This window comes from Tachyglossus aculeatus, chromosome 5 (genome assembly GCF_015852505.1).
Source record: "Tachyglossus aculeatus isolate mTacAcu1 chromosome 5, mTacAcu1.pri, whole genome shotgun sequence".
NCBI lineage: Eukaryota > Metazoa > Chordata > Mammalia > Monotremata > Tachyglossidae > Tachyglossus > Tachyglossus aculeatus.
Genome location: NC_052070.1, coordinates 101,338,082 through 101,399,029, shown reverse-complemented (window position 1 = coordinate 101,399,029; position 60,948 = coordinate 101,338,082). Strand labels below are relative to the sequence as shown.

Genomic DNA, 60,948 nt, shown 5'->3' with positions numbered 1-60,948 from the left:
AGTGAATGCCTGGAGGTATGTCAGTGCGTGAGCGCCTATCACGGTGCAAGAGGGCATTTCTGCGACATAGCCATGATATTGCGGCTCATAGCCCTGCGGGGCGTGTGCCTTACAGGGTATGACGCAACGGGTTCATGGCTCAACTAAAAAGCCTTCATCTTGGAGCAGTCAAGGAGGGAGGTAGCCCCGGGCACCCTCAGGGAAGTCCGGGCCTCCAGCCCCTCGGCCGAGGGGTAAAGGCCAGGCTCGCCCGGAGAAACTCTGTCCAGGGTCCGGCCTGACCCAGCCCGGCTCTGCGCGGCTCGAGCGCAGGGAGACGGGACTTCGAGGACCCTCTTTTTCCTCTCCCTGAGCAATTAGGCCCCGGCTCAGGAGGTGGAAGACTTTTAATCCGCTACGTGGGGAAGGATCCAGGAGGAAGGAGACTTGGATTGAGAGGGCTTTGCCACCAGGCCTGGAGCAAGGAATATCTGGACCCCGAGTCCTCCGACCCGAATCCTGTCTGCTCTCCCGCCTCGCTAGCTTCACCCGTGCCCCGAGAGTGTCCCCCCGGGGAATCTCGTCCCCCTAGCTGAGCCCAGAGACGATTTCCCTGGGCTGTGGTCTTGAAGGGAAGAGCGAAGGAATGGGAAAGAGCAGAGGACAGCGAGCATTTCTCTCTGCCCTCAACACCATCCAAATTGGGGTTTAGTGGGCTTTTTTCCCCTCTAAGCAAGTACTCCATGCCTTCTGCACACTGTTTGTTAGCATTAGCGACTCCGAGAAGCCATTTTGTACGCATCCTGCTTAAATTACACTTAAAGGGGCTTCTCTCTCTCTCTCTCTCTCTCTCTCTGTTTCTCTGTGTCTCTCTCTCCTATCTCGTTTTCTCCTTCAAGATCTAACTGGGCCCTCTAATTCTCGAATTGAGCTCTGGGGGCTGCCGATTCTCTCCTCGCAACCCCGGCTCCAAGCCCTAGGGGGGGAATCTAGGGGAGCCGCCCACCGGGAAACCGGAGAGAGGGGATCAAGCCAGGGGGAGGGATTGGAGGCTGTAATCCCCTACCCCCCAAAATATGTCGCGATTATTGGAGATTACACACCTCGAGTCCGAAGACCGACACTGTTCTATCACGACAGTTCACAGTCTGTTTTTCTCTGTCCTCCTATATCTGGGGCCTCCGGGGGATGTCTCTCTATCTCTGCCGCTTTCTCTGGCTCTTACGGCTTTCTGCTTAGGCGGGGGCGGGACGATGGATGTTAAATAGTTGGTTGGGCTGTAGGTAGGGAGTCGGGGGGACTTGGCGGGAAGCGGGACGGACTCACTGTCTCTTTCTCGTCCTAGAAGAAGAAAAAAGAAAACAAGTGACCAGCGCCTAAAGGAAGTCGGAGACGATTTGGTAGTGAGATGAGGGGAATTGTAATTTAAGAAGCAGCCTGCCCTCCTCTTCACCCCGCGGCTCCCAGGGAGGGCTTTTCACCCCCGTAGGAGAGGGACGATTCTCCCCGGCCCTTTGGGAATCCATCCTCTCTCGGAGGACACTGGAGAACTGCGATCCTGCGGCCCCCCGAGGGACCCCGGCTCGGCGGCCTGGAGTGGTCAGGGGGGACAGAGAGGTCAGAGAGGGCAGAGAGGGCAGGGGAACGATGCGGGGAAAGGTCCCCCAATCCGGCGCTTGGTGGCGGGGCGGGAGGCCCAGGCGTTAGCACGAACAAAGACGGCTTCGAAGAAGGAGAGAGAGGAGAGGCTCACAGAGGCCCAGAAAGGAGATTCCATTTTTCTTGGAACAGTCCTTCCTCCCATGGCACCCAAGAAATGGTCCCCTCGGTATGGTGAATTCCGACCGAATCCCCTAAAATCTGAGCTCCGAGAAGCAGGCCTCACCTGGAGCCAATTTCGGAGGTGAAACCCAAAGAGCCTGCCCCGGGAGTGAGGCTGGGGAGGGGGGAGGGGATCAGCTACCCAGCTGGGGATCCAGAATGAACCCCCTCCCCATCAACCAGCCCCATCCAGACCAAGGCAGGCCGTGCTACAGAACAAGGTGCGGGAGCCCATATTCCAGCGAGGCATCCTTTTCGTTCGTTTTCCATCGCTAATGGTATTTATCTGAGAATTAGGTCAGCGGCTGTATAATTAGCACGAGGGCAAAATTCGCCCGGTTCGGGTTGAATTTCAATGAGTAAAAATGGCGTGAATGTGCGTGTGTGATTGTCTGTATAAGCTTGCGTGGCTCTTTACCTGTACGTATGACAGCTGGGAACATGTGAGTGTCTGTGTGTGTGTGTGTGTGTGTGTGTGTGTGTGTGTGTGTGTGTGTGTGTGTATCTGGGTGTGTATCTGTAAGTATCTGTGTGGGTGTGCCTGTGTATGTATTCGTGTTTCTTTGTGTCTGTGATGGGGCGCGGTTATCCGATTTGGGTAATTGAACAAAACCTACCTTCTCCAACCATTGTTTCACTGAACGGAAAAGAGCCCTGGAGGCTGTGGAAAGATTGGGAAAATATTTACGTGATGGGAACTCAGGCGATACAAGCGAACCCATTGACTCTTTTCTCGGAGACATCCCGGGAATGGAGGAGAAGTGAGCGCGCGCGCGCACGGCCCAGAGACCCAGGCCCCAGCTAAGAGGAGTGGTCTGGACGTCCCGTATGCTCCGAGGAGCACCGGGGCTCTACCCTGCAGACGGGCGGGCTGACGGAGGGGCAGTTCGTGCCACCGCAGGCCGGCCTATAGACGCTCCCGCCATTCACGCGTACCCTCAGCGCTCAGAGCGTAGGCTCTCACTTTCATAGACCAACCCCCCCCCCCCCCGCCACATCACCACCACCTTCATATTCACACAAACACCAACCCACTCGCACGCACACACATCCTTCCCTTGCGAAGTCGGCTATCTTTCCCCAAGACCTTCAAGAGAGGAGCGATTATTCCGAGAGGAGAAGAGGTCCGACTCTTCCTCTGCAGAGAGACCCCTCCTCCTTCTCTCCCCTCACCCCGCCACCTTCCTCCCCGGGATAAAGTGGAGAACGCCAAGTCCATTGTAAAGTCTGGGCCCTGCCGAGCGCGGGAAAGGGTCGGGGATTTGAATGGGGGGGGATCTGATTGGCCGGGAGTCGGCTGACGTCACTTCCCCGCGGGGTATTACCATCCGAAAGAAAAACTGGTTGGGCAGTGGGCGAGGGGGCGGGGGGGAGGGAGGAGACCCCGGGCTCCCCTGCGCGCCCGGCGCCTTGGGACCGCAGTACATGACCCGCATGCCAACCGGACGCTTTCCCCGCACCCGGAGGACCCCCCGCGGGGCGACCGGGGCATCCCAGCGGGCCGGGGCTCCGGGAGGCAGGAGATGCGGGGCCCGCTCCGCTGATGTGCTTGTTTTTTTGGTTTTTTTATGTGTTTTATTTTTTCCTTTCCCCTCTCCCCTCTCCCAACCCCTCCCCTTGCGCTCCTGTCTTCGACTCTGTCCCCGGAGGAAGATGAAGGCCGGCTCTCTCTCTCTCTCGCAGCCCGGCTGGACGGGGCGAATCCGGAGGCGGCGGAGAGGGCTTCCCCCGCCCCCGCGCCGGACCGAGGCCCGTTTCTCTCTTTGGTTATCTAGCTGTATGAGTGTAATTGAGCCATCATAAAGCTAGATAACCGAAAGTAGAAATGACTTTCACAACTTCTCAGAGCGAGGAGCACGCCCCCTCCCCGACCTCGACCGAGCCGCCGTCACTCCCCATCCCGCCCCGCCGTCCCCCGACATCCCTCCCCGGGCGGACCGGGGCCGGGGCCGGCGCAGGAGAGTCCCAGGAGCCAGAAATCCGGGCCTCCGACACCCTGAACCGTCAGCCCGCAGGACCAGGTACTCGCCGTCCGTCTCTCTCTCTCTCTCTCTCTCTCTCTCTCTCTGTCCCCCTCTTTCTCGCTCTCTCAGTCTCCCGGGGTCTCTGTCTCGCGCCTCTCCGGCCCGTCCTGGCTCTGAACTCGGGGACGGTTTTCGCCCTCCCTGGGGCCGAGCACCCCCCTCCCGTGGCCGGGGGAAGCTGTGAACGGCGGCGGGGAAAGGGCGAGGGGGCGGGAGACGGAGGGGGAGGGAAGGCTCTGGAGGGAAAGCAAGCTGGGGCGGGGAGGGGGAGGAGGAGTCGCTGATCTTGGGGAGGGGGAGAATACTCCTCCCCACCCCCTCCTCTCCCGTCTCATAAATCAGGATGGAACAAACCGGTTCCCATAGCTCGGGACCGGGATTTTTCGGATGCAAATCTTTTGGGAGGGAGACAGGGGGCCGGGTAGGGTGGGGGGGACACGGGGCGGGGGGTGTGGACGGCCCGCCGCTCGGCTCCCACAATGCGGCCTTTATCGAATTATTCGGCAAGTCCAACCCCGAGAGGCATTAGCATGCGGCTTCGGTTTTTGATCGGGCTCTACTCAGCCCTCCCTAAGCTTCGCCCCTCGGTGAGGTCAAGTTCTTGATAATTTGATCACTTTTCACGGGCTTTGGCAGCTGCCTTTGTGTGCGGTTGGGGGGTCTCTGTGCAGCGTGAACCGGAGCAGAAATGAAGGGGGGTAGGAAAGGGGGGGGGGGCGGGAAGTTCTGCTCAATAGAAAGAGGCTGCCCGCCCCGCCAAGACTTTCCCTGCATACAAACTATCTGTTTGAGCCGGGGCTAGGGCATCCCGCTCCTCCCCCTCCCCTGCCTCCGCCTCCGCCCCTCTCCCCTTCCCCTCACTCCCACGTTGCCTGAAATGTTAACATGCAGAAAGGGCTCCTCGCCTTGCCCCCCCCCCCCACACTTTTTTCCTGCAAACCCGAGAAGTCGCAACATAAGATGTATTACAATGTCTAGCAAATAAAAAAGCAATTGTGGGGAAATCTGCATTCCGTTCCCATAGCAACGCAAAGCACGGAGCGCTCTGCCACGCAATCTCCTGGCACATTTTAGCAACACATTGGGAGACGGGCGAGCTCTTCCTCGAGCTGGTTTGGCGAAAACCATACCCTTCCCCCTCTCTGTTCCTCCTCCCTCTTCCTCCGCCGCTCTCCTCCCCTCCCTCCCTCCCTTGCCTCATCTCTCCCGGCAACGACAGGGTGCAGGTTGTCAGGAGAAAAGAGAGAGAGAGAGAGAGAGAGAGAGAGAGAGAGAGAGAGAGAGAGAGAGAGCGCCTTCTGAGGGAAAGACAGCAAAAATCCTAAGGCGCAAATCCCAAATCTGGGCCCCGGTCGAGCTAGCAGGCTAAGGGGATGGAGGGCTTGAGCCCCTTAGAGTTCCGGGTTCACCCCGGAGCCTGATTTCTCTCCGTTCTTGAGCCACGGGATAATCCTGTTCCGCCGGCTCCGGAGCTGGAGCCAGGGCGGCATCAATGTACCCAGGGCCCAAAGCCGGCAAAGTACGCTTGCCCCGACTAGCTGGCTGGAGATATGGTCCTGGTACTAGGGCGAAGGAACAGGGGGTTGGTGAGGGCAGAGTGGGACGCTTCGGCCTGCCCCATCCCCGGGATGCTCCTCTATCACTGGAGTCCCTTCCAATTCCCCTTTCTCTGTCCCCCCCCACACACCCGGGATTGGTAGGACCCGGGCGTTGGGAGAACCCACTGGACTGTAAGCTCGTTGAGGACAGGGAACGTGTCTACCAGCTCTGTTGTATTATCCTCTCCCAAGCGCTTGGTACAGTGTTCTGCACAGGGCAGACTCAATAAGTATGATTGATTCATTCATTATTGAGGGAGCCCACCTTCCTTCCTGGGACTCTGCCCCCCCCCCCCACCTTCCCAGGGTGGCTGGCGGCAGGGGGTAGGGAGGCGCTCTCGCCGACAGCGGGGAAACTGAAGCAGAAGTCAGCCCAAGTGTCCCCAGGCAGAGCCGAAGACCCTGCTCCCTCACCCTTTCTCGACCTTCCCTTGCTTCTTTTTTTTCTTTCCTTTCTTTTTTTGGTATTTGTTAAGCACTTACTGTGTGTCAAACACTGTTTTATGCCCTGGGGAAGGTACAGGTTAATTAGATTGGATACAGTCCCTATCCCGCATGGGGCTCACAGTCTAAGTAGGAGGGAGAACAGGGATTTAATCCCCATTTTACAGTTGAGGCACAGAGCAGTGAAGTGACTTGCCCAAGGTCACACAGCAAGCAAGCAATTGGCAGAGACGGGATTAGAATTTAGGTCTTCTAACTCTCAGACTCCTACTCTTTCCACTAGGCCACACGGCTTCTCGACTGGCCAACACCTGGTTTTACCGGCCTTTCCATGCTTCATCGCTTCCGAGAGGGATTCGCTTTTGATAGCTTGATCTCTCTCGGAAGCCGCAGAAAGGAAACGGTTTGGGGAAGACCGGGACAGGTGTAGACCGTAAAAGAGGTCTGAGTACAGCTATCATGGAAAATCAGTTGAAGGGGGAAATGATGGAGGGGAGAGTCTCACCCGCCTCTCGGTGCCACGGGTCTGGGCAGCCTGAGGTAGGGGAAGGCGCGTCGCCCAGATCTTTGCGGGGCAGCCCAGAGAGCCCAGACAGTCCAGAGAGACCAGACTCCGGGTGGCGAGGAAGCTGGTGGCAGAGCGGGAAAGGTTCTGAAAATTCCCAATAGGAAATGACTTCCTTGGAGTTTGCCCCGGCGCCTCCCCTGGACATGTTGTTGGTGGGAGTCAGCGGATTCGGGCCTTCCCCTTGTCCCGCCCCGCCAAGTCCTCCCGGTCCCTCGCCCCCATCCCACAGACCCGTGGGGAGAAGGGACCTGGTCCGCAGGGCCAGCGGGAGATGCCAGAGAACTAAGACGGGGCAGGAAAGGCCTCCTAGGGCCGGGCCGGAACGCTGAAAGGCATGAAGGGTCGGAATTAGACTCTCATTTAGCGAGCGTTACTAATCCGAAGTTACAGCGCTAATTCCCTGATCCGCCCGCTCCCACACGCAGCGCCCGGATTAGAGACGCAGAAGCTCGCCCTCGCCCCCACCCCCTCCGGCCTTCCCCCTCCCGCCCCCTCCCCGAAACGGAGCTCGGCGGAGGCACCCGAGTCTGCAGGATCAAGATTAATCCCTCCTCCCCGCCCCCCGCACCCGGCGCGAACGTGCCACGAGGGCAAACCCGCGCCGCGCTCCTTCAACCAGCTGGAGGCCCGCAGGCTCCAGACATTCGCCGAGAGTTGTTTTTGGCAAGGGGAGGGGAGCGGCAATAATGATAATAATAACAATAATGGTATTTGTTAGGCGCTTACTACGTACCAACCACTGTTCTAAGCGCTGGGGTAGGTACAAGGTCATCAGGTTGTCCCACTTGGGGCTCACAGTCTTAATCCCCATTTTACAGGTGAGGTAACTGAGGCCCAGAAAAGTGAAGCGACTTGCCCAAGGTCGCACAGCAGACAAGTGGCAGAGCCGGGGTTAGAACTCGTGTCCTCTGACTCCCAAGCCCGGGCTCTGGCCACTAGGCCAGGCTACTGGGCCGAGGGGTGCCGAGAGCGCCGGTGTCCCCCTTCCTCTCTCCCTCCTCTCACCCAGCGCCATTTCCAGCCCCCGGGCCGTAACCAAGATCTTCCCCACGGGGGACGGGGTAACAGGGTAGGACCAGTGGATACCATAAAACGGGAAGAAACGCTAAACCTAGTGGAGCCTCCGTCTGCAAGCCCTGCGACTACTGGAGAACCCAGGTCAGACCCGCTCCCCCGGGGGGCCGTGGAAAAGGCCTGACTTGGTCTCCCTTCTGGGCAAGAGAACGGCAACCTCCGAGCCGCTCTCCCTCCCAGACCCCATGGACCGACTCATCCGGGGCCTGGTCACTGACCAATCAGCACCGGGGCCCTGGGTGGGATGCCCGTCACCATGGAGACGGCGAGGGTTGCGCGTTCCACCCCGGTTTTGTGAATGGGGATATCAGGTCCGTTCACAAGATCTGTTCTCTGCGCTTGGATGGGTGTGGCCGAGAGATGCGCAGGAGAGGTGGGGCGGGGGGCCGGCGGGGAAGGGGACCCCCTCCAGGTCCGACGTTGTCCCCGACTGGGGCCCCCGCCCCCCGAGATCGAGTCAGGGGCATCCATAGCCAGGAAGGAAGCGAAGAGGGCTGTGCTTCGAGTTCGGTTCCGGTACTGCAGAGGAAAGAGGAAGCGGGGTCGCCCCCACCCCACTCCTCCCCAAACCATTGCTCAAAGACTTAAAGAGGGGGACCAGGAGAAGCCCAGCCCAGAGGCGCCCCGCTTTACGTTCCTTCCCCTGATAATATGGTGGAAAGAATTTTTTTTAAAAAAAGAAAAAACATTTGGAACAAAAAACCCTGGTCAGTTGTGTTTCAGAAGGGGTTGTTGCCGGTTCCTATAGAGACTCGCTCTTTCCCTTCACCCCGGTCCGGGCTTAAGCACCACTTTAAGTGGGTTTCGCTCATTCACCGCCAGACCCCTCGCGGCAATTGAGCCGGCAGGGGTATGAAAGGAGGTCCGGTGCCTCAATGACAGGACCTTGGGCCAGGCTAATTGGTTTTGGTTCAAGGGGATATTGGATTTGTGAAAAGCTCCAACCCGTCTTTCCCACGCCGGGGCCCAGCGCCCCCGGGAGAAGGGGTCGGAGTGGGTGGGGCTGGGGGAGACAGAAAAGGGGAAATAAGGTGGCTCCGAGCAGGTGACACCACATAATAATCCTTTTGGGGGAACGGCGGGGAGCTCGGGGGTTGGGAAGGGGGAGAGAAGGGGCAAGCATCCATCTGCTTCCTGGACTGGGGAATCCGGGACTGGGGAATCCGGTGCATTGTGTGTTTGTGAGTGAGCGAGGCAGCCAGGTGGGCGAGGACCATTTTGCAGGGGTTGGTCAAGGCCGGAAAGTCCTCGGTTTCCCTGTGCGTTGGTCCTTCAGACTGGCCCCAAGACCAGTCAACCAATCAATCAATTATTGAGCGCTGACTGTGTGAAGAGCACTAAGGGCTTGGGAGAGTACAGCGCAACAGATTTGGCAGACACTTGCTCCTGTTCCTTAAGGAATAGGCCAGCCAGGCAGCTTTCTTAGGCCCACACAAAGGGTGGCTTTCCAATAAGGTTGCTTTTTTCGTGAGCCCAACCTTTCGAGGCCATAAGAACGGTGAGACGGACAGGGATGCGGTGCCATGCATTTGGAGGAAGCGTTTCAGGTCAGGCAGGGTCTGGGAAGCGTTACGGCTCCCCTCCCTCAGCTCCAGAATGAGGGTCCCACTCCCAGCCCAAACCTGCCAGAAACCGCTTCTCTCAGGGCCACGTTTAAGTATCTCTTCAGAGGCCTGGAGCTGAGGCTGGAGTGGAGGAACAAAGGACTCCGCAGGCCGGCCCCTCGCTCTGCTGTAATTAATTATTACAAATGGATCAACTCCTTCCTCACGTTCCAAGAGATAAAACAATAATTCATTGTCATATGACATGAATGCATCATTATTACACCTAGTAATAATATAAACACATTAGAACAGAGTACAGTTTCTCGATGATACTGAAAATGTACCCAAATGTGTATGTAATATGCCTTCTCACAGAGATAGCTTTGCGAACTAGCGCAGAAACATGCACCTGGTAAGATTTCATTATTATTATGAATTGATTTGAAGGATGACAGTGTCGAGAATGAGAGAACCACCTAAAATGGGCTCGATAGAATGGGGACGAGTCTACACGGTTCGCTGTGTGTGAGGGCGTGTGCGTGTTGGTACACATATCCATTCCCCCAGTTTTCTTCTTTCCTCCCTCGCTTTCCAGTAGTAACACGGCGGTATGTACCTGACAGCAGCACGCACCAGTGGTATCGGAAGTCTAGAACCCTAGCTCTCTGATAAGATTTTCCATTTTTATGGAAATTTTTACTTTACCAGCCTCTACAATTTGCTTCTCATCCCTAATCCCCGGACTTGCAGGTCTTGTTGCATTACCTGACTGACATTTCCCTATAAGTATGGGCTTATATGTATGTGTAAGTAGGTCTTCTTATATGTGCATGCCCATTTTTCTATACCCGCATAATACTGCTTGTACTTGAATAGATACTCAGGTAGGAACACACACCCATCTATTCAAAAGACCTCATTTTCCCTTTACGTGTCTACCACCCCATTAAAGTGTCCCATGGGGCGTGGGGGGGGGGGGGGAATCCAACTGTGTACCCATCGTCTTAGCCCACTTTTCTGGCACCAAGATTTCCTAGCTGGAGTGAAGTCTCTTATTAGGCAGACTTCATTAATGTAACCAAATATACTCCAGCACATTCACTAGCCTACTATGAAGTATTATCATAAATAATTAAAATTAAACTGCACTTGTCAAAATAAATGAACAAAGTACAGTGGGCTATGCCGCTGCCTTGATTTGCTCACATTGAGTTTGGTTATTCACTAATTTGCACAAAAGGGGTGGAGGGGTTGGTGGAGAGACCAGTAATCTACAGTGGGCTCCCAGGCATTACTGTGACTTAGTTAGGTTGGAATGCATTTTCTAAAGTCAGCTTATAATGAATATAGAAGTTTGGATGCTAAGGGGTTGGGGGAACTCTTTGTTGAGAGAGAAAGAGAGAGAGAGAGAGAGAGAGAGCGAGAGAGAGAGAGAGAGAGAAATTCGTCGTGGAATTTAGAAGGTTAATTTCTCATGGAGGTTGGGATTTTATTTTTTCTCAAGTTACCTTCAGCTTCCTTATTAAATTTACTCCTAAATTTCCATAGAAGTATACAAACCCAGAAAGACATGCACACACATGTCATACTTGTGTTTGACTCGCAGGTACTCTCTCTCCATACATTTTCCCTCGGGTAGATTGATCATTTATTCTCCATTGCAAGAGGGTAGGTTAATTTTAAAAAAGTCATGAGCTGGAATTTTTTGTCCTTACCTGCGAGTCGGAATAAAGATGATTAGGTAGGGCATGTTTGTGCGCGGTGCATGTGGGAACGGTGTTTGTGTATACCCATTAGGTTTGTGGTTGTGTTTAAATATTTTCCCCTCTGATGGGGACAGAAGTCAGCTCAGTAATTAGATTTAGGAGAAGGCCTCAGACTTTGTCAGTGTCGCTGCCGGGAAAGGTCGGTTCTCACCCTACGTTCTGTTAATTGATCCGCGGACAGGTAAGCATCACACATTTTGACTTCCCAGCTTCCAGCAGCATCAAGGAATCTGTGATGAGCTATTAATGGTCTCTGTGCTAATTAGTACTTCCTTTCAACTTTCACCTGCTTGTACACTCCGGTCTCAGTTTGTTGCTCCGACTTCCATTCCTTTGTGTTCAGGCTGGGTTTTTTTCCCTGGATCGAGTTCCGGGAGGGTGGAGTGAAAAACCTCTGACTGAGATTTTTTCTGATGGGTCCTTTGTATCCCGTCTCCTCTCCCTCTCCATGGGATGTTTCTCCTTTGCTAAAACCAGAAGCTCATGGGCTTCGTTTTTGCTCTTTTTTTTTGTTCTTTCTTTCTTATTTTGAGCTCTTTGGCGTTGGCAGGATGAAGGACTGGCATCACTTCTAGGGTGCTTCTGTCCAACTTCCTTATTTGCTAGCTAACAACCTCTCGGAGCCCCGCCCCATCTTGCAGTGATTAGTCCTGGTTTCAATCAATCAATGAGATTTATCAAGCCCAAACTGAGTACAGAAAGAGAGCTTGGTTGACTACAAAACTGTACAGTTGGTAGATATGTTCCCTGCCCACAAAGAGCTTACAGGCTAAAGGGAGATGAGGCAGACATTAATAGAAATAAATGATGGCAATCAATCAATGGTATTTATTGAGCACTTATTGTGGACAGGCCACTCTAAGAAGCGCTTGGGCGAGTACAAAACAGTACAGTTGGTAGACACGATTCTTACCCTCAAGAAACTTAGAGTCCCTCTCTTCCCAGCTCCATTTCCTCACCTATCCAGGGCTTCCTGCTCCCTCGCTCGGCCCCTCTCCTGGCAGTCCCCCCCACTGATCTATCCTCTCGCTCTCCCCGAGACGCCTCACCCCACTCCTGTCACCTATACCAGTCCCTCATACCGGTGTCTCTCAGATTTCATTTGGGGAAATCCAGTCCAATAGTGGGAGCTCCTGACTGTGACCCAGACACCTCCTGGCTCACTGTCTACCTATATTACACCTACATATTGATTTCTCGCCCTCCTCCTCTGGTCACATAACCTTAGAATTTTTATTGGGCATTTAAAAAACCAAACGTGGAATGGCACTCGAGATACTCGATGACACTCGATATGTCAGTAGTTCCTCGGTGAACGCGGCCTGGCACCCAGTCGCGCGACGTGCTGCAGACAAAACTAGAGTTTTGGGGTTGTTTTTAATAGCCTGTTTCGGGGTTTTCGTTGGTCAACGTCCTTTGTACACCTGCTTTAAATCCCTCTGAGCGCTCCCTTGCTTGTGTAAATTGGGGCAAGGAGAGACACAGCTCGTTTTTGCTCAGAAGACCCAGATGGGGTATTCACTTCCCCGGCTGTGTAGATCTGGATTCGCAATCCGCTGGGACCCCCCGACTAGCTCTGGGTGTCGCTCTCTCCCCCGGACCTCAGTTTACCCATCTGTCCAAATGGGGGTGCGTGCTCCCCGGCATTCGGGGGTCCTGGACCGGGCCTTACTGTCCTGAGCTCTCCCTCTCCTCCGTGTTCGGGCCTGGCGATTCCCCGAGGGTCTCCCTCTCGAATGGGGTCACTGGACCGACCAGCCCGGGCCCTACTTCCTCCAGCTTCCGCCACCATAAACCACGGGAAGGATTTCGACTTCTTCACAATCTCCTCTTTGAAAAACTGCCAGTGATGAATTAACACTGGAGTGGATGTAGCCATGAATTTGACATTTGATCTTGTGGAAACTCAGAAGTTCTCCCCACCTTCAGGGCATTACTAAGGTCACATCTCCTCCAAGAGGCCTCTTTCCCGATTAAGCCCTCTTTTCCCCGGTTCGCTCTCCCACCCCCAAACCCACAGAACTTATGTACATATCTTTAAATTATATATTATAAATTACCTATCTATTCATATTAATGTCTGCCTCCCCCTCTAGACTATAAGCTTGTTATGGGCAGGGAACATATCTGCTAATTCTGTTGCATTGTATTCTCCTAACAGCTCAATACAGTGCTCTGCACATAGTAAGCGCTCAAGAAATACGATTGATGGATTGATTTCACAACTTTTCTACCGGTGGGGAGGAGCGAGAAGAGGGGCGCCGACTCACCCTGGTGAAAGGGACAAATGGGAGCTTTACAACCTGATAATGCCTTCATTCCACGCCCAAGATAGTGGTTGGGCTGCCGCCTGCCTCGGGAGCGGAGCAGAGCATGTTGCGGGCTGTTGTACCCGGTCGGGGGGAGGGCAGACAGGAAAAGTGTCCGGACCTGGGTCGTCTCCTGGATGCCTGTGAATAGGGAGGGACGGGGTGTGGTACGTGTGAATGATATAATAAATTGCATTAAATATGTATAAACATATATATAAATTAATTCATTCAATCATTCAATCGTATTTATTGAGCACTTATTCCTTCAATCGCATTTTTTGAGCGCTTACTGTGTGCAGAGCACTGTACTAAGCGCTTGGAAAGTGCAAAACGGCAATAAAGAGAGACGATCCCTGCCCATAACGAGCTCACAGTCTAGAAGGGTAAATATGTCTTACATCTCTCCCCGTGTTTGGGGGGGGCAGGGGGGTTGTTTGTATGTGGGGGTGTCTCTGGTCTCCAATGCGTGTTGTCTCTCCCAGTTGTTCCTAACGGAGGTGACGCCAGCGGAGCATCCCCAAGGTCAAACGAATTCTCTCCGTCCTTCAGAAACGGCCGAGGGCGGCTTGGAGTGGGAGAGAGAGGTAAGCGGGGTAGCCCCAAAAGCAGCGGGATCTCAAGCTGGGAGGCGGGGGGTTTCCAGAATCGGACCCCAGGACGCCACCCAGAAAGGCGGCTTAATCTATTCCCTACTGATCCCCACACACTCTAGCCTGGGGATCCTCAAAAGTTTAGCCCTCCTTCCCCGCCCCCACCTCCAGCTCTGGTTTCCCCCGCCCCCCTTAATCTGTTCACCTCTCCCGGCCAGAGACCCCAGCCTTCTAAAATGACAAGGATTTGGAGCTGCTGGAGATCTCTAGGGGAAAAGCGGATTGGCTTGTCCCCTTCCCTTCTTCCTCTCCCGGTCCCTCACCCTCTACCCTCCACTCCCGCCCACCCCATCCCTCCCCTAAGCTACCCGATTGCTACCCTCTTCCTGCTCTTTGGAGACTCCGGCAGCCACCTTCTTCTTTGATCTCTGCACATCAACCGATTGATCGATGGTATTTATTGGGCGTTTACTGTGTGCGGAACACTCTACCAAGCGCTTGGGAGAGTACGATCCAAAAGAATAAGTCGACGCGTCTCCTGCCCATAACGAGCTTGCAGTCTACAGGACGGTGCATGGATGTGCGTCGCCCTCTCTCTTCCAGCGGGACACTCCAGCTGCAATTCTATCACCCCAACGACCCCCGCCCCACAGAGGCCGTAGAATATCGAGATGCACCCCTTCCTCGGTCACTTTTCTCCTTTCGCCCATAGCTCAGGTGCCACCAAAAGGGTCCAGACTAATGCCTGGGCAGCTCTCGCCAAAGACTCAGCACAGACCGTTTCCCGTTCTCCTCACTCGTTTCCCCAGAATAAGCCTTAGCGCAGGGACGAATACGACTGCTCTATTTGATTTTCAGTTCAGGCCTTGCCTAAGCCCAGTCGCGGCTTCGGTTGACCAGGACTCCGCTCCAGAGGGGTTCTCTGAGACCTGGTGTGCCCAGGAGGGACCAAGGCGGGCGGGCGAAGCCGACCCTGACCCATAGTAGATTTGAAGTCTGAGAATTAGCTGTGCCACTCGGGCCATTAAACGCAAACCCCAAAACATCTGGGGAAACCGTGGTCAGGGAGCAGCTGGCTCTGGTGGAAAGAGCCCCGGAAGTTGAGGCAAAGGGAAAGCAACATGGCCTAGTGGCAAGAATACGGGCTTGGAAGTCAGAGGGTGTGGGTTCTAATCCCGCTCCGCTACTTGTCTTCTGTGGGACCTTGGGCGAGTCACTTAACTTCTCTGTGCTTCAGTCACTCCAACTGCAAAATGGAGATTAAGACTGTGAGCCCCACGTGGGACAACCTGATTACCTTGCATCTTACCCCAGAGCTTAAAAGAGTCTTTTGACACATAGTAAGCGCTTAATAATAATAATAATAATAATAATAATAATAATAATAATGGTATTTGTTAAGCTCTTACTATGCGCCAAGCACGGTTCTAAGCTCTACAAATACCATAATTGTTATCATTATTATTTCACGGGTGCAGGGAGGGCGAGGTGCGAGGCTCTGTTAAAGGGGGAGAGGAGGGTGTCCTCGAAGAACGGAAACGATTCGATCTCGCTTCTTTCGTGCAGCTCGTCGGCTGGCAGAGGATCGCTCGGGCCCAAGATGAGGGGCAGGGGCAGCCCGACCTGCGCAGGAGGAGGAGAAGGAAAAGGAGGAGGAGGAGACGGAATTGGCGCCTCAGGCCAGGAGGCCGTCCAGGGAGGCCGAAGTTGGGCCCCCGTGCCCCCGCGTCCGTTTGCCCATCGCACCATGCCCTAACCCAGCGGCTCCCACGCGGCTCGGTGCCCGGAGGCCATTTTGATGGAGCTGTCTGTAAGATGGCTGCGTGGGCACGAGGTAGGTTGCAGCGCCGCTTGGTTCCCGCCGACGCCGCGCCCCCCACCTCCTCTTCCGCACGCCCCCTCCCCGCTGCCAGCCCGGCCCCTCGTCGGAGGAACAATGAGCCGGGGCTGGCACTGCCCAGACGCGTATCGCTGCCACCTTTCCCCACCCCGAGCGCCCCATCTGCCCCGCCCCCCCTCCTCTCCCTCTCCTCCACCCCCCTCCGCGATGTTAATTGAATTAACACAGACCAGCCTAATTTTCCTAGCGAGTCTGCGCGCCGCCGCCTCCCGTTTCCGAGTTCGGCCTTTTCCTCCCTCTCGTGGCTTTCCCCCAAGCCTTTCCTCTCCCCGGGGGGAGGGACAGGGCGGAGACCCCCCGAAAGCGACCCCCCTCCTCACCGTCGAGCATCCCCTGTCCTGCCAAAGACGGGCGCGCTGGCTACACGGTCCGTGTTGGAGGGCTACCCTGCTTTCCGGCTCTTTTGGGGGTTTTCTCGAGAATGTTTCACATTGCTGGGTGGGGAGGCTCTCTCCAAGATGGGACCCCCGGCACGAAATGGCCTGAGAGCCTTGAGACCCCCGAGGTGGGAGACAGCCGGGCTCGGGAGAGGAGGGGCTGAGCTGGAGCTCGAAGCTTGGCTGGGGGAGGCTGTGTGAGCCCAGCCCCCAATCCTCCAATCCCCAGCCCCCCAGCCCCTAGCTTCCCAGCCCCCAATCCTCCAACCCTCAGCCCCCAGCTCCTAGTTCACCAGCCCCAATCCTCCAACCCTCAGCCCCCCAACCCCTAGCTCACCAGCCCCCAGCCCCTAGCCCCTAGCCCCTAGCCCCCAGCCCCAGCCCCTAGCTCACCAGCCCCGAGTCTCCCAGCCCCTAGCTCTCCAGCCCCAACCGCTAGCCCCCCAGCTCCTAGCTCACCATCCCCCAGCCCCTAGCCCCCCGGACCCGCAAAGCGCCGCGCTACCGTCGGGTTTGGGTTGGCTTCACTAGTTCTGGCTACCGATGGGGAAGCCAGGGGGCGAGGAAAGAAGGGGCGGGACCTCGGGATTGTGGGCTGGTGGCTGGATCCTTAAAAAGAATCTCGAACGGTCTAAGGGTCTCAGCCACCCAAAGTTTAAATCATCTCCAGACGGTCCTACCTCGGGGGGCGGGTAGGTCCGGGAAGTTATCTTATTCCGCGCATCCCAGCGGGGTCTTTGGCCGCCGCCCGCCAGATGGGGAGAGAAGGATGCCTGCGGGACGAACCCTTCTGCCCCGAAAAATGCCCCCACGGCCCTGCAGAGATGGGGACTACATCTCTCCCATCCCACATCGGTTCTCGGGGGAGGCGTATACACGGCTAGTCATCCAGATGGTGGAACCCCACCTCCCCCACCCCCGGCAACAAGCCCTTTGCTTTTGCTCAAAAGGTCCAGACCATGCAAAGTTAGTTTTTCCCCCTCCCTGAATTATTCATTCCTTCAATCGTATTTATTGAGCACTTACTGTGTGCAGAGCACTGTACTAAGCGCTTGGGAAGTACAAGTTGGCCACATATAGAGACGGTCCCTACCCAACAGCGGGCTCACAGTCTAGAAGGGGGAGATAGACAACAAAACAAAACATATTAACAAAATAAAATAAATATAATAAATATGTACAAGTAAAATAGAGTAATAAATACGTACCAACATATATACATATATACAGGTGCTGTGTGGAGGGGAAGGAGGTAAGGCGGGGGGGATGAGGAGGGGGAGGAGGGGGAGAGGAAGGAGGGGGCTCAGTCTGGGAAGGCCTCCTGGAGGAGGTGAGCTCTCAGTAGGGCAGAACGGTCCAATCTTAACAGTTGACTTTGTTCTGTTCGATCCTCGCTATTCAAGGTGAAGGGGAGGAATGAGATCTTTGAGAGAATCCCAATTTCCCAACACGAGTTTTCGCCTCGAAAACCGAATCCAAAGCTTATTTTTGTCAGCTATTAATTCTATATTGCCTTAAAGGAATAGTATCAGGTGTATCTTTGGCGCCCGCCCAGCTCCGCTCGCTGGGCTGGATCCGCGGTCCCTGTTAGAGGGAAATTCATGTTGGCCTGGGACGGGAACCGTCCTCTGCTACACCCTTCGTTTCAGGGTGGGCCAGGAGACGGCTCATGGCCAAGATTAAACGGAAAGCAAAACGAAGCCCTCTCCTCGGGGAGGATCCCCGGCAGGCAGACCCGATGAGACCCTAAGGCAAGAGCCGCGGGGGGCCGCGAGGGCACTGGGGGCGAGGAAGTTAAGCGCTGCACGCAACTAGGGTATTTTGTCTCCTCCCCGACAGAGCCCGAGGGAGCAAGCAGGTAATGGTTTCTTTATAGTATTTTTTAAGCGCTTACTAGGTGTCAAGCACTATTCTAAGCTCTGGTTGTCTGGTTGGACACAAACCCTGTCTCACAGGGAGCTCACAGTCTAATTAGGAGGAAGAAGGGGGTTTGAAGCCTCGGCTTCAAGGCTCTCCATCACGTCGCCCCCTCCTACCTCACCTCCCTTCTCTCCTTCTACAGCCCAGCCCGCACCCTCCGCTCCTCTGCCGCTAATCTCCTCACCGTGCCTCGTTCTCGCCTGTCCCGCCGTCGACCCCCGGCCCACATCATCCCCCTGGCCTGGAATGCCCTCCCTCCCGACATCCACCAAGTTAGCTCTCTTCCTCCCTTCAAGGCCCTACTGAGAGCTCACCTCCTCCAGGAGGCCTTCCCAGACTGAGCCCCCTCCTTCCTCTCCCCCTCTTCCCCCTCTCCATCCCCCTGGCCTTACCTCCTTCCCTTCCCCACAGCACCTGTATTTATGTATATATGTTTGTATGTATTTATTACTCTATTTATTTATTTTACTTGTACATATCTATTCTATTTATTTTATTTTGTTGATGTGTTTTGTTTTGTTCTCTGTCTCTCCCTTCTAGACTGTGAGCCCACTGTTGGGCAGGGACCGTCTCTATATGTTGACAACTTGTACTTCCCAAGCACTTAGTACAGTGCTCTGCACACAGTAGGTGCTCAATAAATACGATTGATTGATTGATTGAATCCCCATTTTACAGATGATAATAATAATAATGATAACAATGGTATTTGTTAAGCACTTACTGTGTGTCAGGCACTGTTCTAAGTGCTGGGGTAGAGTCAAGCTTATGGAGTTGGGCACAGTCCCTGTCCCACATAGGGCTCACAGTCTTAATCTCCATTTTACAGATGAGGGAACTGAGGCACAGAGAATTTAAGTGACTTGCCCATGATTACACAGCAAGCAATTGGCAGAGCTGGGATTAGAACACAGGTCCTCTGACTCCCAAGCCTGGACTCTTTCCATTAGGCCACACTGCCGGAGGGGTCCAGGCAGGTTTCAGAGCACTAATGGGCCAGAGAGATCAGATGTGAGGTCTCCTAAATCTGGCTTGGAAGCTCCAAGTTCGGGTTGGAGTCTAGGAGTGAGACAGACAAGGGCAAATCCAAACAGTATGGGGTAGCAATTACTTTACCCCGCATTTGGAAATATTTGGCACAACACCCCTAAGGCCAGGGCATCGATCTGTCACTACAACGTCGGGTGGGGGGGCATTCCCCATCCCTCTCCCTTCTCCCCACCCCCTGAACCTCAACAATCAGTTCGGTTACTTAGGACGTGAACCCTGTTTGGGGCAGGGACTGTGTCCAACCTGGATTCCTTGGGTCTACCCCCATTGCTCAGTACCATGCTTGGCATATAGTAAGCACTTAATGATTCCTATTACTCTTCTTATTGTTGCTTTTGTTGTTGTTATTCTAGCCCCCTGGCATCTCCCTGAAATGCAGCTGAATCTAGGGTGGGTACATATTTCTGCAATGAGGCAGAAGCTTTTGGGAGATCTAAAGAGCAGTGTGAGGAGCTTCATGGCAGAGGGAGGAGTGAATGAGTGTAGCAGTGTCAGACCCAGCCTCCTTTCACAACCAGGACTCATCTTTTACCCTGCTACTCCCATCTCTGGCCATGCCTGGGAAGGGGTGTAGAGTCTGCTCTGCTGAACATTGGACTCTCAGAACTTAGCTCCTCTTTGACCATCTGTCATTTTGTCCCTGGTGCAAAACACTCCCTCAGACCCCCAGAACAAATAACACCATCAAAATCAACTGACTTTGAGGTTTTACTGTGTGCAGAGAACTGTACTGGGGGAATACAATATAACAGAGCTGGTAAGCACGATCCCTGCCCACAAGAGGTCTTTGCTTGAATAGACATTGCACTTACATTTGGAAGGCAGACAACAAACTCTTCCCGGAAAGAACACTGTAAAAGGTGCTCCTTCCAACTGGCCAATGAGGAAACTGAGGCACAGATGAGTTAAGTAAATTGTTTCTATCACCCAGTAGACCTAGGGTGGAATCAGTATTTGAGCCCAATACCCCGCCTGGTCTACAAATGTTCTAGGCACAAAGTGACACTGCCTCTACACAGAAAGGAATTGATCTGAGGCTGGAGCGCTGGAGGTGAAGTAGAATAATAGGCAGGAAATGAACTTCAGTGGTGCAAAGTTAGGAAAATTAGGGGAAACCAGGGGTCTGGCTTGATGATTTAGGAGGCTTCAGTCTTATGACTATCTTTGTTAACACAGTGACTGGTCCCTTGGTAATGATTGGGTTGGCATGGCGACTCTGGAATAAGTTGTCGTTTGTACTGACTAATGCAAAGAGGGAGTTCATGGTTCATTCTGTCCTGAGTGTGTGGAGAAGAATTTACAGAAACAGGGGCTTGGAATTAACAAATTGGAAAAGCCAAGAGCCTCCCTAATTATAATGATAGTAGTCATGGTCCTTTTTAAACGTTTAGTATGTGCCAAGCACTGTTCTAAGTGCTGAGGTAGATGGGATAGTTATAAACTAATCAGGTTGGACATATTCTCTGGGGGGTAGGTTAATCCCCATTTTATAGAGTCACAGAGAGTGACGTGACTTGCCCAAGGTCACCCAGGAGACAAGTGGCAGAGTCAGCATTAGAACCCAGGTCCTCTGACTCCCAGGCCAGGCTCTTTCCACTAGACCATGCTGTTTCTCCCTGTCCTGTTCCACACCAGTTTTCTTTTTCTCATATTTATCTCTCTCTTTGTCACCATTTTCCTATTCCCTTTGCTGACGTTTTGGGCAAGATATGTTGCAGGATTTGTGAGATTGGCCCTGAAAGGACATATGGGGTTGGAAGGTGTGTGGCCTAATTGAAAGAGCCCTGGCCTGGAAGTTAGAGGACCTGGGTTCTAATCCCAGCTCTGCCATTTGTCTGCTGTGTGACCTTGGGCAAGTCACTTCTCTGGGCCTCAGTTACCTCCACTGTAAAATGGGGATTTAGACTGTGAGCCCATGTGGGACATAGACTGGGCCCAACCTGATTAGTTTGTTTCTACCCCAGCACATAGTAGAGTGCCTGATACACAGTAAGCACTTAACAAATACAATTTAAAAAATGGTGAGGGTTGAACATCCAGGCGTCATCAGCCTAGGAGTAGAGGGGATGCCTGATGGTTCTTTCTTCACACCACTGCCCTGTTCCCTCACTGGCATTCAGTTGTAGAGTGATTTGTGATGTGGAGAGTTAAGTCTGGAATAGGCAGGGTCATGAGAGTCGCTCAAACATAAGTGGCTCTCTTGTCTGGATCAGGGCCCCACAAAATGAGGGTTCCAGGTAGATGGGCAAGAAAAGCACTCAATAAATACGATTGAATGAATGACTGAATAAATGATGGATCATTGATTGATCTATGACCTTATATGACGAGAAGCGGCATGGCCAAGTGGATAGAGTACAGGCCTGGGAGTCAGAAGGACCAGGGTTCTAATCCCAGCTCTGCCACTTGTTTGCTGTGTCAGCTAGGGCAAGTCACTTCACTTCTCTGGGCCTCAGTTACCTCATCCGTAAAATAAGGATTAAGATTGTGAGCCCCATGTGGGATCTGGGCTGTCCAACCTGATTATCTTGTATCTATCCCAGTGCTTAGTACAATGCCTGGCACATAGTAAGCACTTAACAAATACCATAAAAAACCAACAATGAAATATCCTGGGCATCACCCTATCCCTGTAGAAGAGGCTGCAGTGAATGAGACAGACATCAAGAAGGGTGTCTTGAAGAAGAGGAAGACCCTAGCTCCATATTGTTTATGGTATTTGTTAAGTGCTTAGTATGTGCAAGGCACTGTACTAACAGCTGGGGTGCAGACAAGCTAATCAGGTTGGACACAGTCCCTGTTCCACAAAGGGCTCAAAATCTTAATCCTTATTTTACAGACGAGGTAACTGCGACACAGCAAAGTGAAATGATTTGTCCAAGTTCACACAGCAGACAAGTGGCAGAGCTGGGATTAGAACCCAGGTGCTCTGACTTCCAGGCCCGTGCTATTTCCACTAGGCCATGCTTGGGAGTCTTCTAGGGAGAATCAATCAATCAATGGTATTTACTGAGTTCTTACTGTATGCAGAACACTGTACTAAGTGCTTGCAAGAATACAAGTGTTCCCTGCCCTCAAGGAGCTTACAGTCTAGAGGGGAAGATAGACATTAATATAATAAATAAATTATGGATCTGTCCTTAAGTGCTGTAGGGCTAAGGGTGTGGTGATTATCAAGTGCTTAAAGGATACAAATCCAAGTACATAGGTGATGCAGAAGGGAAAGGGAATAGGGGAAAAGAGGGCTTAGTTGGGGAAGTCTTCTTGGAGAAGATGCAATTTTAATTAGGTTTTAAAGGTGGTTAGTATGGAGGTCTGTTGGATAAGGAGCAGGAGGGAGTTCCAGACCATAGGGAGGATGTGGGCAAGGGGTTCATGGTAAGTTAAACGAGATAGAGGAAGAGTGAATAAGTTGGCATTAGACCAGTGAAATATGCAGACTGGGTTGTACTAGGAAATTAGTGAGGTAAGGTAGGAGAAACCTAGAGATTAAGTCCAGGGACTGGCTAACTCCTCTCTTCCCACACTGGAGGACTTTACAGCTCTAGGCTGATGGTATCTTTAATTATTTTGTCCAGTAGATAGAACATGATTCAGGGAAACAAGAGATTTGGGTGGTAGCCCCCGTTCTGCAAGAAGGGGAGTGTTTGGCTGGGGCTATGTTATCAGCAACAAAGTCTGACAAAGTCCACAGTGGCTACCAAGGCAGGGTTTGTGGCCCTCTGGCAGATGTTTGGCAGTTTGGTGCAGTCATTTTGGCTGGAAATGAGTCTTACATGGGAAAAAAACCTTCACATGCATGCACAAGAGAAGCAGCGTGGCTCAGTGGAAAGGGCATGGGCTTGGGAGTCACAGGTCATGGGTTCTAATCCCACCTCTGGGGGACTAGCTGTGTGACTTTGGACAGGTCACTTCACTTTTCTGTGCCTCAGTTACCTCATCTGTAAAATGGGGATTAAGACTGTGAGCCCCACGTGGGACAACCTGATCACCTTGTATCCTCCCCAGCGCTTAGAACAGTGTTTCGCACATAGTAAGCATTTAACAAATGCCAGTATTATTATTATTACCCCTATACACCTGCTTTCTTGTTTCACTTTGTGCCCAAGCAAGAACATGACTGTCAGGGAGGAGAGAGTGAAGCGGTACTGTGCAAATGATAAACAATTCCTTTGTATAGGTTCTTAGTCTCAGTAATAATAATGATGGCATTTATTAAAAGCTTACTATAGGCCAAGCACCATGCTAAGCACTGGGGTAGATTCATGATAATTGAGTCTGGCACAGTCCCTACCCTTCAAACTATTGAGGCTGAATCTGAATTCATTATACAGATTAGGAAACTTGAGGTTCATAGAGGTTAAGATGTAAGCTCCTTGTGGGCGGGGATTGTGTCTACCAACTCTGTTATCTTTGTACTCTCCCAAGTGCTTAGTACAGTGCTCTGCACACAGCAAACACTCAGTAAGTGCCATTGATTGATTGATTAATTGATTGAGAAACCTCTTTGCCTGGCTCTCACCAGGAGTCTGAGTCTTATAGGGCACTTTGTGGATAAGAAAGGAAGACTTCCCTTTCTCCTAACTTGAAAATCATTGGAGTTGGTCTAAGTCTCAGTTCTGTAATTCTGGGGTAATTCTAAGGATGCAGTTATGGAGGCAGCAGGAAGGCAGCAAGATCCCCTTCTCTCAGGAAGCAGTGGGAATAGGAAACAGGACCCAGAAAGGGCAGGAGGAGGCAGGCTTGGGGCAGGAGCTGAATAAGGCTTCTCATTCAAGTTCCTCCAAGATCAAGACCCCTAAGTTCTTCGGTGACTCCTTCAGAAGTCCAGGGAGTCTAAATGGACATCAACAGGAGGCTCCATAGTCAGTGATGGCAGTATCCCAGGTCTCCAAGAGAGACCAGGTCAATCCAGCTTCTCCCCAAGGGGAAGACATTGTCTAGAAGTTGAGACATTCACTCTTACAGGCCCCTAAAGAGCCATTTGAAATGAGGAAGCAATAGTCTTGCTTCATATCCTGGGGATCTGGAAGGGTGAATGCGGCATCTAAAAGAGCCTGACTCAATCCCAGAAAGTAGCTGGGAGAAGCAGGAGAAGCAGGAGGGTCTGGCTTCTCACATCTGGCTCCAGGAGACTGGCATGGGAAGTAAGGAGCTTACAACAAGCTTCTCTCATCACTCATCTCAACAACTCTGGAGCAGTGCAATGGCTTTGGGCCTCTCTTTTTTAGCACTTGGGGAAAATGAAACAGAGATTTTAAACATTTTGCCTAGGGTCACCAGCAAGCCCACAGTTGTGTCTAGAATTTGTTCTACAACTCTTCCCTAAGAGGAGGGAAGATGGGGGTGGAGATGGGAAGGGAAGACCTCTCCCATGGCTCCCCTTTAATTTTGGAGCTCTCGATGGCATTTGATAATAATAATAATAATTGTTGTTTATGGTATTTGTTTATGGCATTTGTTAAGCACTTACTATGTGCTAGACACTGTTCTAAACACTGGGGTAGACACAAGATAATTGGGTTAGACACAGTTCCTGTCACACATGGGACTCACAGTCTGAATCCCCATTTTACAGATGAGGTAACTGAAGTACACAGAAGTGAGGTCACTTGCCCAAGGTCACATAGCAGACAAGTAATGGAACCAGGATGAGAACCCAGGTCCCCTGACTCACAGGCCCATGCTCTTTCCAGTAGGCCATGCATGCTCCTGGCTCAGACAAGGTCCCTAGGGCTAGAACATGGGTAAGGGAGTCAGCTTTCTACTCAACTTGAGGATTGCAACGTTGGTATGGGTGGTTTGGTAGTGAGGGATTGGAAAGGGGCAGGGGCCATGGAGAGAAGATCTATTTTTACCCATGTCCCTGCCAGCCTCTGGTGAGCCTGGCACTTTCCCCTCTGTCCAATTTCCTGCACTGCAGTTGGGGCAAGGAGGTGCCCAGGTTCTGCCAGCCCTAACTCTGTGTCCGAGACCAGTCAGCTGTTTACTAGAATTTGGTACTGAGAAATCGCTGCAGTCTGCTGCAGATGAACTGACAAGGGCTATCCCCATCGGGATTGTAAGCTCACTGTGGGCAGGGAACGTGTCTGCTAACTGTTGTATTGTACTCTCCCAAGCACTTAGCACAATGCTCTGCACATAGTAGGTGTTCAATAAGTACCATTGATTGATTGATTGATTCTGAACCAGTCTGAGGTTGGTCTTCTTGAAACTGCCCCAGTTCCCCCAGGAAGAAGGAGCTACACCTCTGCCCTCAGCTCTAGTGGGATCCACTCCTGCCCTTGCTCCATCAGTGGCTGGACCTGGTCAAATATCTGCAGGGGCCAGTCTATGTGTCCAGTCTTCACATCTCCAACCTCAGACCCAAAGCTGTTCTCCCTCTTCCAGGGAATTGCAAGTCTCAGGGACTGAAAAAATCCACACCAAACCCAGCTGGAAGATATTTCCCCAGGGATGCTTGTCCCAGTGGGAAGGATCCATCTTGTAGATGAGGTTGTGAGCAGGAAGCTCAAACCGTCAATGTTAGATGGTGGGAGAGTGGGTATGGAGCCTGCCAAATAAGTAATAAAGGAAATAGGGGTGGAAATGAAATCCACTGAGGGTGGTGACCATGGGTAGAAGAGTGATGTTTATTGAGTATGTTACTCATTGGTATGAGAAAAGCCAAAACGATTTCCTTCCTTCCTTCCTTCCTTCCTCCCTCCCTCCCTCCCTCCCTTCCTTCCTTCCTTCCTTCCTTCCTTCCTTCCTTCCTTCCTTCCTTCCTTCCTTCCTTCCTTCCTTCCTTCCTTCCTTCCTTCCTTCCTTCCTTCCTTCCTTCCTTCCTTCCCTACCTCCCCTTCTCTCTTCCTTTTTCTTTCATTCTTCCTTTTATTCTCTGTTGCCCTGTTTTTCTTTCCTCCCTCTCTTCTTTCCTCATCCTCCCTTTCTCCTTTCTTTCTCCCTTTATTTCTCTTTCTCCTCCTCCATTTCTTTCTTTCTTCCTTCTCCCTTTCTCACAGCCTGTCTCCCTTTCTCTCTAGCTCTTTTTCCCTTTTGCAATTGGGGAATGTCCATGATGGTGTAAGTTAGGTGCATTTTTACAGCATTCTTGAGTTCAAACTGCCCGCTACACCTGTAACCTTAATAACCTAACTTCCCCTTCCTCTAGCTCAGGCTCTTAAAATGTGTGTGGTTATAGTGCAGATTATCCTCCAAAATCAACATACAGGTTCCTGAAGCACCTACCTGCAACAACAGCTCCTTCTTCAATTCTATTTTAGGGTCTGAAATAGTGGATTCATAGAGAGATGTTTGCACTGTCCAGGACAGAGATAAGAAGAGACATGTCTGTAGAGGGTCAAGTCCATGTCCCGTCCAGCCGAGGCCAGCCCAACCAGGAAAGGTAATATCTTTCATTCTCACCTCTAAAGGTAAACTGAACAATACTGGGACCTGCCTGGACCCACGTTTATCTTACTGCGGGCACCTTAACCTTGAACATTCTTAGCAGCGGGGGCTGGAAAAAGTGAGTTTCTGAATTCAGGTTAGGCTAGACTGGGGAGAAAAAGTGAAGAGCTTGATAGTTCATTAGAAAAAGCATATTCCTTGAAATAATTCAGAAGCCAGAACAAACTTTATTGTTGAGGTACACCATATTTTGGCTTTTCTTCCCACTTTCTTTGAATTTGGGCCTCTCATATGAATCATTACCTTGTGGGCAACGGGTCTAGTAGAAAAAGTGTGGGACTAAGAGTCAAAAGAACAGAACAGAGTCATGTAACCTGCTTTGTGATCTCAGTCAAGCAGACCACACCGCTTCCCAGAGCCTGGGCCTTGCACTCAGAGGAACTGGGTTCTAATCAGAGCTCCGCCGCTTGTTTGCTGTGTGACCTTGGGCAAGTTTCAACTTCTCTGTGCCTCAGTTTCTTCATCTGTAAAGTGAGGATTTTACCTGTTCTCTCTCCTACTTAGACTGTGAGCCCCATGTAGGGCAGTGACTGTGACATTACTACCTTGTATCTATCCCAGTGCTTAACACTTGGTAAATGCTTAAAAAATTACCACAATTATTATTGTTTATCATTATCTTTATTAAATTCACCGGGCCAATGGAGACAGCATCCAGTTGGCACCCAATGAGGACAACTCCTGGGATGGGAACTAGGATAGGGATTGAGACACCCGTCTCTCTACAGAGAAGCGGGTTGTAGTTACTTTTCTGGGAAGTGATCTTTCCACGTTGGAGAAAGCAGGTGAGGATTTTGAATGAAGTGGATTGTTCTCTCAGTCAGAAGGCCAGCGCAGCCCCCAAGCTTGTGTCTGTGTGGGGCAGATTTCAGGGGAGGAGGAGAAAAGACCTTCTCCAGAGCCTGGGAAAAAGGGATGGGAAATCCCTCCATATGACCAAGGGAAAAGCTCCAGAACTAGAGAAGCAGAATTGAGGAGCAGTGTGACCTAGTAGAAAGAGCACAGGCCCGAGGTTCTAATCCCAGTTCTGCCACTTGCCTACTGTGTGACCTTTGGCAAAATACTTCACTTGTCTGGACCTCAGTTTCTTCACATGTAAAATGCAGATTCAATACCTGTTCTCTCTCCTTCTTCAACTGTAAGCCCCATGTGGGAAAGGGACCTTGCCTGACCTTATCAACTTGTATCTAGCCCAGTGCCTAGAACAGTACTTGAAACATTGTAATCACTTAACAAATACCATAATTAAATTACTAAATCTCACCTCTGGTCATTTACCAAGGAGAGGTTCCAGGAATATTCTGTAACAGGTGGGTAGAACAAATTTGTTGTGCTATAGGTTATAGTAAACACAGGCCCCTTTACATCTGCCATGGGCTTGCTTGCATTCTTTCCTTCAATGAACAGCCCTTCTCCTTGACAATTTGAGCCCCCTCTGTTGAGTCTTCTGGCACTGGTTTATTGAATTCATGTTCTACACACAGTGTCTTGGCTTAACTCTCTATATGGTAATGAATAAAGTCCTTACACAGGGAGACACCCTATGTGAATGCAACTTTCAGGCTGTGAAAGGCCACAAGCCAGGCCAGGTGCCGATGCCAAGGTTTTCGTGCCAGGCTCTCCCTGGCCCCTGTGGTGCAGCCAGTGAGCTTTTTGACTCCTCTTCTCTCTCCTCTCACCCGGTTTCTGCTTCCTTTCCAGGACTCCCCTTGGAGATCATCAGGAAGATGACAAGAAAGACACCTGCTTCAGACAGAAGCCCATTTCAGACCAGACCCAGCAGCCCCAGGGCTGGTGAGTTTGTGTTGCTCTGAGAACTCACGCCATCCAGAATGCACCTTAGACCTACCGTGGGTTGTCTGAATTTCTGAGACTTTTTAACCACCCAGAGGAGAATGTGGCCAATCCTTCTTCTGAGGTTCTGCTTTCTGAGGTGGTCGAGAAGGAACAGAAAAAATCTCTGGCCAGGTAGCACTCGCCCCTGACCTTCTGGCTCTTACAAGGTGAGGAGCCCTTCACTAAATCCTCAAGGTTTTCTCTGATATTTTAATCCCTTAGGCTAGTCTCCTCTCCCCATCCCATTATCTCCCCTTCACAACCTCCAGGCCATCTCTATGTTTTGAAGAAAGTGTGGTGGCAGGCCTGGGGACTGGAGTTCCTCAGACCCAGGCCTGAAGCCAGGCCCAAACTACCAGTAGGAGAAGGGGTGGGAGAGTATTTCCTCCCACAGCTGGTACCCCGCTTGTGCATCCCTCTCTCTGCCTCCCAAAGCACATCCCCTTGAGCCTCTTCATTCATCGCAACCAGTTGACAACAATGCTTAACATTAATTTTTTTAAAAAAACTAGAAACAAAGTATCTGGTTCCTCCCCTGCCCCACCTCATTAAACAGGGCCAACTTCTCAGCCAAACTTGGTGGTATCCTGGGTTTTGGCAAGGGGAGCTTGGGCCCCATTCATGGGTGGTTTCCCATGTGCAATATTTGTGTCTATTGGTCTAGCCTGAGCTGAGCAGGGCCTGACAAGGCATTGCCTCCCAGAGGCATCCTGCAGCCATAATTCTCTCCTGAGCACCTAGGTCACTGCTGTCCAAGTGCGTGTCTGTCGTTTCAGTCTCCGAGTCTGTTTGTGTCTGCCTGTCTGGGCAACGCAGGCTGGAAAGGGATGGGGATGGAGCCAGGGCTGGTGGGGGGCAGAGGGTGAGTGGAGTGTAAAGCCCCAGATTTCCCCCTTCTGTGCTCTCAGGAGATTTATATTTTCCCTGTTCATTGTCTGGGTAACGTGGGGTCTCAGACCAGGTGTGGACGAGACCCATCTGCTCCCATCTCCCAGAATTGTCTCCTCTTGGGGACCTGGGGCTCTGAGCTCGCTGTCTCTCTGTAATTTATTGGCTGGGAAGGACAGTGCTCCCTTCCGCCAGCACATTCACAGGCGCACCGCGCCCCTCCTGTCCAGTTCATCTCCTCCTCCTCCTCCTCCTTCCCCTCCTCCCCTCCCCCCTTCTCCCTTCCTCCTCCTTCTTTTCTTCCTTCTCCTTCTCCTCTGCTACCGCCCCCGCTGCTGCCCCTGGTAGCACATTACACATCAAAGTCTAAGTTAAAAATAACAATAATAATCATGATGATGACGATAATAATAATAATAATATCACCACATTCATCCCAATCTCAGAGGCAGGTGTTGAGGGCTGGAGACAGGGACTCAAGTTTGAGACAAGGGTTAAGTCCACGTTTTAAACTTTATTTTTAACTTCCCCAAACTTCTACCACCCCACTGGACCACCCAACCCCAGCCCCAGCCCCAGCCCCAGCTCGGGTCTTCCCCCTTCATGCTCCGGCTCGGGCAGCTGCTGGGGCCACACTGCTAAACCTTTCCTTGGGTTCCCCTTTTCATTTCCCTTTTTCTCTCGCTCCTTCACCCCAACCCTGGCCGGGTGTCCCCTCTCCCTCCTGTCCACCCCCCAACCCCCCATCCCCAGCCCCTTTTCTGTAGGGGACACAATGGGGCCATTGTCCGGAGGGTGATTTGAATAAGGGATCGGCGGGCATGTTCCCAGCATTGTCGGAGGGACTGGGAAAAAAAACGAACCCAGGCAGAAGGCCCAGACCAGACAGAGACAGATGCCTAAATTAGCAACAAAGCCTTTTGAATGTACCCTCTAGACAAGGAGTTGCCTTGTTTGCTGTGTGTTTGAGTGTGTGGAGCTGGACGGCTGCTCGCATGTCTCCCCATGTTAATTAGTTTTGCATGCATGTCTGATAAGGTGCCAATGGATATGTTTGTCTTCCCCCGGCCAGGATGGTTTCAATGGCAGTGGGAGGGTGGGTGCTTGGGGGAAGTAGGGGGGTGACGGGGAGTGTCCCCACAGCTTCCAAGAATGGAGCAACCCAGGAAAGGGGTAGGAGGTGGGGAAACCACGGGATCCACAGCCTGGGAGAAGGGAGGCGACTTTGGGTTGGCAATTGGATGAAAATGATCAGACTCTAGTTTGCAAGACTTGAAACCAAATCAAAAGGCCCCGGGATTGTGTATTCATGCCTCCTCTCCACCACCCCAACCTCTATCCCTTGCTGTTCTTGTTGCCTTCTTCTTCCTCTGGATCTGGAATCTCTTTCAGTCTCTCCATGTGTCCTGCCTGTCAGTATGTCCTGGCCATCGCCTGTCTTCCTGACTCTGGTTCCCACCTGACATGATGGTATCAGGATAATAATAATAATAATAGCATACATTAACTTTACTGTATGCCAAGCACTGTGCTAAGGGCTAGGGCAGATACAGGATAATCACCTGACACAGCCTCTGCCTCACTCGGCGCTCTCAGTCTATGAGAAACAAACAAGGAGACCCCACTCCTCTCCTAGGGTTCGAAATAGCCATCCCTGTCGCTTCCATCCTCTTCTTCCGGGTATTGCGTTGTAACAGGGTGGTTGGGGTTGGGTTGAGGGGTGGAGGGGGGGCATTCAGATAAAGGAAAGATATGAGTTGATCTTCTGCACTGAATACTCCGCCCTGCATTCTCCATCCAAGAGGAACTGGAACAGGATCTGGGGGCAAAGACTTTATGCGGATTATGCTCAGCTTGGGCCTGGACCCTGAAACACACCAAGTTATCCACAATGCCAGGCCAGAAGGGGCCCTGGTAGTGGATATTGTTATCATCGCTATTAGGGCTATTATTAAATATTGAGGAGCAGTGTGGCCTTATGGAAAGATCACAAGCCTGGTACCCAGGGATCCTGGGTTCTAACCCCTGCTCTGCCAGCATCCTGCTGTGTGACCTTGAGAAAGTCATTTATCTTCTCTGGACCTCAATTTCATCATCTGTAAAGTGGGGATTCAATACTTGTTCTCCCTCCTACTTAGTCCCAGTCCCCCATGGAGCTCACAGTTTGTGTCCTATTTAAGTAATCTTTATCTACCCCGGCCCTTAGAACAGTGCTTGACACATAATAAGTGCTTAACAAATACCATAATGATAAAAAAAACTTTCTGTTGAAATGGTGCATCCCAGAAGATATCAGAGTGGATCCTCACACTCGGCTTCAAGGCTCTCCATCACCTCGCCCCCTCCTACCTCACCTCCCTTCTCTCCTTCTACAGCCCAGCCCGCACCCTCCGCTCCTCTGCCACTAATCTCCTCACCGTGCCTTGTTCTCGCCTGTCCCGCCATCGACCCCCAGCCCACATCATCCCCCTGGCCTGGAATGCCCTCCCTCCCCACATCTGCCAAGCTAGCTCTCTTCCTCCCTTCAAGGCCCTACTGAGAGCTCACCTCCTCCAGGAGGCCTTCCCAGACTGAGCCCCCTCCTTCCTCTCCCCCTCTTCCCCCTCTCCATCCCCCCGGCCTTACCTCCTTCCCTTCCCCACAGCACCTGTATATATGTATATATGTTTGTACGTATTTATTACTCTATTTATTTTACTTGTACATATTTATTCTACTTTTTTTATTTTGTTAATATGTTTTGTTTTGTTCTCTGTCTCCCCCTTCCAGACTGTGAACGCACTGTTGGGTACGGACCATCTGTATATGTTGCCAACTTGTACTTCCCAAGCACTTAGTACAGTGCTCTGCACACAGTAAGCGTTCAATAAATACGATTGAATGAATGAATGAATCCCTGCTCTTGGGAGAGGGCTGGCCCTGAGAACCACCCTGGGTTCTGTCCTCAGTTCGTCATCCCCCCCGCACCCCAACCTCTGCTGGACTGCAAATCCTGGCTCCAGGGCCCCAGCTTCTAAGAGGGAGTCCATCGTGGCTTTCTACTGACCTGTGCCCATTAGAGTGCAACACTAACTTTTCTTTCCCCACTTTGGGGATAGGACCCTGCCTGCTGGGCTGGGTGTCAGGGGTGATTCCAGGGAAATAGCAGCAGGCTCCAGAGGGCTTGAGTAGATCCATGGATGAGTAGAGGAAAAGTCAGGGTTGGAGAGTGGAGAGTTAGGGGCTTGGCTGATCCCCCCAACTATGACAATGATTGCCCAGGAAAGCAGTGCCCTGTGCTTTCTCCAAACCCCTGTTAGAGACAGAATCTAGGCTGGATGGACTGTGGGGGCCGACATTGCTCATGGGCTGAGGGCCTCAAAGCCCCCACCCTGTGACTTGAGCTGGAAGGACATGTGTGGAGTGACTCTGCGGGGTGTCCCTCCTGCTAGCTGAGCTAGGGGACCCCTCCCCTTAACCCCCTGAAACTCTAACCTTGGGTATGGAACCTAGCGGAACACTGGTGGGAGGGAACAGGGAGAAGGGTGTGTGTGTGTGTGTGTGTGTGTGTGTGTGTGTGTGTGTGTGTGTGTGTGTAATCCTGTACCCCATTTCCCCCAGGCTCCTTGGATCTGGGCCCGAGAGGAAGAGACCAAGCAGGGGCCTTTCATTCATTCAATCGTATTTATTGAGTGCTTACTGTGTGCAGAGCACTGTACTAAGTGCTTGGGAAGTACAAGTTGGCAACATATAGAGACAGTCCCTACCCAACAGTGGGCTCACAGTCTAGAAGGGGGAGACAGAGAACAAAACAAAACATATTAACAAAATAAAAAAAGTAGAATAAATATGTACAAGTAAAATAAATAAATAAATAGAATAATAAATACGTACAAACATATATACATATATACAGGTGCTGTGGGGAAGGGAAGGAGGTAAGGTGGGGGGGTGGAGAGGGGGAGGAGGGGGAGAGGAAGGAGGGGGCTCAGTCTGGGAAGGCCTCTTGGAGGAGGTGAGCTCTTAGTAGGGCCTTGAAGGGAGGAAAAGAGCTAGCTTGGCGGATGTGCAGAGGGAGGGCATTCCAGGCCAGGGGTCGACGGTGGAACAGGCAGAAACAAGGCACAGTGAGGAGATTAGTGGCAGAGGGTGTGGGCTGGGCTGTAGAAGGAGAGAAGGGAGGTGAGGTAGGAGGGGGCGAGGTGATGGAGAGCCTTGAAGCCGAGGGTGAGGAGCTTCTGCCTGAGGCGTAGGTTGATTGGTAGCCACTGGAGATTTTTTATCTTTGAGGAGGGGAGTAACATGCCCAGAGCGTTTCTGGACAAAGATCTCGGATGAGGCTGCCTGGTCAATCAGTCAGTCGATCAATCTTACTGTAAGAAGAGTACTGTCCTAAGTGCTAGGGCGAGTAAAAAACACTGGAGTCTCCCTGCCCACAATGAGCTTACAATCTTGAGGTCTAGTGGAAAGGGTAGAGGTCTGGCGGTGGGAGGACCTGGATGACCTCAGGAAAGTCACTTAACCCTTGTGGACCTCAGTTTCCTCATCTGTAAAATGGGGATAATAATAACTGCCTCTCCTCCCCACCAGCAAGAGAGGACAAAATGGGATAAGCAGTTTAGATGCACTTTGGAAAAATGAAAGCTCTATAAAAATTCAAATTATTATAATAATTAATATTATTGCTACTATCATTGGAAACTATTCGGGACCTGGCATCATTCCACCCCTGGCCCCTTCCCTGTCTTGGTTCCTGAGGAGGCAGAAGGTCTGTCTCCTTTGGGAAAGAGGCTGGGGTGGCAGGGAGACTCACGTATCTCTGAACTGTGCTCCAGGAGCCTGGGTGGTGGAGGGCCCATGGGGCCGAGGATGGGAAGTAACAGAGGAGACACCAGGAGTCTGGTACCACCAGCGGTCTCCCTGTTTCCTGGCTCTTAGCAGCCCCCCGACCCGGGCAGAGATACCATCGCCACGGGGCAGCCATCTTTCTGGTTGCCCTCTGTCCCTTTGCTGTACTCTCTTCCGGAGTCATGGTCTACCTGAAGCTCTGCCACTTGTCTGCTGTGTGAGACCTTGGGCAAGTCACTTCACTTCTCTGTACCTCTGCTACCTCATCTGTAAAAGGGGGATTGAGACCGGGGGCCCCATGTGGGACAGGGAATGGGTCCAACCCAATTTGCTTGTATCCACGCCAGCACTTAACACAGTGCCTGGCACACAGTAAGTGCTTAACAAATACCACAGTTATTATTATTATTATTATTGGGGCCCTCTCGCTGGGCTGGGGGAGGGGGCGGTTAACCAGAGCCTGGTTCCCCAGGACTTTTCTCTCTCCTGATCCCCCTTCCTATCCTCTGACCACTCTCTGGCTCAACCCCCAGGTTGCCACAGCCACTGCCTGCTCCTCCTTCCCTTCTGTCCTGGCTTCCACTCTATCATTCATTCATATTTATTTAGTGCTTACTGTGTGCAGAACACTGTACTAAGAGCTTGGAAAGTACAATACAGCAATAAAGAGAGAAAATCTCTGCCCACAGAGGGCTTACAGTCTAGAGGAGGGGGAGACAGATATCATAATAAGTAAACAGGCATCAATATAAATAAATTGAATTATAGATATATACATAAGTGTTGTGGGGTAGGGAGAGCAGGGAAGAGCAAAGGGGGCAGAAGGTGAAGCAGAAGGGAGGGAGAGCTGAGGAAAAGTGTGGCTTAGTTTGGAAGGCCTCTTGAAGGGCTTTGAAGGGGGCTGTGGCTGATCCTGTTTTTCTGGGAATGTCTCTCTGTCTCTGTCTCTGTCTAGCTCTGTATCTAAAAGTTTCTAAGTCTGTTCCCCCTCCTCTATCCCTATATTCCCTTTATATATATATATATATATATATATATATATATATATATATATATATATATATTCTCTTTAGTCAGAGGTCATGGGTTCTAATCCCAACACTGCCACTTGTCAGCTGTGTGACTTTGGGCAAGTGACTTCACTTCTCTGTGCCTTACTTACCTCATCTGTAAATTGGGGATTAAGACTGTGAGCCCCACATCGGACAACCTGTTTACCTTATATCTACCCCAGCGCTTAGAACAGTGCTTGGCATATAGTATAAGCTTAACAAATACCATTATTATTATCATTATTATTATTATTATTATTATTATTATTATTACTCCCCCAAACATGCAGAAGGTGAGGGGAGAGGGCGGAAGGGGGAGAAGAAGGGAGGAGGGAGGCTCTGCACACAGTAAGCACTCAATAAATATGATGGAATGAGGAGGAACGTGGAGGTGGAGGAAGAGGAAGGTCGAGGAGGGGGCTATTCAGGAGATGACAGGCCGGGGAGGGGGGAGGGGCAGGTGGGGTCTTTGGGAGGTAAAATAATAATAATAATAATGGTATTTGTTAAGTGATTACTTTGTGCCAAGCACTGTTCTAAGCGCTGGGGTAGATATAAAGTAATCAGATTGTCCCATGTGGGGCTCACAGTTTTAATCCCCATTTTATAGATGGGGTAACTGAGGCCCAGAGAAGCTAAGTGGCTTGCCCGAGGTCACACAGCAGACAAGCGGTGTAGGCAGCATTAGAATCCACGTCGCCTGATTCCCAAGCCCCGGCCCTTTCCCCTAAGCCGGGCTCCTTCTCTAAGGCCTTCGCCTCCCCGTCTTTCCCCGCTCCTTTCCGGCTCAGCGGCTTAATCTTGTGGGTTGTGGGCAGGCGGTTAGTGGCAGGGGAGTTTCGCGGTCTCACCCGGCTGCGGAGCAGCGCTCAAAGCCGTCGAATCGCATTCCGGGCGCGGTTCTCTCCGCGGTGGCCCGGGCAGGTCAGGAGCCTCCGGAAGCCGGGAACCGGGGTCCGGGAAACGAGGGCCGGGGCTTGAAGTTTAGCAGCCGGTGGCCACAAGCCAGCCAGATTAGACATCCATCCCCCGCCCTTTTTTTTTGTATCATTGCAGTTTCCTCGCCTGACAGCTGAGACAGGAAGAACAGGCTTCCACCCCCAACGCCTTGCCCCTAAGCGCTCCTTTCTTTCTATTTTTTTTTATTTGTATTTGTTAACAGCGTATTTTAGTGGCCAGAGCACAGGTTTAGGAGTCAGAGGACGTGGGTTCTAATCCCGGCTCTGCCACTTGTCTGCTGGGTGACCTTAGGCCCAGAGAAGTAAAGTGGCTTGCCCCAGTTACCTCATATGTAAAATAGGGATTAAGACTGTGAGCCTCACGTGGGACAGCTTGATTACCTTGGGGATTAAAGACTGTGTGCCCTATGGTGGGACAGGGACTGTGTCCAACCAAATTAACTTGTATCTACCCCAGTGCCTAGAACAGTGCTTAGCACATAGTAAATGCTTAACAAATGCCATAATTGTTATTATTATTATTATTAATTATTAATATGTGCTAGTCATTGTACTAAGCACTGGGGTAGATACAAGTTAATTTGGTTGGACACAGTCCCTGTCCCACCATAGGGCTCACAATCTTTAATCCCCATTTTACAGATGAGGTAACTGAGACACAGAGTAATAATAATAATAATAATAATAATAATGGCATTTTATTAAGCGCTTACTATGTGCAAAGCACTGTTCTAAGCTCTGGGGAGGTTACAAGGTGATCAGGTTGTCCTACGGGGTCTCACAGTCTTAATCCCCATTTTACAGATGAGGTAACTGAGGCACAGAGAAGCTAAGTGACTTGCCCAAAGTCACACAGCTGACAATTGGCAGAGCAGGGATTTGAACCCATGACCTCTGACTCCAAAGCCCAGGTTCTTGCCACTGAGCCACGCTGCTTAGTGAAGTGGCTTGCCCAAGGTCACACAGCAAACAAGAGGAAGAGCTGAGATTAGAACCCAGGTCCTTTTGACACCCAGGCTTGTGTTCTATCAGGCCACACTACTTCTCTACTTTCTAGAGCCCTAGGTCAGCTCCACCTGTGGGGTCTCCAAGTGTTCTGTGCCCCTTTGGGTCTTCTTTGCCTCTGCATCAGTTTCCCCATTTGGGCAGTTAATGCCCCCCTGGTACACATGGGGACAGGGCTCCTGCCTGGCTAACTGGGATTGGGTGGGCCCTGTTGGACAATGAATAGCCAGCCTTCATACGGACTCATAAGGGCCCACAAAGCTAAGAGGTCCAGCAAGTGCCTTGCCGGCCCAGAAAGTGCCAAGCCAGAATAGACCCTGAATCCTGTTTTGGTTCCCAAAGCTCGAACCTGATGTGGAACCTACTTCTGTTACTGGCTATTGCCCAATCCTGGATCGGGACTTCGGAGGAGGGGGTCGGGACGGGAGGTCGGGGGAGAGGGGCCTGTGTGGTCCAGCCCAGAAATAAAAAAAAACCCTGAGGCCAAGACCCTGAATTCCAGGGGTGGAAGCTGAGGGAATATCCCCAGCAGGGCAGCATGGGAGAGGAGGAGAACATCCTTAAATCCAGATGAGCAGGTGAGCAAGGAAGCAGAACTGCTAAAGGTGGACCAGATACCAGAACCCAAGGGGACCCTTGAAGTGCCCAAATGGAACCCCCAAGATATCACCTGCATGATATCTTCCTTCTTGACTACTCAGGGCTTCTGAGTGTTCACATGCAGCTGCCTCTGTGTGGAGCCTGGAAGACTGGAGTGCCAGCAGGCCCCAGGACCTAGGAGAAGACCCTCTTCCTTCCAGACCTAGAAAGCAGAGTGGAGCCTACCAAGTCCTATTTTCCTGAAAGCAAAGGAATTTGCCCCCAGGACTTCGACCTCTGAGTCCCAAACAGTCCACGTATAATAAAAAAAGTAATTATTATTATTATTATGGTATTTGTTAAGTGCTTATTATGTGCCAAGCACTGTTCTAAGTACTGGGGTAGATACAAGGTAATCAGGTTGCCTCATGTGGGACTCACAGTCTTAATTCCCATTTTACAGATGAGGTAACTGAGGCACAGAGAAGCTAAGTGGCTTGCCCAAAGTCACCCAGCAGACAAGTGGTGGAGCCGGGATTAGAACCCAAGTCTTCTGACTCCCAAAACCGTGTTCTTGCCCCTAGGCCATGCTGCTTCTCAGCCAATACAAATAAATAAATTACAGACATGTACATAAGTGCTGTGGGGCTGGGAGGGGGGAAGAACAAAGGGAGCAAGTCAGGGTGACGCAGAAGAGGTTGGGAGAAAAGGAAAGGGGATGCTTCAGACACTACCTGGCCATCACTTTCACTGCAATAACCTGCAGGGACAAGTGACACAGGTGCAGAGCTTCCAGGTGTATGGTTACCCTGGAGTGTGGAGGAGCCCCACAGATTACCCACCAGCCAAGTGCAAAGCCGAATGGGTTATCCCATCCACTTGGCTTCCATGAGTCTCACTGGACAAGCCAAGGCTTTGAGGTTGGAAAAAGAGAAGCAGAGGCAGAAGACCCTATTTATAAAGCAGCAGTGAATTTTATTTGGCACTTTCTTCTCCCTGCCTTTGCCCCAACCTGGAAGCAATGAAATGCTGAAAGGGTGGGGTGAGGGGTGGGGGTGGAGGAGGGGTGCTACTTCCTGCTGGCTATGCAGATGTTCTGCAGGATCCATCAGCGATATTTATTGAATGCTTACTGTGTTTAGGGCACTGTACTAAGCCTTTGGAAAAGTACAATGCGATAGAGTTGGCAGACATGATCCCTGCCCACAAGGAACTCATAGTCTACATGAGACACAGACATTAAAATAAATTCCAGATTGGGGATGCAGCGTGGTGCTGTGGATAGAGCACGGGCCTGGGAGTCAGAAGGACCTGGATTCTAATCCCAGCTCCACCACTTGTCTGCTATATGACCTTGGGTAAGTCACTTAACTTCTCTGTGCCTCATTTACCTTATCTATAAAATGACGATGAAGACTGTGAGTCCCATGTCGGAAAGGTACTGTGTTCAACCCAATTAGCTTGTATCTACCCAGCACTTAGAACAGTGCTTGACACCATAGTGAACACTTAACAAATACCATCATTATTATAATGTAGTAGAGAATAAGGGTATATACATATGGGCTGTGGGGCCACAAAGTGCTGAAGGGATAATAATTGTAATAATAATGGCATTTGTTAAGTGCTTACTATGTGCAAAGCAGTGTTCTAAGCGCTGGGGTACACAGCCAAGTGCAAAGTTGTAAGAGGAGAAGGAGGGTAGAGGAAATTAGGGCTTACTCTGGGAAAGCCTCTTGGAGGAGATGTGATTTTAGGAGGGTTCTGAAGGTTGAGAGAGTGGTGGACTGTGGGATATGAAGAGGGATGGAGTTCCAGGCCCAAGGGAGGAGGTGAGCAAGGGGTCAGTGGTGGAATAATAATAATAATGATGGCATTTATTAAGCACTTACTATGTGCAAAGCACTGCAAACGCTGGGGAGGTTACAAGGTGATCAAGTTGTCCCACGGTGGGCTTACTTAATCCCCATTTTACAGATGAGGTAACTGAGGCATAGAGAAGTTAAGTGACTTGCCCAAAGTCACACAGCTGACAGGTGGTGGAGCTGGGATAGACAATCAATCGATGGTATTTACTGAGCACTGTGCTAAGCACTTGGGAGAGTACAATACCTCAGAATCAGCAGACATGTTCCCTGCCCATAACAAGCTCGCAGTCTGGAGAAGAGCTGATTGAGGTATAGAGAGCAGGTTGGTGTGAGAGGAGCAGAATGTGCAGGAATGAGTCAGTGCCTTAGGCTAAAGAGTGAGGCTGGTTTTCCACTGGCCGCCTAAACCGGGTGCCTTTACTTTTCTTCCTCCAACTCAGGGAAAGGGACAGGGATCATGACCCTCGCCTCCCCCCCGACAAGATCCTTTAGCATTGCCTTCACTGTTTTTCTCTAGCCCTGAAGTCAGCACTATCACTCTTCTCCAGACATCCCATTGCTGGGGGTTTTGTGAGGGGCGTGGGGTTATGGTATTTGTTAAGTGCTTACTATGTGCCAGGCACTGCGCTAAAGCACTGGGGAAAATACAAGCTAATCAGGTTGGGTACAGTCCCTGTCCCACGTGGGGTCACAATTGGATGCTGCCCATTTAATTCCTCATGGCAACATGGGGCTGTAGGGAGAGGGCAGCCTTGCTTCCTGGGCCTTGTGGGATCATTCTAATGATAGGGTAGGGGGGACTCAAGTTCAGTATTCCCAATTCCTTAGGAAGAGTTGCTCTGGTGGGCTTGTCTGGGGTGTTCAGGAAGCAACAACTGCTAGGAAGAGAGTAAGCAGAACAAAGGGGAGGGTGTGTGGCAGGGGAGAAGGATGGGGAAAAGATAGGCAAGCATAATCCAGAGCACTTTTCCCCTCTGAGGCCAGAACTCCAGTATCTCCCCAATGCCTTTGAGCAAGATGGTGGGGGTAGATTTTTCAGTAATTGGGACACCTGATTTTTCCTCTCCCCACCCCTAGTCTACAAGGGTCAGTGAGGCCCTGGGTAATGTCTTCACATCCCAGTTGGAAAAACCAAGACACAGAGTTTAGTGATTGGCCAAGACCTCTAGGGTTGTGAGTAGCAATGGCAAGCCAAAACTGGGAAAAAGAAGTCTATGCTCAAGAAGAGTAGAAGGCTGCACACGATCAATTGATCAAGCATATTTATTGAGTGTTTACTGTGTGCAGAGCATTGTACTTAAGCACTTGGGAAAGTACTATGTAACAGAGATGGTAGACATGTTCCCTGCCCATAATGAGCTTACAGACTAGAGGGGGATACACATATTAATATAAATAAATTATGGATATATACAGAAGTGCTGTGGGGTTGAAACAGGGGAGAATAAATTGTGTAAATACAAAGACAAGGGTGACACAGCAGGGAGAGGAAGAAGAGGAAATGAGGGCTCAGTCTGTTGTATTGTACTCTTCCGAGCACTTAGTACAGTGCTGTGCACACAGCAAGCATTCAGTAAATACAACTGATTAATTAATTTCACCAAACCATGGATTCACCACCTCTCTTTGAGAATAAGTAGCAGATTATCCAAAGTGGATGGCTGGAAGCATGAGCCTTGCTGTTCACACCCATCCACAGCCAGACTAAATGAATACATTCCTTGCCCACAAGGCGCTTACATTCTAAAGGGGGAGATGGATCTTGAAATAAATTACTGGTATGTACATAAGTCCTGTGAGGTTGAAGGAGGGTGAGTATCAGGTGTTTAAAATTGACCTTTGTGTCTCTACATGTCCTCTCCTCTTTGACCTGGAACTGGAGTCCCACATTTCTGGCCATGGACTGCAAGTAGCCCTAGTACCTAGGGCCTTATTGGCTAGACCAGGTTTACAGTGTCATCTGGTGGAAAGAGCCCTGGTCTGGGAGTCAGAACTCCTGTGTTCTATTCTCAGCCGGCCCGCTGGCCCACTGTGTGACCTTGATCCAGTCGCTTACCCTCTCCATGCCTCTGTTTGCTCATTTGTAAAATGGAGATAAAAATTCCTTTGTCTGCCCCAGAAGGCTGTGGTGAGGACAGACTGAGATGACTGATGGGAAACACCTTTGGAAAAAGAAAACCCTCCACAAATTCAAGGTGTTATCCAGAGGCCAAGCCCATTTCAGACCATCTTGCCACTGTGTAAAGGGGAACAAAAAGGATCTTCAAAATCGGGGTTCTGGCATTCAAAGGGTTAACGGCCTCCTGCCTCTTTTCCCCTTTCCCCTCTCTACAAAACTTCCCCCCACCCCAATTCCCAGCAGTCTCCTCCTTCTCTTCCTCCTCCCCCTCCTCACTTCTGTATGCAGCAGGCAAGGCCCGGCCCTGGCGACTGCACTATGCTGTTGTCAGGGGAGCCTGGAGGCCGGTCTGAACTATGCAGGGAAAAGGCCCGGCCTGTCAAAGTGTCTGAGATGAACCCTAGCCAGGTCCCCCTGCAGCTGGGCTCAGACATGTCTCTGCTCTTGTTCTGAGCCTGGGAATGGCAAGGCCCAGCGAGGTTCAAGGGCAAACTCGCTATTCATTACTCAGGAGTCCTTGACGTCCCGTCTCTCCTAGTTGCTTTTTTTTTCTCTCTCTTTCTCTCCCTCTTGTGACACATTCCCGGGTGCCTTTACTGAAAGCTGCCCCCCCACCTCCTCTTTACGTCCCCCTCCCTGAATAATTCCCCCCACACACACCACCACACACTCCCCACCCCCCAGGATAGGAGTTCGGTGGGAAACAATGTTGGCAGGGAACCATTCAAGAAGAGAGGCCTCCTTCCCGCGGAGGCTTCTCTGTCCCCTGAGGAACCAAGGGGCCTCTCGGTTAATCCACACCCCAAGGGAACCCCTCTCCTTCAGGCATCACCTCCCTTCAGGGTTGGAGCTTCTGTCTGACTGAGAGCCAAGATCTTAAAGTGGGAGCTGCCCAGAAAGGACCTGGCTGCCAGCCTTTTCCTCAGAAGAAAGGCCGCCGGTCCAGATTTGCAAAAAGGTTTCTGGGACTGCACATTGTATTTCTGTGGCAGCAGCCTAAGGGTGGGCCAGTCCGTCTCGCCCCTTTGGCGATGGCGCCCCCGCTTTGAATCAGGTGGGATGCTCTCAGAGAGTGGGGACTGGATCCCCTAGGAGATCTTGTTCAGGGTCTGGGCTGGAGGACCAGTGGTCTGATCCAGGACGGTGGGTGAAGAAAGGATCACCGACTGAGCTGCTGAGCTCCCGGGGCCCCTCTGGGGAGCCGGTCTTGAGAAAGGTGGGTAGGAGTTGGGAGACTGCTGTCCAGCAATCCTGGAAAAGAATATGAAGAAGGTCAAAGGGGCAGGGAGGGGGAGATAGGATAGCGACTCCCAGGATGAAAACACGTGTTATTAGTTTAAAATCACCACCGGCCCCCGCCCACCTGGTCCTCCTCCCCCGGGTCCCGATAGAGGTGTCATTGTGCTGGGGAGGAAGGATGGGGAGTCAACAGCTTTGGGGTTGCATTCAGAGAGGGGAAGAGGGAGGGGGAGAGAGGGAGACGGGGGAAGAAAAGGCGGAAGGGAAGGAAGCTGTGAAAGCAGCTCATTTACATAAGCAGCATGTGTCTGGGTAGAGAAAGAGAGCCGGAGAGAGATATCAGAGGGCTCAATGGAGAGGGAGGAGGGAGCGCTAGGCCCCCAAACACCCCGGAGAGATTAAATTGTCCAGAAAGTTGCTCCCGGGGCCTTGTGGGCCGTGACGGGCAGCCTAGGGAGAGGGGCAGGCCCAGCCCCTCCTCGAGTAGGGCATGAATAAGCAATGGACACAGGCCGAGCTCTCTATTTAGCCCCAGCCTGAGTGGCCTTGCGGACTCCGCCGCCCCAAGCTCCCTCAGCCCTGTGGGGGAGAGGGGTCAGGCCTCGCCCTGTAGCACAGGGGAATTGGGGCTGGGGGAAGGGGAGAGGACCCTCTCCCTGAGGAGGCGCTGGGCAGCCACTAGGAGGGGCCGCTGAGGAGGAGCTGGGATGGAGAAGGAAAGATGGGCAGTGACAGGCGAGGTGCGGGCAAAGGGGGAAGAGGAAAGGACTCCAGGTTGTGAGGCAGGGCCGTCAGCAAACGTGGACACGTATATACACCTAAACTGGATCCCTGGTGGCAGGGACATGCATGTGAGCACCCAGGTGTTAACCTGGGCCTACATGTGAATAAACGCACAAACACACCTGAACACCATCCACACATGTGCACACACAGACGGACATACACGTGGACTCACTCTTTCGGTGTCTCTTCTCTGCAGGTCTTGGACAGGGAAATGCTGGGAGGGGAACTGCTCTGGATTCCCTGTCTGGAAGGATACTGCCTCACTGGCCTTAGGAGAGCTTACCAGGAGAGAAGAGGAGGGATGAAATCAAAAGTCCTGCTGGCCGGGGACGACGTCTTTCCAGTGGTGACAGAGGTTCAGAATCTGCGCCCCCAGGGCCAAGGAGCCCCGTATTGAGAGGACTTAAATTAGGGCTGAGCTGGCAGAGGGGCAGAGAGGATGACCCCCTGCAGAGACAACCATAAGGACTTGATCTTCCAAACCCCCACCCATCCTTCTCCCTGTCCCTCACCAGACCGGAGCGGGCAGACAGTCTGGATGAGATTGGGCCTTCCAGCCAAACATGCCCTCCACAGTCTCTCTGCCAGTGGTAGGGGATCCCCTGGGAGATCCAGGGAGGGCAGGCCCAGAACTGGAGTGTGGCTGAAGGTGCTGATTTTGAGAAGCAGCATGGTTTAGTGGAAAGAGCATGGGCTTGGGAGTCAGAGGGTGGGTCCTAATCCCTGCTCCTCCACTTGTCTGCTGTATGACCTTGGGCAAGCCACTTCACTTCTCTGTGCCTCATCTGTAAAATGGGGATTAGAACTGTGAGCCTCAAGGGGGACAACCTGATTACCATGTATCTATCCTAGTGCTTAGAACAGTTCTTGGCACATAGTACGCACTTAACAAATACCATTATTATTGCTATTATTATTATTATTATGAATGGATTTTTATCTCTGTGATCTCTCCTTTTCCACTCAATAAATGACCCTTGGTCAATCTCTCCTGGTGTTTCTGGTTGGAGATAGTGGCGTTGGGACGTGGAGGGGAGTGGCAGGCGGAAGTTGAGTGTGGAAGGGTGGGGGGAAGAAGCCCAGAGGTCTTAGAGGGAGTGGGGTCACCAGATATGGAGATGAAGCCATTGCTTCCACTCACAGATGTTAGGTTGCATTCCCACTTTCACTCACCCCAGGTTCCAGTGGGATGAAAAAGACCCCAAATCTAGTCTTTTTGACCCAATGGCTCTTCGACGCCCCCACGACTAACCCAGTTGCCCTTCTGGCTCAAACTCCGCTCCCTTTCCGACTCACACTCACAATTAAACGTTGGTCCCTAAGAGAAAACGGGAGGGAGACGAATGTGCGGTGCCTCGGGAGTCCGAGAACGTCGTTACTAGGAACCGCGCGCAATACGGGGGGCTGGGCAGATGCCGGGCCGGTGCCCGAAGGAGGAACGAAAGGAGCCAATCCCGGAATGGGGGCGGAACTCAGAGGAGGGAAAAGGGGAAAGGGGCGGGATCTCCTCCCGCTTGAGTGGAAACCGACGGGACGGGTCCGGGGGCTGCGGCTTTTTTTCCCCTCATTCATTCATTCGTTCATTCAGTAGTATTTTTTCAGCGCTTACTGTGTGCAGCACACTGTACTAAGCGCTTGGTAAGTATAATTCAGCAGCAAATAGAGACAATCCCTACCCAATAACGGGCTCACAGTCTAGAAGGGTGGAGACAGACATCAAAACAAGAGAACAGGCATCAGTAGCATCAATATAAATACATAGAATTATATAGATACACACATCAATTAATAAAAGGAATAGAATAATAAATATGTCCCTCCCTTTCAATCCCAGCTGCAGCACCACGGTCTCTCCCCGTTATAGCGTGCCCCCTCTCAGACTGCCCTATAGCCGGGGTGGGAAAGGATGGGCGGGAGGGATGAGCGATGAGAGTGATGCCCCTGCGGTTTCCGGGCTGTGGGGCTGCGGAGCGGACTAATCCCCCCTTTCCTCATCTCCCCCTCCCTTCCGCGTCAGCCTGACTCGCTCCCTTTGCTCTTTCCCCCGTCCCCACCCCACGGCACTTATGTATGTATCTGTCATTTTATTTATTTATATTGGGGTCTGTTTAATTGTGTCTATGTCTATGTCTGTCTCCCCCCCGCTCCAGACTGTGAGCTCGCTGTGGGCAGGGATTTTCTCTATTACTCGATTGCACTTTTCCAAGCGCTTAGTACAGTGCTCTGCGCACCGTAAGCGCTCAATAAATACGACTGAATGAAGGAATGAAGGGCGGAAAGCCAAAGACGCAGGCGTTCCCCTATCCCAGATAGGAAAGGTTTCCTAAGGGGTGGTAACCCCGGGTGCAGTGCAAGTGGGGTGCCAGAAAGGGTCATTCATTCATTCATTCATTCAATCGTATTTCTTGAGCCTTTACTGTGTGCAGAGCACTATACTAAGCGCTTGGAAAGTAAAATTCAGCAATAGAGACAATCCTTGCCCACAACGGGCTTACAGTCTAGAGGGGGGAGACGGATATAAAAACAGGTAAACAGGCATCAATATAAATAAGTAGAATTATAGATATATACACATATGCACAAGTGTTTTTGGGCTGGGGGAGGAGTATCCCAAGCCACAGCCTGATCCTGGTGATCCCAGCCCCCGACTCCCCCCGGGCCCCAGGGCAGATGGTCGCCCCCAACATCGTTGAGAAGCCGCGTGGTTTAGTGGCAAGAGCACGGGCTTGGAAGTCAGATGACATGGGTTCTAATCCCGACTCCTCCATTTGTCTGCTGTGTGACCTTGGGTAATCCCCTTAACTTCTCTGTGCCCCAGTTACCTCATCTGTAAAATGGGGATGAAGACTGTGAGCCCGATGTGGTGTCCCACCTGAATACCTTGTACCTACTCCAGCTCATAGAACAGTGCTTGGCACAGAGTAAGCGCATAACAAACACCATCATTATTATTATTATGATTATCCTAGACCCCAGGGACCTCGCCAACCTCGGAGTCCACCCTCTCCCTGTCCCTCCGGCCTTATTCCCGCATCTTCCCAGCACGTGCCCCGCGGCGAGATCAGGGAGATCCGGGGGTCGAGGCGGGGGCGGGGGGGGGGGGGGGAGGGAGCGAAGAAGGAGGCTCCGGGACGGGTTCGAGACGAGCTCCCTCCTTTCCCCTTGGTTTCCCCGGCCTGGCCCCGGCAGCCCCCCGCCCCGGGCTACCTCCCCCCGGCCGCCTTCCCGCCCGGGTCCGTCCTTCCCGGGAGCAGGAATCCGAGCCACCGGCGGGGGCGGGACAGCACAAAGGGGTTTTTATTCAAATTTGTTTAGGGTTTCTTGGATTTGCATGAAAAATGTGTGAGAAAAGGCGGCTCCGGTGACCTCATCCGCACCTGCTATTAACGTTCAATTAGCGCCTAACAGCGGAGAGCAGCGCGCAGACGGGACGTGCGGAGAATGCCCGGGCCGGGCCGGGAGGCGGCGGGGCTGGGGGCGGCGGGAGGAGGGGATGGGGACGACACCCCACGGCCCGGGTCAGCTCCCCACAGCCACTCTTCTCCCCTACCCTCCTTCCCTCCCCCACCCCCTTCCCACCCCTCTTCTCTCCCGGGCCCTCCTCGCACCGCGCCCTATCTCCCCCAAATCCACTTTCTCCCTGCATCCCTTCCGCCCCCCGCCTCCCCCCGACCAGATTTCAGCGCACCCAGATTCCCCGCCGGGGGGGGGGGGGGGGGGGCTGGGCTAGGTAGAAGTGACCCCTGAATCCAGAAGCCTCAGAAATGACAAGGGACCCTCCAGCTCCCCAGAGTTTCGTTGTTTTGGGGTTTTTTGGAGGGGGAGGGTCTTGCTCCCGGTGAGCTGGGGAGGGGGTCTTGCCCCCGAATCCCCCCTCCGCCATCCCCTAACTTGAACCCAAGGCCGGTTGGAGGGACTGGTAGCAGCTCAGGCCCCGCCCGCCCCAAGTGTCAACTCTAAGTTCAAGGCCAAGTTCAGGGCCTCGGGTGGCGCCGCTCCTTCTGGTCGCCGCCTTTTGTTCGCCTCTGACAATCGCCCTTTATTCCCCGCCCGGGGCTGGGTCCGGCAGCCGCTGGCAGCAAAGCCCCCCAGTCCCCGGGCCGAGGGAGAGAAGTTCCAGCCTGCCCAGCCCCCTCCCCAGCGTCCTCCCCACCCCCATCACCCCCGCGCTTCCCGGGCGGGCTGCAGGGGGATGACAAGTTTGGGGAGGCTCACGGGCATCTCCTTCCCCCTCCTCCTGGCACCCGCACACCGACTATCCGCTCGGAATCTCCGGGCAGGAATCTGCTCTCCTTATGCACTCCGCCGGACGCCGAGGACGCCTGGGTCCGCTAAAAGGTAAGGGCAGTTTTTCCTGTCTTGCAGACTCGGGATAGCCCCCTCCCCACTGGGGATCTGGGACAACACCCTCTGCCCCGAGGAAGGGGGGTGGGGGCCCTGGTCCCCACCCACCCCCGCCCCTGCGGAGGGCCTGACGACGTGTCCAGGGCGGATCCTCGATGCCACCCTGCCAAGGGCGGGGGTCTCCCGAGGCCTGGGCCCATCCCCGGAGAGGCAAAAGGAAGGATGGTGCGGGGCGGTGAAAGAGGTGGCGGGATCTTCTGGACTGCACCCAGGGCTCCCTCTCTGGGGTCCTCCGACTTTCTTTTTCTCTCCCTCTCTTCTCTTCCCCTCGCCGATTCTTTCCTTCCACCCTTTGCCTTTTGCTGTCTCTGGCAAGCTCTGTCTCTGCCTTTGACTTTCTCTAGATCTCTCTGGGCCTCTGGGTCACTCCCCCTGAAACTTCTGCTCCTGTCTCGGACTCTACGAATGTCCATCACAGACGATCTCTTTGATCGTCTTACCCTTTATCACTCTCTCTCTCTGTCCCTCCGTCTCTGCTTTGGTCTAGACTGAAAGCCCTCCAGAAGGTGCCTAAGGAATTTTTTCCTAACCCCGTTTTTCCCCCTTTCCCCGTCTTGACCTCCACTCGGCCCTTCTAGCTCTTGGGCCAAAACCACGCGTTCATCATCCGTCCTTCTGCCCCCGCCCTCTGGGGCTCCCCTCCTACCTTAGCTGATGGGAAAAGGCCACAGGCAACCTCGGAGTCCTGGATTTCTTCCTCAGCTGAGAGGGGAAAGGTTTAATTTAGGAACCGGAATTTGGGAGAGCTGGGTATCCTGGGGGATACCCAGAGGGGCCTAATCTCCCCTGCCCCCACCCAAAGTCATCCTGATCAGAGTCTGAGAAGGGAGGACCAGGCTGCCCTCGAGGACCCCAACTTCCACCTCCTTCTTTAGCAGGCAGGGAAACTGAGTTTCAGAGAGAACAGGTGACTGTGTCTCAACTGTGTCCAGAATCCAATCCATGAGTCTCTTTATCATCATCATTGTCCTCCCCCAAGCTTTTAGTACAGGGCTCTGCATACAGCAAGTGCTTAATGAATACCAATGGTTGATTGAATGATCGCTAGTATTGACTGGGCACCCACTATGTGCAGTGTGTTGAACTGGGCTCCTTCTTTAAGCAGAGAACTGAACTAAGTTCTCAGTGACCACTGTGCAGAGCACTGTACTAGGCGCTTGGGAACATATAACAGCGACTCCTTTTTCAGCACCTTCATGTTTTCCTGGGGCTGAGGAAGTCACCAACTCACTGTGTGCAACCCTTGGGCTGCCCAAATCTAATGATAATAATAATAATAATAGTAGTGTTTGTTAAGTGCTTAGCATGTGCCCAGGCACTGGATTAAATGCTGGGGTAGATACAAGCAAATCGAGGTGAACGAGTCCCTGTCCCACATGGGGCTCACAGCCCCAAACCCCGTTTAACAGATGAGGTAACTGAGACACAGAGAAGTGAAGTGACTTGCCCAAGGTCACAGCAGACAAGTGGCAGAGCTGGGATTAGAACACATGACCTTCTGACTCCCAGGCCTGTGTCACTTCACCATGCTAGATCTCTAGTCTGTTTGGGATTGCAGCCCTAGTACAAAAAGTATCACAGCACTTACTCTGCAATAGTCCCTGCAGGTTGTTATCCCTACTTTGCAATATTTCCACATGTTAAAATACAAAATAACATTCCCTTCCTCCTCACTCCTCCCATACCTTCTTTTCCCCCAGTGAAGCCCAGACTTTTCTGTGCCAGGCTGAACCGGGTCAATAAGGAAAATGGACTGATTGAGTCCATAACTGAAACACGTGAGATTCCCACACCCAAATTGTTTTTTGAAGTAGAGTGGTTAGGGCAATTGAATCATATTGGGGTAACTACGTGCGATGCTTTACATCAAACTGATCAACTCTAGAGGTCTGAAGAAACTCAGTGGGGAAATGCAGAATTCCTGACAAGAGCATGCAACCTATAATTCCAAAAAGTCATTGTGTCCAGGACAGGCCGTTTGCCAATGTAACTACCCATCCATATGAAGGGTTCAAGAGGTGGCTGTAGAATTATAGACTCATGCATCTTATTTCTACTTCTAGCAAATGGGCAGAATCTATAATTAAGTTTAGGATCAGTGAACACTTAGGAAAATGCAATCTATTGGGAAGACAGATAATATGGGCTCTTAAGGAGAACTCATTTTCTGGAGTTCTTTGAAGGGATCAATAAGCATGTGGATAGAGGGAAATCATTGGCTTAATTTTCAAAGGGTTTTGACAAGTTTTCACATAAAAAACCGTGATTAACGAGAACACTTTCTCAAGGATAGAAAACTGGCTAAAAGCTAGGAAACAAAGAATAGGGTGAATGACCACGTTTTTAGGATGCATAAATGTAAATAGTGGGGTCTCCTAGGGTTCTGCATTAGGCTCAGTTTCGTCGAGCATGTTCCATCAGTAATCTGCTCAGGCAGTGTGCGGGGAAATCTCCCAGTTTGCAGACAGCCCTAAATTCTCTGGGACGGTGAGATACCACCAGGTAACTAGGGGAAAGTTGCAGGAAAAGTTCAGGAAGCAGAGTGAGTGAGATGAAAAAATGGCAGGTGGAACCTCACTGTGAGCAGAGGCCAAGAAACGCAATAGAAAAGGCAAAGAAAACCCTCCAAATCACAACGACCTGAGGATGGTCTGGAGCCATCAGAATAGACTTGGGAAAGTGCACAGGTCACTGGGACTACTCTTTTCAATCACCTGTCCAGCATGCGGGAGCAGCCAGAAAGGCCATCGAATGGTGGTCTTGTCCATGAAGGGAAAAGAGAATCAATCATGGCCCAGTTCTGGCTGGCTGTTAAACCCCAGTCCACCTTCATCTTGGATCCAGTGGGTAGTTCTGCATCCCCAGACAGAGTGGAATTGAAGGGACAGAGAAGGGCAGCTGAGTTGGTGAGCGGGATGGAACAGCTTCTACCTGAGCTAGGACTTTAAAGTCAGGACACACAAAGCAGGACAAACTTGAAATGTACATGGAGGGTGTGGACAAGGTGAACTCAGAATTCCACAGCACCAGGACAAAGGGGGCACCCACCGAAGACTGAGAGAGGTAGCTCTAAGACACCTCTTTCTTCACCCACTGGGGGATGAACATAGGGAATTCATTCCCCTGAGAAACTATGTAGCCAAATATATCCAAAGATTCAAAAAAAGTATAAACTAATGAACTTTGGATAAACTAATGAAAGGCAGCCTGGTCTAGTGGTTCAAAGCACAGGCCTGAGAGTCAAAGGACCTGGGTTCTGATCCTGCTCTTCCACTTGTCTGTTGTGTGATTTTGGGCAAGTCAACCAATCAATTGTATTTATTGAGTGCTTACTGTATGTGTAGAGCACTGAACTAAGCGCTTGGGAGAGTATAATGTGACAGAGTAAGTAGACACATTCTATGCCCATAGCAAGCTTACAGTCCACAGGAGTTTACGCCTTAAAATTCTCTGTATCTCAATTTCCTCAACTGATTCAATACCTGTTCTCCCTTCTACTTGGACCATGAATCCCATGTGGACAATGACGGTATTCAGCCTGATTAACTTGTATCTACCCCAGCACTTAGGCAAGTGCCTAACAAATACCAAAAAGGCACTTAAACAAGTATCAAAATAATACATGATGGATGAACAATCCATCATGAGTTTCCAAAAGGAAAATCAGGAATGAAGAAGGGAAAGTTAGGAGTGTTGGACAAGCCAAGAGGGTGGTTGTCCAGAACAGTCACCAGCCACTCTTCCTCCATAGTCTCCTGGTGCTGTTCTCAGAGACAGAGAAGTAGACTGGGTGGGCCGGTTGGTTTTTTGTTGTTGTTGTTTTGGGGGTGTTTTTTTAATGGTATTTATTAAGCACTTACTATGGGACAGGCATTGTATTTAAGCACTTGAGAAGACACAGACTAATCAGGTTGGGCATAGTCCATGTTCCACAGTCCCTTTTACAGACCAGGCAACTGGAGCCCAGAGAAATGAAGTGATTTTCCCAAGGTGGCACAATAGACTAGTGGTAGAGGTAGGATTAGAAGCCAGGTCCTCTGATTTCCAGGCTCATGCTCTTTGTACTAGGCCACACTCCCTAGAGTGAATTCCCCAGCTTCACAGCTAGGTTAAAATTGGCCAGTCTTCCAGATCTGCTCTCTTCTGGACCTTCCTTGGAGAGTGTTCAAGACCCAGTCTCAAGGTGGAGGGGTGTGTTGGGGAGGGGATGATCTCACTCTTGTAATCATCTCCTCTGGACTACTCCCACCTTTTCCAGGAAAGGTTTGGAATGCCCCATCCCCGCCCCCACTTAGGGAATGATGCTCTTCTAAATTTGGGATTTTATCATTATTCTTGGCTGATCGTGTTTTTATCGCAGGTTGAGAGAGCACCTACCACTTAATAATAATAATAATGGTAGCATTTATTAAGTACTTTCTATGTGCAAAGCACTGTTCTAAGCACTGGGGAGGTTACAAGGTGATCAGGTTGTCCCACGGGGGGCTCACAGTCTTAATTTCCTTTTTACAGATGAGGTAACTGATTCACAGAGAAGTAAGTGACTTGCCCAAAGTCACACAGCTGACAACTGGCAGAGCCGGGATTTGAACCCATGACCTCTGACTCCAAAGCCTGGGCTCTTTTCACTGAACCGTGCTGCTTCTCTAATTTAACTTACTGTGGCTCAGGACTATTTCTTGATGTCAGCCAGGTCTGCCAGAAATTATTCTGATTATTAGGCTGATCTAGCTGATCTTAGTAAAGGCCAGAGAAAGGGCAATGCCATGGGGTGCTGAAGGAAAGGGGGCACCTAGACCACCCCAACCTCTACCCAATCCTGGGAGCATTCTTTTACCTTTACACCCACCTAGGGACTGTAGGCTCAATGTGGGCAGAGAATGTTGTCTATCAACTCTGTGCTCTCCTAAGCACTTGGTACAGTGAACAGTGCTTTGCACATAGTAAGCGCTTAATAAATGCCATCATCATCATTATTATTATTAGTGCTCTCCCCACATTCATTGAATCATTCATTCATTCATTCAATCGTATTTATTGAGCGCTTTCTGTGTGCAAATCACTGTACTAAGCACTTAGGAAAGTACAATACAACAAGAAACACATTCCCTGTCCACAACGAGCTTACAGTCTAAACATTCGATAAATGCCACTGATTGATTAATTGATTGATTTCCACTGAGTGAATGAAGAGTATGGAAGGGGTTAAACTTCTTTATGACTCCAAGGGTTGGGGGTGGGGGGGCAGCTGTTGGGACCATAAACCGATAAGCATTGGGGCAGCCCTAGTTTTGCTAGACTGCAAAATGCAGACAAATTCCCAAAAGCAGTGAGGAAAGGACTTGAGATTGGATGACTGGAAAGGGAATAGGTCAATATTCCATTTTCCAAATTCAGAGAAAAGCACGAGGAGAAATACAGCTGCAACTACTGCTCTTCTCCCCTCGGGGACCTGCTTTCCACTGGGAAAGAAAGGGACGAATTGGTGTTCTTAACGGGAACATTCAAGATGAAAATCTGCCCTCCTGAATTACCTGAGGCAGAAAAGGAGACAGGAGTCTGAATTATCCAAAGAAGTAGCTTGGCCTAATAGAAAGGGTTTGAGCCTCGGAGTCAGAGGACCTGAGTTCTAATCCCTGCTCCATCCCTTGTCTCCTGTGTGACCTTGGGCAAATTACTAAATTTCTTGGTGCCCCAGTTTCCTCATCTGTAAAATGGGGATTAAATCCTATTCCCTCCTACTTAGACTGTGAGCTCCACGTTGAGACAGGGACTGTGTCCAATTTGACTATCTTGTATTTACCCCAGTGTTTAGTACAGTGCTTGGCAAATAGCAACTGCTTTACAAGTATCATAATTAATTAGTTATTAATTGAATGTCTTTAATTATTCTACTTCACTTTGGCAGTGGAGGATGTGTGGGTACACAGTTATTGTTTTTACGGTATTTGTCAAGCACCTACTATGTATGTGCCAGACACTGTACTAAGCACTGAGGTAGATACAAGCTATTCAGGTTGGACACTCTCCCTGTCCCACATGGGTCTCACAGGCTTCATCCCCACTTTACAGATGAGGTAACAGAGAGATTAAGTGACTTTTCCAGGGTGACACAGCAGACATGGGGCAGAGCCAGGATTAGAATCCAGGTCCTTCTGACTCCCAGGCCACAACTTCTATCTAATTAGGAATGGGAATATAAGGAGGAGGAGGTCTATTTTAGAGTTGAGCTTTTGAGATGATCAGGACACTAAAACAGAGTTGAAAATGCTATTGGGTACTGAAGAAAGCAAATATAACACCATCAGGGGTGATATTAAAGGGCACCCAAATATAGAGGGGAATCTCTGTTTTGTGTTGGCCTTTTTATCTACACCCACGGTATGGGTAAGAGTTCATCGCCTTTTGCAGCATCTCTGAACACGAAGGATACGCTATTCCACTCAGAGATCAGGAATATTTTCTTTTCTTTGTGGGGCTTTGTGGTCTTTTTCTATTGCATGAAGGAAAAGAAAACAGTAGAGTCACTGCAGGCCTAATTAAAGGGCTGAAGGAAATCAGTCTGGACCAAAAGAAATTGGACTGGGACTAAAATAAGTCAGGCAGTGGAAAAATTAGAATTTGACCAACTATTGAAAAATACAACACATGGCATTGAGACTGGATTTCTCCAGTCCCAGATTTGCTGCACCATCTTACCTTGGAAAAGCAGGTGATTATATATATATATATATATCACAAATATAAATATGCCAAATAGATATCAAATATACATATATATGTATGTATACAAATACATGCACACACATATATATATACAAGTATACATATATCTATGTATATTTGGCATCTATTTGGCATATTTGGTGAGCTGATTCACCTCGGTTCTCTCATCTGCAAAATGGGAGGGATGGGGAACCACAATGTGGACTCACCTCAAGGAGTGGCAAATTGGCTGAATGGCATTTTGCAGCAGTTGTTTAAAACCCAGAGCTTTATTAAACCCCCTGGGAAGAAGGCCCAGGACTGGGAAAAGACTTCGATTGTGCTGGAGTTTGATATTGTACCTCTACATTCATTATCCTATTCCACTCAATGGCAGAAAGGTAAATGAGAGCAATAACTTATTAGAAGCATTGCTGCTATTAACATAACTCACATTTTGCATTCTCAGAAGGGTCATAACCATCATCTCATCCAAGGACCTCCGGGTTTCCAAAAGCCTTGTCAATACCCCTTCCCTTAGCAGGCAATCAATCCAGAAACCAAAGGGTCAGGGTTGAAAACAAAACCCAGGAATCCTAGCATTTTTTTTCAGGCCCCTGCCTCCCAGTCTCCTGGTGGATGGGGAAGTGGGAGATGACAAGGGTAGGGGTGGGGAAAGGAGTGTTATCAGCTCCTGCAGGAAGGGAGATTCTGAGGCTGGGTCAACAAGATTGAGATTAGAAGTCCTCTTCCTCGATCCCAAACTGGCCCCAAATCTGAGGATGGAGGGGAAACAAAGAGACGGGAGTTAGGCCAGGAAGATTCAGCTCTCTCTCTCTCTCTCTCTCTCTCTCTCTCTCTCTCTCTCTCTCTCTCTCGTGTGTGTGTGTGTGTGTGTGTGTGTGTGTGTGTGTGTGTGTGTTTGGGAGGGTGGAGGAGGGGAAGCACGGAAAGAAGAGGAATAGAGGGAAAAAAAATAGCTTCAAACCCACTTGGAAACCAGTCAGACCCAACCATGTCCTCCGAACAGTTTTTCCAATGAGCGTTACACACACTGCAGCAGGGTGTCAGGGGCTGGGGCGAGGGCAGGGGGCTGGGGAGAGGTAGCCCAAAGGGAGGAAGAAGACCATGGACATGAGAGGGGAAAGATGCCTTTCTTGGCCTCTTCAATGAAATAATTTCCCGGGTGACAGGTCCATCTCTATTGCCACTTCCCTGGGACCTGGAGGCTCTGACCCCCTGCCCAGGGGAGAACGTGAGAAGTGGCGTGGCCCAGTGGCTAGAGCCCAGGCCTGGAAGTCAGAAGGACCTGGGTTCTAATCCCTGCTCCAACCTTCGTCCACTGGGTGACCTTTGGCAAATCACTTCACTTCTCTGCACCTCAGTAATCTCATCTGTAAAACGGGGATTAAGTCTGTGAGCCCCAGGTGGGACAGGGACTATGTTCAACCTGATTTGTTTGTACCCACTCTAGCGCTTAGCACAGTAAACGCTTAACAAATGCCACGATTATCATTATTATTATTTTTACCAGCTTCTCCCAGACTGGAACACCACCACCACCTCTGCCACGGAGGTGTTGTGTGGTTTTAGGAAAATTGTACACCCCTCTCTGAGCCTTAGGTTCTCCACATTTATAATGGGAACGGTAATACTGACACCTATCATCCATCTGTGTTAAATAAATTGGCTAAATAAGGCAAAACTCTTCAATGATAAAACCATGTATCAGCGCCTACTTTATGCAAAGCACTGTAAAAAGCCTAAGAATTTTGAAAGAGAAAGAAACAGAATACCTGATTTTAAGGAGCTGATAAAGTAATGGGAGAGATAGGGACCTAGAAGAGAAACCATTAGATAACTGTGGCTAAATAAGTGTTGGGGTAGCGGCAATGGAAAGTGAGACCAAGACAGAGGCCCGGAGCGTTAAAGGGGCAAAGATTTTTGGAGGAGGTGGGTTGCAAGGGAATTGCGGGGTGACGGGAAGATATGGTTGAATGACGCGGAGCGGGTCTCGGAGAGGGTGGTGTGAGCACTGTGTGCGGAGGAGTGAAGGGACCTGCACAGAGCAGAGGACACCAGATGAAGGGCGGACCAGGCAGTCAGAACCTACAGCTCTCCGGCATAGAGAGCGATGCGATTTGGCCCGCACGGGGCCTTGAAGTCAGACAGGCTAAGACAGGCTAAGGAACGCCTCGGAAATACCTCGGTTTGGGGGTGGCTGCCGTCCGTTCGCCCAACCCGGGCTCCTTTTTCCCCAGCGAGGGCTGGTGGCAGACGGAAGGCAGGCGGACCCTTGGCAGGAGCGTCCCGCTGGGGGATTTAGCTGCCAGGATCCGGGCTACCAGGGCCAGGAAGGGGACAGGGAGAGCTAGGGAGCGAGCCCTAATCCTGGCCTCCCTACCACCCGGGAGAAGGATGGAGGCGCGGTGGCGGGGGAGGGCACGTGGCTGAACCCCCAGCCCCTGTGGGGATGGGGTGGCAGAAGGACTGGACAAGGGGGAAGGAAGAGGAGGGGTGGAGGTGCCTGTTACTGGCTACACTGCGAGCAGAGGGGAGAGGTGGGCGCAGGGAGACACCAGCTCCTTCCCGACGCTGCCCCTCCGGGAGGAAGAAGAGGAGGAGGAGGAGGAAGAGAAGGGGGGGGAGGGGCGGCAGAAGTAAAGATCCTCCTCACCAGCGGCCATTTTGTGGCAGGTGCGGGCTCAGGGTGCCGAGGTCGGATGCGCAAAAGCTAGCGCAAACCCAAAGGGTGTCGTTTTCCCTCTTCCAGGAGGCGAGGGGCCTGTCACTGCGCACCGTCCCCTCCCCGCCTCTCTCCCTCTTTCTTTCTCTCTCTCCCCGTTCCTTCTCCCTTCCCTGGCCGGACATCATCAGTCTGAGTTTCAGCGCCTTTGCCGGCTTCAGCCCCGGAGGGCTCCAGGCCCAGGCAGCGGACCCGGCGCACAATGCCTGGGCTGGGAGATGGTGATGCGTGTTTTGGATCTCGCTTCCCGCCTCTCCCCAACGCTCCCCCTCCCCCGTCCTGCTTCTTTAGGGAGAAAAAAATGAACACATCAAGAGGAATTTTTTTTTTGTCACCGTCCGCTGTGGAGTGTCGCGCGCAGTCGGTAGAACCCTGGCGCAGAGACGGGACGCAAAGCGCAATGTTGCAAGCGCGCGGGAGCAAAGGGGAAGGCTACTTGCCATCCCTTTATCCGCCGCCCCCAGAGCTTTCCCCTTCTTTGCCTTGCCCTGTCCCAAGGAGTTCAGGGTTCGGGAGAGTGGGACCCCGGTTTTGCCGGTTCCCGAGGGGCGCCGAATTTGAAACGCGACCCCCTGATCAAAGTCCGGGGTCATGGCAGCCCCGGACCCAAAGGCGTCCCCGGTGCCCGTTGGAGTTCTTTCTTTAAATCGGGGCATTTCGCCTTTCCCCTGAAATTCCGTATTATTGATTTCCACTTCATGTCCCCAGAGGGTTAAAAAAAAAGCAGAATGAGAATTAATTTCATGGAAGAGAATAAATAAATAAAATAATAATAAAGCTCAACTCTCCCTTATGCGTAAGTGTAAATTCAGTTCCGAGAGGCCACTGGGGACCAAGGTGTTGTAATAACAGACGAAAATCGCCACCATTTTCTCGTTTGCAACCTCGCGCCGCTGAACTTAACACCACTTTTAAAAATACTAACAATCACCAGGAAGGTAACAACCACCACAACAATAACAATAAAGTATTTTTTATTTTACGGATTAATTTGGTATGGGCACTGATTTAACACATTTGAACAATAAAATCACGTGGACTTTACGATTAGGATTGAAACGTAGGTTGGAACAAAACTTTTCTGTTAATGTGACAGGAATTGAGCCTCTTTCTGAGCTGGGGCCAGGACACTATTATCAATAAGTTTAATGATAAAATAGTAATATTTTGGAGCCGAATAATATTGCGACTTGTATATCGATACGGAAATAGAGGATTTGCTTACTTCGTCATAAATAACGATTGTTGAGAGGACATTATCTCGGTTATGAGATCGGGATTTTCGATATCATTATTAGTATTAATAACTGAATATCTTCCCCGTCTCTCCCACCCCCATCTTAATTAAACGCCGACCGTCTGTTCGGCGAGCGACTCAATCGACAGTTTCACAACGCGAATGGTGCTCTCCCCAGCCGGATTGGCGGGTTTTTTTTTTAACAGGGACTATATCACACCAGGACGTTTGCTCTGGAAGGGAAGTCCGGGCCACCACTGCCCGAAACCAGGCAGCTCCAAGTCTCCCCATCTTTGAGCCCCTCTGCTGCGATAGGAGGGTATCTCCAGATCCACAGGGGAGCCCCTTCAGGCCTGGAACCCTAGGGAGAAGTTTTAGTTAACGAGCCACGGTGGAGCGGAAGACAGGCGCGGTTCGGAGAAGCATCTTGGCCTAGTGGATCGAGCCCGGGCCTGGGAGTCAGAGGGCCTGGGTTCTAATCCCGGCTCCGCCATTAGTCTGCTATGTGACCTTGGGCGAGTCACTTAGTCCCCATTTTACAGATAAGGTAACTGGGGTTCAGAGAAGGTTAAGACTTTGAACCCCACGTACCCACCCTGATTAACTTGTATCTACCCCAGCGTTTAGTACAGGGCCTGGCACATAGTAAGCTCTTAATAAATATCTTTTTTAAAAAATTCCAGGCCAGAAGCCACCAGGGACATCCAAGGGGTTCTTCCCCACCCAGTACAGGGCAGCGGGCACGCTCCGAGCAAAGATACCCAGTTGCCCCAGTAACCACACTCGCGCCCACAGTTGTCCATTCTCACACTCACATACACTCGCGCCCGCCCACGCACACAAACACACACTCCTACCCCAATTTTCTCTCCTTGGAGTTCAAAATAGGACCAGAGAGAAGAGGCTTCACAGAGGCTGTCCTGGGAGCCCCCAGTCCGCTCCTTTTCCTTCCCTCTTGGTTTATTATTATTTTTACTGTTGTGTGCTGTTAGGATTCACGGAGTTTTCTCCAACCCCATAACCAGGGTTTTAGCTGCAGTCCCCCAAATCAGGAGGAGCCGGGGAGAGGGGATAGGGTGAAGAGCAGGACAGGGGATGCAGATAGAAGAGGGGAGATTTCTTAATCATTAGCGGGAGCGGTTTTCATGACTCCCAGCCCTCTCGGTTAAGTGGCCTTGGCCCCTAACGAAGAACAAAGGGCCGAGGGAATCTGCGCGCCCCGCGCCCTTTGCTCCCCTCCCCCTCCCATTCACACCCCCTCCCCTCCTTACCCCCACCCCCCCCAGCCCCCTCCCACTTCCCGCGCCGCGCGCTGCACCTGCCGAGACTTAAGTACCTTGGCGAGGGGGAGCGGCTGGCTATTTTAATCGCCATCTCCAAAGTACCTGCTCATGAATAAACACCAGCGCCTATTTATCAGGTACTTAGCGCTCATTGTACGGGGGAAATTGGCCCTTTTCTCAGAGTCTTTCTCTCTCTCGTTCCCCCTCCACACACGCACACACACATACACACACACACACACACACACACACAAGTCCATCTGCATCGTTCAGGTCGTGGAATCTCACGGAACAGCCAGAACACACACACACACACACACACACACACACACACACACATACACACACACGCACGCACGCACGCACGCACGGTAGTCACTGGGGGTAAGATAAACCGTCTTTTCTTCGGGTAAGTGCGTGATTGAGCTGAGGCAATGGAAGGAGAATGAAAAGCCGTCGGGTCAACAATGGTTGTCGTTTACTTATCAGGCAGCAGCGCTAGAAAAAACACTGAGTCAGCTCGAGAAGTGTCCGTCCGCACCTGCACGTCCACACGCTCAAACCCCGGACCGCATCTTTGTACACACGTAAATCCATTAATGCGCACGCGGAGTCACGCAAGCTCTCACATACACAGCACAAAACTATCATTACACACCTAGAACCACAAATAACAAGCACAACGAAAATCCATTAACATACGCCTCGAATCATATGCGTGCAAACGTACCCACACAAGCCTGTCATCAGCTACGCCCCAAATCACACAAACCCTCAACGCACGATGCCAGGATTGCACATATGCATGCACACGGAATCTCCTACTTGCATGCACACGGTACTACACATGTGCGCACAGATGGATCCCCCCAACACACACACACTCCCCCAAGTTCACAAAAGTATATACATACAAAATCCCATTCGTTCACTCAAGAATGCATACCCCAAATCCCCACGTTCGCACAGCGCACACACAGAATTCCTCACATT

The 60,948-nt window shown here is 51.3% G+C and overlaps 1 long non-coding RNA gene across 4 annotated transcripts; it reads left to right on the top strand.

Moving 5' to 3' along the window:
* The first annotated feature begins 3,679 nt into the window (after window positions 1-3,679).
* LOC119928448 lies at window positions 3,680-44,568 on the top strand. 4 transcript variants are annotated; one of them, XR_005451083.1, is made up of 6 exons: window positions 3,680-3,821; window positions 13,616-13,717; window positions 15,290-15,557; window positions 26,236-26,357; window positions 28,124-28,216; window positions 43,777-44,568. It is a non-coding gene; the product is annotated as an uncharacterized LOC119928448 (long non-coding RNA). The 4 variants fall into 4 exon arrangements; XR_005451082.1 differs by having other exon boundaries at window positions 28,124-28,425; XR_005451084.1 differs by lacking the exon at window positions 43,777-44,568 and adding an exon at window positions 37,691-37,915 and having other exon boundaries at window positions 28,124-28,425.
* The last annotated feature ends 16,380 nt before the right edge of the window (window positions 44,569-60,948 follow it).